The sequence below is a fragment of the Galendromus occidentalis genome, unplaced genomic scaffold (genome assembly GCF_000255335.2).
Source record: "Galendromus occidentalis unplaced genomic scaffold, Mocc_1.1 scf7180000077431, whole genome shotgun sequence".
In the NCBI taxonomy this organism is placed as follows: domain Eukaryota; kingdom Metazoa; phylum Arthropoda; class Arachnida; order Mesostigmata; family Phytoseiidae; genus Galendromus; species Galendromus occidentalis.
Genome location: NW_003805419.1, coordinates 306241 through 375389, shown reverse-complemented (window position 1 = coordinate 375389; position 69149 = coordinate 306241). Strand labels below are relative to the sequence as shown.

Genomic DNA, 69149 nt, shown 5'->3' with positions numbered 1-69149 from the left:
TAAGCTGCGGCTTCTGTCGGTATGCGAAGTTCGATCTCCAGCTCTACTGCAAACAGTGCTGTGCCGCCAACCCAATCGAAACGGAAGAAGAAAGAAAGAAGGCCGTCGTCTACATGAACAGTCTGCTGGACATCGCCGACAAGAGCTACACCGTCATGCAGAGCTACAAACCGGTACTCGAGGGTTTATTGAGGAAAATCTACGAGCGGGGCGAAGATACGGAAGCGCCCGCTGGCTACACGGGATCGGTGAACCACGCCATTCATCAACTAGCTGAGAAATACGGTTCCGATTGTAAGCCGACATTCGATGAACTCTCGGCAACCGTGCAGAAGATTCTAGCGTGCCGGAAAGAGCTTGTCGATTACGAGTGCAAGCAGCGCGGGGTCCCGCCCCCGACTCAGAGCAGTGTCTCTTCGGGAAAATGCTTCGGTTGCGTATCCGCTTCGATCGTGTTCTGCGTGACGCTCCTGCGTGCCATGAGCTCGGTACCATCGTTCGCTCTCGCCTTCTGTGAGCAAGGCCTGATCAACGAGCTCGTCGCTCACAATTTGCGTCAGGGAAGCGCGAAGATGAAGCGAGACGTCCGACGTCTCCTGGTGGCTCTGACAACGAACAACGCCGACGCCACCGCGATGTTGAACCGTCTCATCCTCGAGAAGGTACAACTCGCGCTCAGAGGGAACTCGACGGATCTCACGACGACAGTTCGCCACGAAATGTCGCTGCTCGCACTTTCGGTCGCCAAAATCGACTCCTGTTGGGAGGATCGGCTCCGGAACGTGTTTCTGATTTTCCAGCTCCAATCCGACTACAGCTCTCACGCCGTACTCGAATGCATAACGCTTCCCTGTCTGAACATCATATGGGAAGTTGTCAACTCATCGAAGGATCCGGTCAAGTGGCGGCGCATCGACACAGGACTGGATCTTACCAAGTGGATCAACAGAGATCCAGAACACAGTTACGCCTTCTGGACGTCGAAGAAAGATCGAAGCGCCGTCGCGCAATGTGTTTTCAACTGGAAGCGTGCGGTCAAGTCTCGAATTGTGGTAGACGGAGAGAAAACCACGAGGAAGTCGTGGCTCGTGCAATTGATGTTCAACAAATCGTCGAGACAGGCTCGTGAAGTCGCGTGCTCGCTTACGAAGGCACTTTCGAAATCTCCGTGGTGCTATCGCGAGCTGCTGGATCTCTTGACAGGATATCTCGATGAAATGACGGTTGCAGGAGAGAACGGCGCCTGCTTCATGGATCTGTACCGGAACCTGATCCCGATCAAGCCGTGGAAGCAGTACGTCGTCGCTAAAGGGCTCATGAACAAGATCTCTGAGCTGATGAGCAGGGAAATCGAAGAGCTGAACAAGTTGGAAGAAACCGCCCTGACGGCCGATCTCACGCAGGGCTTTGCCCTGAAAATGCTCACCGAGATTTTGGCGCTGCTCCTGTCGGTCGTTGAAATACAGCGCGTCTATCAGGCCCGAATGCTCGGCCCAGTCCTCGACGGATATCTCTGTCTGAGGAGACTCGTCGTTCAGCGGACGAAGCTGGTCGACGACACGCAGGCAAAACTGCTTTTCCTCCTGGAGCACATGACCACCGGGACAGAAAGCGACACCAGAGCGTTCCTGGAGCTCTGTATCGAAACGGTGAAGAAATTCGGCCTGGACGATATACGCACACCGGTTTTCATTTTCGAGCGAGTGTGCAGCCTCATCTATCCGGAAGAGAGCGAAGCCAAAGACTTCCAGGTCTCCCTCGAGAAAGACAGCCAACAAGAGGATTTCCTACAGGGTAGAATGCTCGGAAATCCGTACTCGTCGAAAGAGCCCGGTATCGGTCCGCTCATGCGCGACGTGAAAAACAAAATCTGCACCGACTGCGAGCTCGTGGCTCTGCTGGAAGACGACAACAGCATGGAACTCCTGGTGTGCAACAAAATAATTTCGCTCGATTTGCCGGTTAAGGATGTCTACAAGAAGATCTGGTGCGCTGAGAATAACCCGGACGATCCCATGAGGATAGTATACCGAATGAAAGGGCTTCTCGGAGACGCGACCGAAGACATGATCAGTTCGTTGGCGAGTAAGAACTCCGCCACGATCGACGACGAAGAGGTCTACAAGCTGGCGGCGGTGATGGGAACCTGCGGCGGTCTGGACGTCATGCTCGACCGTTTGGGGTCCCTCGATGTCGAGAAAGCCACGCCCTTACTCTTGGTCATTCTTAAACTCCTCGGCCTCTGTATAAAGATAAAAAAGAACAGAGAATGCCTCGTCAAGCTCCGGTGCGTCCCCGTGCTCTTGAAGTGCCTCAAAGCATCTCTCGTGGCTAAGCAGGCACAGATACCCGAACAGATAATTGAAATTATCGAAAAAGTCATCCAAGAAGCTCTCAAACAAGGCTCGACTGGACTGGAGGATTTCTTCGCCCACACCGGAACCGATGAAGACCTCCGGTTCCTGCTGGATCGAGTCAAAGAAAATCCGGCGCTGCTCACCCCGTTGATGCGCGTCGTTCCATCGCTGACTCTGATGAATCAGACGAAGATGCAGATTCTCCTGGACCATTTCTTGCCGTATCTCGACTTCAAACGTTTCGACGACGAACGTCCCGCTGACTGTGAGCTGCCCATGGAATGTTTCTGCGCACTCGTGCAGGGTCTCGACACCGATCCGCTCCATCATCAACTGCGCGATTGGTTCGTACAGAAGGGCATCCTGCAACGTGCGATCGAGTATCTCAACATGAACGCCCCGCCATCGACGTGAGTTTTCCCCCGTCGGGAAGATTTCCTTTCCGAGATTATTAGATCCTTTGATTGCTCGACCGAGAGGTCCGGATCGATGGTTCGTCGGTCGTCGAAGTTGGCTTTTCTGATGCAGTGTCAATTCTAGGAGCTCTCTTCTGGTTGTCTCCGACGGTTGGACGCAGTTCGTGGCGAAGCCGTCGTTGAAGTTCGTCGTTCGCTTATTGACCGGTTTCTGCCGAGGCCACGAAGCGAGTCAGACGCTGATCGGAAACACGATTCCCGTAATTCATCGTTTGGAACAAGTGTACACCGAAGAGCACGTAGGATCTCTCGCCGAGAACCTGATGGAGGTTCTTCGAGAGAGTACGTCGAAGGTTCAGAAACAGGTAAAGTACAATTCGCTCCAATTTTCGGTCGATTCCGGGATCGGTAGGCGGACCTTGTCTTTGAACTCGAATCCGCTAAGCACCTCTTTCCCCAGGTCGAAGACGCTCGCCGACAAACCAGAGCCGAGAAGAAGAAGAGAGCCATGGCCATGAGACAGAAACAGCTCGGAGAGCTGGGGATGAAGACCAACGAGAAGGGTCAGGTCACCAAGGTTGGCGGGACAATGTTCAACCAAATGGAGGCTCTCGACGAAGAACAGGGACTGACCTGCATCATCTGCCGAGAAGGTCACCGACTCCAACCGACGAAAGTTCTCGCGATCTACACCTTCACGAAGAAGTGTGCCGTCGAAGAGCAGGAAATAACGTCGTCGTCCTGCAAAACCATTGGCTGGACAACTGTGACGTACTTTAATCTGGTGCACGTCGACTGCCATCTGAGCGCCGTGAACGTCATGAAAGGTCGCAATGTATGGGATTCGGCGACTTTACAAAACAGCAACACCAAATGCAACACGCTTCTCCCGCTGTGGGGTCCTCAGGTGATCGAGGCGCATTTCTCGCAAGCCCTGAAAACTCATTACTTCAGGGACGCGATCTCGCAGCTCGACAGGAGTCACACGAACATGGTCCACGACTTGAAACTATTGTTCACTCGTTTCGCGTTCGGGAAATCCTTCTCCGAGGATACCGGCGGTGGAGGACCAGAGAGCAACATGCACCTCGTTCCCTACCTTCTACACTTGGCTGTGTACACCATCAAAAGCGCGAGGGCGGTCTCTCGCGAACAGACGGCCATACGGAAATTCTTGGAATACAAGATGCCGAAGCTTTATCAGAACTTCTTCGAGGCCGATAGTCCCATGTACTACGTGACTCTCGCTCTCGCAGTTCTACCGCCATCGGTGTGGCTTCTGCACCGCGTGGCTTTCCTCGAACGATTGCTTCAATGTGGTCAGGCGAGACACTGCGGTCACGGACAGGAGCTTTATTCATCCGAACCGGAAGCTCTCAGAGTTTACAAGCCATATCTGCTCATGATAGCCCTAGTGGACAGGCTGTACAGTCACATGTTCCTCGTCGAAAAAGAAGCGACCCTCGAGACCTGGACCCAGGACGTTCACGAGTACATCCGGAATAACGATCAAGCGCTGTCTGAAAGCGCCAAGAAGTGCTGCGAATGGCTTTTGGATTTGGAGAAAAGACTGACTTCATTCGAAGTCTTCTCCGAGGCTCTACATCTCGACCTCGAGCCGGACTTCATCAAGAACAGCTTACGCTTGGTGTGATATTTTACTCTTGAGATAATGGTCGATGAAACATTTTTTTTGGCCGCTGCTCTGAGCGTTTTCATCGATAAACGAACGAATCCGAATAATTCTTAAACACACCGAGCAGACCGAATGGCTGAGCTCAACGGTGATTAAACTGACCAGGACGAAGCGTGAGAGAGATAAATAAATAATAAGACATCATGAGAATCCACAGACTCATTATTCTCAATGGCAAGTTCAATCGGCATCGGTTCATTGTTGATTGATAGCTTGTTTATTGTTGACTGATATGCCAATAATTTTTCCACTGTAGAGCTCCCGCCCCACGCTGATTTCCGGGTCGGTAGACTCGGATGAGAACCCTCTTTGGATATAACGGATGGGTTTTGAGTGTTCGAGAAGTGATTCAGTCATAGCTTACTCGGAGTGACGTCAATTCACGATAGAGAGGTTCAAACTCCGCTCTGTGAGCCGTACAAGACACCGACGCACCCTTTCACATTCCGTTGAGATGGCTCAGCGTCGGTGTATGCTTTTCAGGTGTAAGTGAGTTTTGGTTCCCATCGCTTATCGGCCGATTCGATGATTGAAAACATTCAGAGTAGCTCATAGGAATTCGGAGGATCTCCATTAATTCTTGAATTCATCCGAGCGTTCGAGTAATATCGCAGGTATTTCGCCGAAGCCCGGAGCGGATACAACGAGAGCAATGATGATCGTCATGTCTCCGGAGAACACGAGCGTGATTTTCCCGGAAAATCCGGGAGGATTCAATGAGAAAATGTTTTTCGAACGGGAAGGCTCTGGCTTTCCATTGAAACGCACCAGAAGTCTCGTGGGCTCCAGGATTCCATTCCGAATCTTTCGGAACGACTTCTCTCGAATTCGCCCCTGCCATCTCATTCCACAACACAGCGTACGTGAAATTCCAGCTTCTTTTGTCAGTGAATCCTGTTGGACCTCCTCCTCGCGTAAATCCATAAACAGACAAGGGCGCGTATGCTTCGTGGATCCGCCTCATCGGTTGATAAGATTATCCGGAGACGTGAGCTCAAGATTACGGTTTCTGTCTCCCGTTCCCCACGGTGACGAGTACTACTAGCGAGCCTCCATATTATGCTGTACCGTACAGCTGTGGATCATGGGAAATCAATGGCCAAGAGATGAATAGACCCGGGAACGCGCGGCAAGACCAAGCTCGAGGCTGCTTGGATTTTTGCTGTAAATCCCTCTGGTAGCCCGGGAACTCGGGCTCTGAATTTTCCAGAGCCTATCATTAAATATCCATTAAACATTTGCCATCATGGTGAGAGCTGTGGTACAGCCGCCAGAGCGGCCAGTCGAGTTCCTCATGTCCCACTCTTTGAGGTGCAAAACATCACGATCGTCTAGAGCCGGTCTCTCCACGGGCGAGAGAAGTGGAAGCCTTTCCAAGGTGTCGCGTGCATCCATCTCCCTGACGGAGAACGCTTGCTATAAAGGGGGAATTTTCTGTCAAGAATAGCAGCCATAAGCGCGGAGAGTCCCCTCAATGCGAGACTATCGGAAGCCCTCCATCTACCAGTAGAGATGACCGAAATCACAGTACCCGCGACTTGTTTCGCCTTCGCATGCTTGTTCCTCGTCTTGACCAAAGACGCAGACGCAGTCCCAGTTATGGGTGATTGTCTACCCGGTGGTGAAGTAACGGAACTCTGTCAGAGGTGCGCGAAGTTCACGAAAGCAACAAACGTGTTCAGTCTCTGCTGTAACAAGGAATCGGAACCGAAAACCAACGACAACAGCAACAAGCCGAAGAGCGTCAGGAATTGGTGCCAGAAGTTTCTCAAGCTGGAATTACCCTACTACCTGGGGGGACAGAAAACGACCCAAATCGACTTCTAGTCCGTTTTGACCGGTGCTGACCGCCTGTGACAATCGAACGACTTCACCCACTCGCACTAGGCGAGAAGAGAGTACTCTGTGATGCCCGATGTTAGCTGTTCAAGCACACATATCATAGTCGCGATCACCGCATTTATTTATGACCGAAGTTATTTATTGACAACCGCAATGGGCCGACCAAGGTGGTATCACTGATTTTGTCGCTGACGCTCAGAGCCTTATTTATTCTTGCTGTCCATTGCCTCCCGAGGCTCGCTCTATCCGTCCCGATGAGGGGGAGACGAGAAGCTTCCGGATTAATAAACGTCATTTCCAAAAGCATAAGCACTGGCAGTCTCTTCCAAGGATTTTAGTAGGATGGATCAACAGCTCGATTGCCTGACATAACTTCCCGCTAATTTGGCGGAAGAACTCTCTGGGAATAATCTGGGTGGGACATTTACTTACAGCCGATCTCTGGAACTCGAACTCGAGCCCCTGCTCCTCCCCCTCATCTTCCACAACCCCAACGCTATTTTCACCGTGGCGAGTGCGAGGCAGCCTAGATAACGAACGATTCAATCCAATCGACCGATGATGCGGCGGTTACGCAGCTTCTTCGGAATTGCGGGACCTGTTTCCTAGATCGGAAAAAACGGGTCTCAAACCGGCTTCGAAATTTTCCCGTGATTTGAAAATATTTGCGCCAATGCTTACGAGCGAGCTTGAGTACAGGAGTACAGGGCCTTCCATTGCGCGACGGTAACTCATTATCGAATGCCGGGAAGCCAATATTACAGTAGGTGCGTCCAAACTTCGTGACAATACCAGTGATCGACTTGATAACTCTCAGCCTTTACTAAGCACTCGGTAGATCCTTCCGCGGGGATACTGAAGAGTGCCCCGACGGATTATTTGACCCGGCTCCGAATAAATATGTTCCTCCCAGAGGGTCGGGGAAAGACTCCCTCAGGGGTAGTCGGGAGTGGGGAATCCCTGTCCTCTGAGGCTTCGAAGTTGATCACCAGAGCACAGAGGGAGGCTACGCCTGTGCTCAGCATGTAATTCTCACTCGTGGCACTGACTTATCGATATAATCCTCGAGTCAGAGCTCAGGCTCCGAGAGTGCACTTAACAAAGTCTAGAAGTTACATTCAGGAAACATCCTCCGGCTTCAGCTCCATCGATATCACGTGGAGCTGAACTATCACGTATAACGTACCCGGTGCGCTTCCGTAACCACAGACGTGTTGTTCAGCTATTTCCAGCAACTCGAGAGTTGACGTCCCATCTCGAGTTAATTTCCCACAAAATCCTGAAGACTAGAGAATCGCGAATCGAGAGCATGTCCAGATTCGTTCCATCCTCGATTATTTCCGATCATTGTACCTGTACTGATCATGAGCGCCGGTGTTGCTAAATGTAACTGAAGAGGTCTTCTCCGACGCGGAGATCACACAGGGGGCTGGGCCCCATATCGTGTTTGTTCGATCGCAGAAAATGACGGGACCAGACGTAGGAGACCGCAATGGAATCGGCAGTGCGTGGTAACACCAATCAGGAGGGGTCTATCACCGAGGACGCCGTAGGACAAGCGTCGTGTCTTCCACACCTACCGTGGTTCAGGCATCTCTCAAATAGATTGTCGATTGGCCTTTGAACTACGGACCAAATCGCATCAGTAGCTTACTTCTCGATATAGCTTCGAGGGAACAGCGTTACGGGTGCATTTGTCTATTTCGGGCCGATGTTGTCGAGTAACGCCGATTCCGCGAATATACAATTTCCAGACTCGTTCACCAATGAGGCTCGCTGGCTCCTCTAAACGATCGACGAACTTCGATTCGCCTCCTTTCCATATTCAGTGTTTTCGTACCACTCAATATGAATGTATGAATGTGTGCCACTCAATAATATAAATTGCTCGACTCCGATCCAGCGAGGAATTTCAGCAAGTCACGAGCAACCCCTCGAATACCGGACTTGTCCGGGCCAATCGAATCTGATCATCCTCCAGCCAGACGATTCCTCGATTGTGGATTCGATTGTGAGATTACAGCTCCATAGATTACGACCGCGCGGAGAATGCTCATTACACCAGAACGAAAGTGCTTGCTAGGGGACGGTTAGATGAGTCGCTGCAGGGAAGTTGACGGTCACAGGACTTTGCACACAACTCCTTGCACAACTAATATTTTCCCGACGGTTTCTCGTCGAAAGAGAGCAAAGTCTTGAATGCCATTCGGTGAGATTTCATCTTGCTGGCTCGATAACAGCCTTCGACGCGACAATCGGCATTTTGCTCTTCCACCAGGACCAGAGTTCAACCTTCGCCTTGATTGAAATCGGAGCCGAAGTGCGCCGATCGGGGCTTGTTTTCGCGGAGCATGTCCGATGCCATACAGGTCTTGGAGAAATTCCCGAGATCACCGATCCTCTCGACGAGGGTATTCCCTCGCACTCAAACGTACGTAGACGTGAAGTGCCGAAACGAATGAAGTCAATGGTCTCCGCTCCAGAGCAGGTGGATGATTCCTGAAGCCCCGACACCTTTCAGCCGAACGATGAGGAGCTCCGCTCCGGGTTTGAAACCGATGCAGAGAAGAGACCTGGAAGAAACCTGGTGGCAACCCCAAGAGGATTAATTCTTGGGGCTATAATCCGAAGGGCACTCCCTCGGTCTGGGGACTTATTCTCGGAGGGAATGGAACGATGGCGACACGCATCGAAAGCCTCGGCGTAGATCGAGTTCGTTTCTTCTCGGCGCTTACGCCTGTGGTTCTCGGTGATCAACACACTCTCGATTTCACTTCTGACTCCGTTCAATCTCGTCACCACGCGTCACAAGGCCGTTAGTGATCGTCGCCTTTGCCGAACGCCGACATGGTTTTCGATAGTGAACGAAACATGGCCTTGACCTCCACGGCGCGGCCTAAAGATCCACGCAAGGTTACAGTAGCTGGAGATGGCATTCGTGACCCGAAGCCGTCCCACTGGCAGACAGTGGAATCTGGCTATCGCTGGAATTTTCTCGAGAGCACAATCGAGAGGTCTCGCATAGTTTCGAACGAGAAGAATGACAGGCATCCTTCAGTTTCCGCAGGGCTGGAACCACGGAGTAAATGCCGAGACGTGAATTACCCATATGATCGACGTGTCGCGCTGGATGGGCCGCCACTTACTCAGGAGATCGCGCTCCACCTCCCAGTCGAGCCCAGCGGGCGGACCGGTGAGCTGACTGAGTCGGATGAGCTCCACATTTCAGAGCCTGTTTTTTTCCAAGCAGCGGGCTCGAACCGATTCCGTCTCTTCGGAGACCTTCTCGGAACCTCCTCAGGAATATCTGAACCAGCAGGAACTCTCACGTGGGGGAGAGGTCGTTACCTGCCGGAGCGACATGGCGCGGCGTTGCACCACGCAATGAACACGTGGACAAGCAGAATGCCCAATGATACGCGCGGGAGGGAAATTCTGATACACCACGAAGATTTTTCGGGATTGAGCGAAGGGAGCCATCGGAGCGGATAGGCGTATCTTTTGAGCGGTCGGTTAGGCGGCTTCACATGAACGGAAGTGATGATGATATGATTGTCTGACAGTACGGTGCATGGTGAACTCGTATGGAGGCTTGCTTCGGAGGTCTTTAAACTCAAGCCGGTGACTCCTCACGCGCGGCTCGGGTGAGAATAACCGAGCGGTCAGGCAGCGTTCAATGGACTACCTGGCCACGAGCTGCCCTATCGAGGAGCGAAGGAGCGATTCCCCGATGTTCGCGCTGACATTTCCCATTGACCTCGGCTCGACAAACATGCTTCGCTTTCTCGAGACTTATCGTCTCGGTTAGCGGGTGGACATCGAGCTGGCCATGGAACAGCCCTGAGATACGTCGAACCTTGGATATGACATATAATACCGAATCAACAGGCTCCAATCGACTCGATCGCCTGGGTCTGCGATCGTAAGTCCGTCGGAATGGCGGAGTTCTTCTCGATCTGGGGGACCCGGCAGAAGAGAAAACCTTTTCGGACTGATATCGAAAGGGGCGCCTGTCTCTGGCCGACGGAATCGCAATGCCCGAAACTCTCTGGTATTACGCACCGCCGCGCCGTCAAAGGATACCGAGCACTCGATCTGATATGCTTGCAGCCGAGCTACGATCTCCATTCTATTTGGAGTGGAGATAATGTTGACGTCTATCATCCATGACAACAGGTGGGCAAATGCCGACTGGCTCGGCGAGGTGGCAAACTCCTCTGTTGGGTCGTCCAGGGTGAACGGAATCGACTCACTGAAAAAATGACGAGCTGGACAGATCGAGGTGCTTCTGGAAGGGGTTATTCAAAGATTCAATTCATGCTTTTCCAACTTGGCGGATTCCCCGTTGTAGGATCCGAGTGGTGCGCCTCGCTATTTTCTTTGTTTCTGTATCTGTATGAAGAGAATGGGCAGCCGCTCGTTGTGACTGCGCAGCACGAAGGAATGCTCACACCTTGAATCCAGGGCAATAAGCGAGCGTCTCGGTCAGCGGTCCACTCGAGTGCGATCTTCTCAGGGATATAGGTCACTCTGGGGTCGGCCTCTGCCACTGTGATCTGCCAGTTCCGGGAGCGTAAGCGCCGCACTCCGCGTTTTGCTCCGCGTGATGACGTTCACTCTAGTGACCCCAATGGTCTTTCTCCAACAATTTTCTCACACTTCCTCCGAGAGCTCAGCGAGCGTTATTCATTATTATTATCCGCAACAAACAAGTCGCTTCCCGACGATTTTTGAGAATCCCCGCAGCGAACGAGAGAGGCCGTACTTCTGTCTTGAAACCAGAGGCTGATTATCAATATTCGGTGGAATTTATTTGTTTCCCGAACGCCTACGCTCCCATACGACCGAGTGTTACAACGGGCCGTGCGCGGGAAGGAGCAGTGGCTTGCCGTCTCGAAGCCACCGCCTGGAGGAAGGAAATTACGTTTCGCTCCGACGGCCAAGGAGAACAAGGGCCGCGAATGAGATGAAAGACGAGAAGAAGAACACCCGGAAAAGAAGAGAGCACGGGAGTACAACCTGTGAGTACCTATACGCTCCTCTCCTGTTGAGCGTGGCATCTCGCCGTGCGCGGACGATCCGCTGATACTCCCCGCGCTCTTGCGTGACGGTCCGAACAACGAGTGGCGTCCTCTTCTCGTCGTTCAGCGGATATTCGTCGGAAGCCACAGCCGACTGTCTTTTCTTGTGCTCAACTTCCGCAGGAAACGCATGCGCCCACGGCAGCGCATCTGAGTCTCGGAGCTTCTCTATCCTCGAGCTATGCATGCATGCTCCCTCGTCGTCTGCCGCTTATGGCGTATTCGATGGCTCGTGCGGAGGATTCATCCCACGTATTCGCTACCGCTTTCACAGCTCGGAGACTTTTGTCCTCCTCTCCATAACGTAGTTGGGCATTGCGGAAGAAACACGAGAAATTTTCCTCCCTCCCGTATCTCCCGGGAGCTCTAACCGCGTACTACGTCCGCGAATTCGTGGAACTCCGCCAGTCGCAGGGATCACTCCCCCACCGCGCTGAGGAGGAAGATGTCGAAGAAGAGGGAAATACAAAGTTTAAGCTTCTCCGGCCAATATTAGTCCCACTAGGCGCGGCGATCCGATCGTAGTGTTGGTATTGTTTTTCAATAGTGAATGCACCTCAAGTCCGAGACCCTGATAATGATACAGCTCCTCTCTCTGCGTTGACCTTCGGCGAATTCATTGATTTATCGGATTGCCCACTGGGGACTGAGCTCCTGTCAAAAGCTCACCATTCACATCGAGTGGAGCGACGCAGGATCGTCTTCGTCGAGAGCGAGTCGCCTCATTCTCGAATATTTTATTCCTCTCCGTTTCAGATAGCCGATCGTAGTCCTCGCTCCCGCCCGTTAGCCCGTCAAGCGGCTATTTGCGATGGATCAAAGGACCGTCTGACATTCCGGGAGGAGACTCGAAGTCTCGGTATAAATGTCAATGCACCTTTCCTGGAGCTTCGCTCGCGACTAAGGGCAGCCGCAAACGCTTTCTGGCGCGCGCGGCCACTTCGAGAGGTATTGGCATCTAATGGCGTGAGGTCTTTCTTCTGTTGTGCGACGCCAAAAGCTGATATAGCGTCCCAGAGTTCGCGCCAAGCGACCGTCGTCGTACGGGTCAGCAAATCGAGAGCCCATTCCGATAAGACTCCCCCTTCCGACTGAGACAATGGGCTTCCAACTACGAGCCAGATGCCCGACCGACTCAACCCGTCTCGTTCTACCGAGAACTGGGGCTGTCGCTGGCTGTGTCGCTCCGAGCTTGCGCTGGGTTTATGTTGCGTGAAGGTTTTCTTCTCTCAATTCGTATCCCTCTCCGGCTTGGTTCCTTCCTTGGTTTTCTCGACGGCCTCAACGACGTTTTCTGACTGCTCAATTGCTTCGTAAACACGTGGGACCGGTTTCTGGAAAATCTGGCTGCGGATGCTCTCGTGGAGTCTCAAGTTCCCAATCCCTCTCGACGTCGAACGAGTGTCTGTACCGGATCCTCGAACACGTACACGATGTCGGGACACCCTGACTCATGCGGCTATTGATAATTTATTTGGAGAACCACTTTCCCAATACACACTGAACGTCGCCGTCCTCCGCCTGCTCGCGCAGCGTCGAACTGTTGGTTCGTTCCGGAGTATCGTATCGAGGCGGAATAATTTGGCCCGGCACACGCTGCAGAACAATCGATTATATTTTCACAGTCCGACCAGCGCAGGCCGTCCCGAAGGCCTTGAACCTGGAACGGGAAGCTATCCTTATCCGCTCCCAGCAAGAATTCTCATGAAACGGCTGGAGAGAGGAAACAGGAGACGGTCACGTCGATTCCGTGCCTACAAATCCTGCCCGGTCCCTGTCTTCCGACCGCGGGGCCTTTCCCTTTTTGGCAGATGTGAGTCGAGATATCACGATTTATGGCTTGCGAGCAGATTCTCCCCCGCGAAGCGGACTCCGGTGAGGAGATCACTTGTCGCCGGAGGACTTCCCGGATCTCAGGTGGAGAAGGCCGCTGCCGCCGCCGCCGCCTACACGATTTCGAACGGAGGTTGTGCGCGTACTAGGAGTCCAAGGATACGCTCGCCCGAGGCCGGATGGCTAGCCCACCAAGAAACCTAATTACAACCATTAATTTCGCCGCTGTCCTGCTTTTTCCTTCGGGAAAAGCTGTGGGCAGGGAAGACAGAGGCGGAACTAATGGAGCGACAACGAAGGAACATCTTGCACTTGTTTCCATTAGGAACTCGCTGCGAGCGAAGAAGGGGAAGAACGAAAGCAGCGGGCGGGCGAGGCAGGACCGCACGAAGGGAGTAGGGGTAAAAACCAGGCAACGGTTGGCTTGTCCGGGGTAGCGAGGGATCAACATGGGGCAGTTGAGGTGGTGCTATTATTGCGGCTTGTGAAGCCGATGAAACCATCCGACGACGTCTCCTCACTGTTGAGAACTTGTGAATATCCTCTTGATCCCATTTGGAGGAGTAGTCCCGAGACTCAGCACGTCTCTGTTGGTGAATGCTTAGTTCAGCGGGACTGAACAGCGGGGACTCAGCTCGGGCTCGTCGAGCTGCGTCGGGAAAAGGTTGTGTCGAGACTAGAGAAAAAAGAAGAAATTGAGACACATCATTTATTGATTTACTTGATAATGTGTGCGAGTTCTACATGATTCTAGGTCTGCCATGTATAGATGTGATCATGGAAAGCATGAAATATTATGAATATTATGTGATATCGGGACGCCCTTCATCTCGTCGAATACTTGTGGCTCCTGCGTCGAAGAGTTTTCATGTATCATGCAATAGGCAATAAGTTAAGGTGATGCTCAGCTTCAGGATCCATTGATGATAGAAGCGAAAGCTTCGGAACTCTGAACATCAGAGATGTTCATCGAGATTTTTTTTCTATTTTGTTAGCTTGAGCAATAGCTTAGGTGGGTTGTCTCCGGCGAGGAAGACGTGTCGCCGACCGGCATTTGAATGAGAAGAAAGGGAAGATAGGATGAATTTTTATCAAATGCCTCTAGCTAGATGAGTTGTTCAGTCGAGGTCGTGGGGCGTTTTGATCGAACGGGATCGGATCAGAAAAAAATCCCACGCTCGACTACGGAAGCAGAAGTGGTTGAGGTGTAAGACTAGAGGGAATCACCGTAGATAGTGTTCCGTGAAAAATAAATAGGTGCGCAATTCAGATGGAAGGACAGCAGCTGCGAGCTAAGAATCCGAAGCTCGACGTGACTTATTCGAGGCTTTTTTCTTCCCCATCCAGATGAGAGTACAAGTATATACACAAGCGGAGCGACTTGACATCGGACAACATCGGAGGGTGCGGGGCAATTTGTTGAGGTATCTACACGAGGAAATGAGTCGAGCCGCGAAAAGTTCGCGCCCGGACAGTACAATTCTTTACTAGGGTAAGGCCATCGTTTCCGGGGCTCAATGAAATCTTTTTCTGTCCCCCTCCTCTGCTCTTGTTGGCTGGCTCGTAGCATGTCCGAATCAGTTGGCTCTGGGAGGCCGCCGATGAAGCCGCAGTCTACAACGCGCGCGGGTTTCAGAAATGGGAGAACGAATTTTCGACAGACAGCTTGAGGCATTCAGACTCCGAAATTTCATTGAAGCTGAACATGAGGTGATGATCACGGCAATCGACGAAACGCTCAACCCTGATGTTGTCTCGCGGTGGCCTGCGTCTTCTGACCGCTCTGGGATTGGGCGACCTGAAATCATTACGATTGAGAACGAAGCAATTTTCTCGCGATGTCACAGACAACGACACGCTGCCGATGTCGGGAGAATCTGCGACTCTGACCTGAGCTGCTTGCTGTTGAGCGGCCTGGGCTTGGGCGGCCTGTTGGAGGTACTGCTGGTACTGGTATTGGTACTGTTGGCTAGCGGAGGCGACCGGCTGACGCTGGAATGATTGGAAAAACCCGTGATTGCAAGTCGTGATCGATCCGAGAAGAGAGAACAGAATTGCGGTGCTATTTTTTTTTCAATTCTGGAAGGCTACCGAGATGCATCAACCAATATGGAACGGTACGGCGCGTCTCAGCGGGCCAAGTGCCCGAGGGACATCTTTGGAGCATCAACTCAGTCAGTCAACCAATCAGTCACTCAATCAATCGGTGACCATGATTCTCGCAGTTTTTCCTGGACGGCGCATACAGGGAGGGAAAATCCGCCGTCGAGCCGCGCGAGGAGGATATGACATTCGCAGAAATTTTTAACGACTGTAACACAGACTCCTGAAGTCGACAGCAGGCAGTCACTGGTTCCATCAATCTACAGCGAGAGCGTATTGAGCGGCCGAACAGAGAGAAGAGACCTACTTCATATTGTTCTTCTGGGAAATGTCCAAATGATGCGTAGAACAAAAGCTTTCCCCGAGCCGGCGTCGATTCAGCGCTACGCGTGTCGGAATGAATTGGAATCCCAGCCAACTTGCCGGCCGGTCTGCCGTTCTGGTCAACCGTTTCCAGAATGGACACACGTGAGTGCGGGCTTTTCGGAAGAACGCATGGCGCGGATATGACATGCTAAAAACATAACTCTTCGGAACGGTCGTCATCGCGAGTTAGGCGGAAGTTCGAACGGCGGCGTTTTCTCCAACGTTTCTGACGCTTTATCGAAACCCAGAACGATGGCTGCAGCCACGCACGGACGGTCGAAGCAGAAACGGACCGATAGCTCCTCGGTAACTCCATGCATGATTGATAATAGCTGAGGTGCTAACGGTGGCCGACCGGTGGCTCGTCTGGGACTCCCAACACAGTGACCTAAAGTGTTTCTGTAGTCGGTCGAATGCTTTCTTCCCGAGACAGCGATGGACTACGATCCGGAGAACTAAAGAGAAGTTTCCGTGTGAAAGTGTGTTTTCACCACAGTCGATTTCGTTCTGACGATTCGGCTAGGCAGCGGCAGGCGCAACAGGCTAACCGACTGACTCGCAATGGAATTTAGGACAGTGGCATATTTACGGGATACGACGAGACGCACAACTAAACTTAGCATCTAATGATAACGGGCCCATGTCGTGATGTTCAGCTAACAGCTCGAATCGTGTGAGTGTTTGGCGAGCTGGCAAATCGGCCGCAAATGCCGTGTTAGCAAGACGTCCGGTCAGCCAGCCGGCCGGCCAGCTAGAGAGCCGCACTGCATGCCGGCTGTGCGAACGAAGAGACTCGTGGTAAGACACTTCGGCGGAAATTCTCTCCGGCAGAATCCCAGATACGCGGAGCGTTCTGCCGACGTTGGGGCACCTGGACAGAACCTGGACAGAACGCATCTTTCTCACAATGGCCCCTGACTGGGGTCAACAATTCGACGGATTGTCGGTCGATGCGCATACGCACGTCAATATCGAGTCGCTTTAAGGATTCATTCGGCTATAGTGGTTTTGGCTCATTCGCGGCTCATCGACCGATCGCTCCGGTCCCGTTTCAATATTGCCGGGTACGGGAGGAAAAGTGATGAATTGCATGATGGGACACCAGAGAAACGGGAAAGTCCAGAGAATGTCCCGAGTCAAGATCAACTGATCGTCCGTTCGTCCGTGCGTCTGAGTGAGTGAGCAGCGACCGATTCGGCGGCTCACCGCCGGCGAGCCCGCTTCGCGCTGTGTTACTGACTGACTGACTCAGTTACCGGCACTCCCATCGTAATGGGGATTTCATGATAAAGTGAGCGGTGTCATCTCGCATCGAATTTCTCTGGCGGTTGCGTAACCGTGATGACGCTAACTCTAGCTAGCAGCGTCAGAAGCGGCGGCGGCACAGGCCGTCGTAGCCGCGGCAGTGAGAAGAAATTTAGGTCACGAGGGCAAAGTCGCCTTCTCCGTACATTCAACCAAAAAAAAGAAGAAGAAACGGAGAAGTCGGAGATGAAGAAGAGAGAATAACCAATTTGGACGATTTCTTCGACCGGTTCCTGCGTCGTGACTGAATGTATCTGAGAGGGCTCAGCGAAGTGACCCCTGCAGAACTCGATGCATTTCTAAATGCCTAAATTCGCATTTGATACGAAATCGCTCGATAGACTGAGCCTGCCGCTTTTTTTGCTTTATCTATGAGCGCCGGCTCAGAGTTCCAGTCTCGTCGTCGGAGCTTTCCCGGACAGGAGCCCAACAACATTCATTGCTCGAGAAACGTAGGAACAACAAACGCATGAAGCGCTCCAACGGAATCGCGAAGATAAGACTTCGCTCGTAAACTTCTCGGATGGACAAGGTAGATATCTGAGAGCGTGAGAAAAAACACACGGATGAATTCCTATCACGAATTACCTGGATTGCGTTGGGGTCCGTCACGTGCTGACCGTATTTGACGGAGGCGTTGTCGAGCATTGTCATGATGTCGTAGAATTCTTTCGGGTACGTGTCGCCGCCCTCGTAACCGGTACGTTTTGCGAATCCGAACATGCCTGTTGGCGATAAGAATTCCTAATTCAGAGATTCCGGGTGCGTCGGAATGCTAATAAGTTACCCCAGGACCCTTGAGTGAGCTCGAAACGAGCGGAGGAGATTGATTCTAAGGCTCACCTGGCAGAGATGATACCACTCCGGGAACCATTCTGACTAGGGAAACGACTCCAGTCGCGACCAGGAAAGGCACGACGACTGAGTTCACAATTGGTTCGAATCTGAAATACGGGAAATGGCATGAGTATTCCAGACTTCCTGTCGGAGCCGAACAACCTCTCTCTGTGATCAGTTCACCGTTCCCCAGAAACATTCCCACACTGAGCATCTGTCAGGGGCTGGAAGAGATTCGCGTGACGCCGTCGACGGAAACGCCGGCGGCCCTTCTCGGACGTGTCGATCATTATTCAATAAATGCAATCAGCTCCGGGAGGAGACGGATCTCCCGCTCGTGGCGTCGGCACGCGGGAGAGAACGCGAGAAAATGCCTGTTTGGATGAAGTGCGACGAAATTCTCTGATGGCGTTCTGCATTCCTCCGAAACTCATCGTGGCCGCCAGTCGTTGAACTTAATCGGCGACTCATTGACGCACGAGAGAGTAGAGTCGCCGATGCAACCACCGCTATTTCTTCGGCTCTAGCGGCGGCGACAGCTCGGTGCAGCGCACCAGCAGCAGCCAATAACGGTTCCTTGGGATGTTTGACTTTTCGCTGCTCAATATTGAGCGGTCGAGCCGGCACCGATTCCGCTGCATCGCCCAAGAGGTCCTTAATCTCGAGAATCATCTCGGAGAAGCGACGCGGATGATAGTGTGTCGATCGTGATTTTGAATGCTGGACTGACTGAGTGACTGACTGACAAACTGCTTCACGAGAAAGCGGGCAGAAGACAGCGGGTTGTATAGACCTCGGTAGCCCGATGACTTCTGGTGGAAGCAGCGTGAGATTATACATTGATAAACACGAGACGAGAGAAGAAGAAGATTGATCCAATATCCATTCGTCGTTATTGAGCGACAAGATCATCTCGCGACCCAGACTCCGGCAGTACGACGTCAAATACCGGTTCAAAATTTTTCTCCCGAAAGAAGATTACGACACCGGCGCAAAACTGTGAACCCTGTGGGCCAATGACACTTTGACACCGGATGAATAATACTCTACTCTATTTCCACCCAAAAACACATACGCGCGTGGCCTGGTTCAGCGCATCGCAATGCGAATTCTTCCCATTTGTTGTTGAAGGGCCGCCGCCGATCAGAAAACTCGAAGCCACTGCCCTGAGCATTTTCCAGGGAAAAAAAATTCCCCTCGCTTTCGGATGAACTGGATCGTGTAACGATCAGGAAGAAGACTTTCATCGTCAAATAATAACACGCCAATCTTCAGAGCTTCCCCCTTGATTTCTGCGTGGGTAATTGTCTAGGAGAACAATAAAAACCTGCCACCCCTGGACGATTCAACGCTCTGGTGCGCTGGTGTCTTATTCCGCCCATCCTAAGGATGCACCGAAGATGGTTCCGTGAATAATTCGGACTTTTAAGTAAAATGAGATCCAGTTCGGGGGAAAATCGAAAAAGTTTCCTAGCCATTCCAACTCACCTCCCGAGCATAGACGCCCTTCCGGTGACGATACTTTTGTCCTCTTTCGACTCAATAATCGGTCCCGCCAGAACGGTGTGCATCAGCAAGCCCAGAGCCATGACCGCGTGGTATGTCGGACGCATTTTGATTGGTGAAGATTGATTGGAGCTGCACTGAGAGTATTCTGCAAGGAAGGAGAAGACTTTAACTCCGAAGCAATGAACTCGAGTTTTACTCGCACTCATGGACACCTCCCATTCGCACCAGAACGGGCCCCTAGGGCCGGGACTTCGCTCTGTCTGCATATCCCCTTAGAAGAGCGAGAACCGAGGATGCTCCAGAGGAATGAGATCGAGTGTACGTGCAATCTCTTCCTGGGCCAGCGAGAGCAGCGAGGAGGGAGCAGCGAAACAAGCTCCGGGTCGGAGAAGAATTGAACAACAAAAAAAAACACTAGAAAAAGAACCAATTCCCGATATCCGGGAAGGAAAGTCGAATCGCGCATTGTATTCGGAGACTTGATTTTGCAGTGTTTCCAGGTTATACACCGGCCGGCGCCGAGCACGGTCTCAGCGCCAAAGGCCGCTGCGCAACAGTAACAGCTGATTCGGAGTGTGAGTCAGAAGAGCAGAAAAAGGAATTGACTGACGGAACAGCACGCACCTCACAACAAAGTCGAGTTCAAGCCTCAGGCCACTCGGTCGATCTTTTTAAATCCTCGTTGACGTCCATTTGTAGGAAAGACGATTGAGAGAAGAACGTCCACGAGAAAGGGCACCGTTAGCAGCTACGGCAGCAGCAGCGGCGGCAGCAAGAGGATTTTAACCGAATTCCGGAGCAGGGCGCCGAAGATGAAGAAGAAGTCCGGTGACCTACAAGCGACAGCCACAGAAAGTCCCAACAAGCCAAAAATTCCGGAGAGGCTCCACAGATCCATGAAACAGAAGGATGGGGGCAGACCCGCTGCCGCCGCCGCCATCGATTCCATCATTACGGGCGGCGACCCGGCCGTCGCCGCATAGAACACGCTCAGTTCAACAATTACCTGTCTATCCCTTTGATTGTTTCGAAAGCTCAAATGGAGGGGAAATCCAGAGCCCCCTCCCTTACCTCAAGCAGCAGCAGCTGCCATCGAACGCGAAACCATCTCAGCTGCCGCCTCTGCGCTTTTTTCTCTTGGCCTACAAACCTTTCTGGGAAATTAAAGGGTGTATAAAGGCTTGACCGGAGTGCCTCATCGCTGACGTCACGCTGGCGCCCCGATATCAAAATATTCGGAGGGAATTGCTTCCAGCTAATCACGACTCATGATCTGGTGATCAGCTGAAAACTCGCTGCTCTGGGTATGCCTCCTTCGAATCGAATGCGTTGAAGCTTGTGCCATGTTTTCTTCTCCTCTCGACTCTCGTTGAATACTGCGGTCCATTGGAGGCAAGAGCTTAGAATCCTATGGCGTGTCTAGTGTCGGGCGCCCGAGCGCGCGCGCATTTCGGGACATCTTCATGGCGTCCCGGGAGGATAAGCGAAAAATACATAGAAGTCGTCAGAACTAGTCTCGCAGACAGTTAGCAGGATTCCGACCATCTAGCCCGTGCCCCAGTCATCCAGAGGACTAAAAGGGAGAATGAATCATCAAGATGTGAGTTTCTCAGCACTTAACACTTGTTGAAGTTTGCACAAAGAACAAACGAACATCATTTCGGCTCCTCGGAATGTTCCTTCCAGCTTGAGCTCGACAACCGGCAGAATGTCGGTTTGTTCCCTTTCTAGCTCGCTCGCTCACACATTCAGTCAGTCAAAAGTTTCACTTCTCAAGTTTTCCGTAGTATAAGTTTGTTTCTTTCTCGTTGGTAGGTCCGTCTGACAACGTTTTCTGGACAGTCGATTCCCCAGATTGAAGTCACGGAGCTCTCTAATTTTCACGGATAACGATTCGTTTTTTTATTATTCACCCAGAGGTCGTCGGATGGCAGATCTCGATCAATCATTCTCGAGTGCCAGAAATTCAGGTGACTGAATTAGGAACCACTCAAGATTCCGTTCTGGTTTTTCCTTCGATTCGTCCTGTATTCGTTATGGCTCCGTCAAGTTTCCCCAAAATCCGATCCTGTATGAGGCTCTTCACGCATATTCCGGCGAGGACGATTGATAGCTCCCTGTGTTCCTTTAGCAGAATGCCCGAATGCAGCAAGCCACGGAACTAATGAGAAAGGAGACATCATGCAGAGCGACAGACAGGAAGACCGAAAATCGGGGTGAACGGAATTCCGACCCGTAAAAATCCGGTCGACGTAATACCGCCATAAAATACCGCTTCCACGTAAGCGATATGGATCCGATTCCTAGTTTCTGGCTATAACGTCACTGGGGCTCTGATACTGTTCTCATTATATTTTTTCTGCTGAGAAATGTGGAGGTGTCACCTCAACCAAAAGAAGACAGATATCTCGACTGCGATGCATGTCGTCTGAATTCGAATGCCTCAAAACGAGTTGCTCGATATCTGTAGAGCGTGACCGCGTGAAGAGAAGACCGAGCTTGGCTCAACGGCTCAACTATGTATCGATTAGATGCAAACATATTCACTCAGATTCATGCGTATTCGGTGGGACATCGGACCGATATGATATTCTGTCAGGAACCGCCGTATCGCACACTGTTATAGCTCCTAATGTATTGGAGGATCTCATCGGATTCACGAGACATTCGGATATTCTCTCCTGATTTCATTGCTTGAGAGAATCTCAACGGAATGATACAGACTCAGTCAGAGTGAGATCAAGATGAGTCGGAGTAGTTCATTCTGGCATGCATGCGAGTGTGACTTGGAGAAAGGCCCTCAGTCTGTGCTAAGAGCGGATCGATTCCTGGGGAAAAATTCTCCCGTCTAATTCTGACGAAAATAATTTGAGCCGTGCAGATGTCCGTTTAGTTTTTGTCCATTTCAGCCATTCCCGGAGCGCTGTATGTTGCCCCTAAGGCCGGAGAACAAAGGAACGCAGCGGTAGGAAAAAGGTTCGGCGGAATGAACGTCAGGACAACAGGAGCGGGGACGCGCCGCCGCAGCGGAACGGAGAGGAACGAAGACAGACACGGGAATGGGACGACGAGGAATACCAAATGAGCCTCCGCCGCCTTCCCCGCCATTCGCTGTTTTTTTTCTCACTTCACCTCAACGCTCGTCCGTCCGCACTCTTGACAGCGGTGGTCCGTGCTCTCGGAAACTAGCCCGCTCGCCTCCTCACTCGTTCGAATCGTTTCTGTCGCTGCTATTCGACATTCTAGCGTCGAAGTAAGTTCCGTTCTCAACGTGCCGCAGATAATGGTCCAAGATTATTTGCCCGCTTGCCTAATCATTGTGAATTCGTCACAGAACAAAAATTCTGTCAATTGCTGTACCGAAAGGCCTATCTACCACAGACCGATTGCCTATGGAGTGACAAGCGATAGTTGTCTCTGACCGTCGGGCAGTTTGGAAGTTTTCCTTGGGTCCAAGAGCTGCAGGTGGATAAGCCTGGGTGACAGGGAGACCAAGTGTACGATTGGATACACCTCCCCGGAAAAATCACGGTCTCTCCGCAGCAATGAGCTGTGCGATGCTTTGACCTCAGCAAAACGATGATGTTGAACTGAGTATCGGCCGAGCCCGCCCCTTCGAACGATGCGACGTAAGTTGGGAAGACGCGCGTGCCGAATCTTGAGTTCATTCTCTGAATTTTATCTTTTTCCGGTCTCAATTCCTTTTTCGGCATTTCGAAGAATTTTTACGAATCCTGCTCCGATGGGAATCAGTCAAGAAGCGACGGACCAGCCCAGAAGACAGATCCTCGACACGAATGTTACCATTTCAAAGAATCTGATCCAGAAACTGCTCTTCGAGCGGCGGGCCGTGATCCACAGTGTGCTCTTCCCTCGGAAGCAGTAACGACCCGTGTTATCGAATTCGAGCACCGGTTCCTTCGGTTCCTGAGCTCTTTTCTGAACGAGATAATTATGGTCCATCACTCGTTCCTTGAAACGATCGGTTTCGTTGTAGTCAGCGCTATTAATCACAAGAGCAGGGGAGGAAAACGAGTTTGGTTTCCGAATTCACTGGAAAGAGGAATTCCCCAGAATGCCCGACTGAAACGGAAAAGTTAGAAGTCGTCACAATCATGGTCACCTTAACCCTTCGAAAACGAGTGAAAGGAAGGAAGGAGGACACAGACGGAACCGTCACGAACGTCACGGCCTGCTAGAAGCTCTTCAAGTATTTCGACTCGAGACTGACTGTGAGAATCGACGGTCATTACTCTCAGAATAAAATTATCACCCAGGAGTTCTCCTCGTCGGCGCAGCAGCAGCCGCGCGGAGAGCGTCGTGAAGCTCACACATGGGACCGATTGTGACGCGAGTGACTCGGCGCTGCCTCGTTGAATCGTGACGACTCCGGGAAACCGAAGCCACTCTATCGAGTCGAATTTCCTTGTGACTTCCGCCTGGAGTACCGTGATCCTGGAGGAGCTCTTTTGCATTCTCAGAAAGTGTCGGGCCACATGCTCGATCATTCTCGACACGGTTTGTCTCCTTCGATTGCTACCATGCCACATGGATGACCGGACACAGTTTGACGTTCTTTCCGGGAGAGGCATCCGAGAGGATTCTTCATGGCACTGCAGAGAGTCCTCCACACCTGGAGCCCTGCAATATGGACGAGCATGCCCCTCGAGGTATGCGAGACCGCACCCGGAATCGCCGGTCCCGGATCCTCCCCGTCCGGTCACCCGATAGGGGAGCTGCGGCGCTCCTCACCCTGAAATACTTGAACATTTCGAATCGGAACATCGAATGTTGAAGCATTGACCCCTGGAGATCCTGTCCGGCGGAGCTCAGACTCAAGGGGATGCAATCCTTCTTCAAACGAGCGGCTTTCTTTAGTCTATTATGTCGCTTACGGAGGTGATAGGCGAGCTGCAGTTTTCGCCCAGATAGTGCTACTTACGTAAGAGGGAAACCTTCCAGAAAAAACAATATGTGTTTGACATGGAGAGCGGATCTTGGCGACGAGACGCCGTCTGTGCCCAGAGATCGAATGAACGGCTCAACGATCCTCGGAGCCTTGCGCGATTGGAACGGATGCCTCACGCGTCCAGCGCTCCGTGTAGAGTTCCGCTTCTTGACACGGCGCAGGAGCGACATCCGAGCGCGGTTGTATCTCGGGAAGGGGCTGCCGGAAGGGTCCCCGTTGGAGTCCCCGTCAGAATTTCCGTGAGGCTTCCCATCGGAGTTTCCGTCAGGGTTTCCGTAAGGGTTTCCGTAAGGGTTTCCGTAAGGGTTTCCGTAAGGGTTTCCGTAAGGGTTTCCGTAAGGGTTTCCGTCAGGAAAAATCGATGTGGAATGTTGGCGGATCTTCCTGACCCGAATCTGCTATTCGAGAAATCATTCCTGGGGACGCGTCCATAGGAGTAACACCTTCTCACGGACAGGCAGAACGTTAGAGTCAGGCTCTCAACGAAGCAAGGGGTGAGACCGGGGACGATTATCTGCGATTTTCTACATGTCGATCCCTTGGCTCGATTCCCGCGGAACACCATACTTTATACCCGAATTCGTTTTCGAGCGGAGGCTCGACAAGACGCATTGTTTTCCTTCGTCTCCATGGTTTGTCGCGCGAAACCATTGAATAGTCTCAGCAGTAGGAGAACACCCGTCCCCATCCGCCATTCTCATTCGAACGAGAGGCCGGCTGCAAACTCTTACGGCAGACTTTGGAGTATGGGAATCGGTCCCCGGAGCACAATAACAACGATAGGAACAGCAGTAGCAGCAAAAGACGTCTTCATGGAAAGGATTTTGAGCGTTGTGTAGGGGTGTTCCTGGACATCAGAATACACATAAGCTGCAATACAGCGGCAGTTTTACCCGAGCGGGACCCGATGCGCAAGGAGGCCCCTTGATCGAGAAACGTGTTAAATCTTTATCACGGCTTACTCCACTCACTCAGAGGTAATTCCAACGGGAAGAAGGCGAGTGTGACAGCGCAGAGTGCACCACTTCCTCCAGTCGAGAATTTTTTCAGGAGCTAAAATTACAGGTTCCTCCAGAGCGAGGGCGATCCTGGAAGAGCGTTTCGCGACGAGACTCACCCCGTCGCCTCGGTTCCCCCGCACGGCCCAGGACGCCGCAAAACAAACCCTAATGAGTGCGAGGCAGTGCAGCAAAAAGGGGTTAGACACTCCAGGGAGACAGTACGGCTCGAATTCGTTCCGCGCACTTCGAGAACAAAGCAGGATACTTCAAGACGGCGGACGGGATTCCGGATATGGGATCTTCCGCTTTATTCGTTCGCTCTCAGTTTTGATTATAAGCCGGGCGCGCGGCATGCAGGCCGTCTAAGCGGGATTCGAGGTTGCCAAATTCAAGAGATTTGCCTCCTTGGAGGAAACGTAGGAGACGATGGAGCGCTAGCATTCCACGGAAGTGCCCACTCTCTCCTCCTCCCTCGGCAGCAGCGTCGAAATAATTAAGCTCGGACTCCAACCCCTCGTTGTTTCCTCTCCTGTCTGCTGGTTATAAGAGAGATTCTCTGAATGCGCTTGCCTTCGAGCGGGCGAACGAACGAGCGAGCGAGCGACTAGGCAAGGCGGCAGATTATCTGTGGCAACTATTCCCCGAGCCCCAGCCCGGTGGCGCCCTCCGAGCCGGACGTACGGAGAGACGGATCGGCAGACGCGCGTTTCGTCGGTAAATAGAATGTTAATGAAAGAATTCTCTGATAAGCCAAGAACCACGCGACGTCAGCCCGCATGCCCGCCCGTCGGTCCTACCAACCGTCCGACCTAACTCACCCACAACAACTCCAGCTTCATACTCAGTCGGTTGCTAGGCAGAGGATCTCCAAGGAAGGCTCTGGAAAGCGCTTGACGCATTGTGTCGAGTTTCCTCGGAGTTTCGAGTCTCCTCCCCGTAAGTTCTTCTGTCAGAAAGCTAGGGAAACAAAGAGTGAGGGAAACTACGGCAATCCTCTCCGAGTTCGGAGAGGCACAGCGTGGATCCGCGATCAGGAATTTTCTCGAGCCTCTCCGATCCGAGTTCGGATTGCTCGTTGGCGTACATTGATATTTTTTCAGTCGCGGAATGATTGGAATTGGAAGAAAAGTGGAAGTGCACCCTCCTCAAACCTGGTCATATATCACATGTAAAACCAACTCCCAATGATTTATTGCTAAAATAGGCTGTTTATCTGTCTCTTCATTTGCGCTCCGCGGACTTCCTCGATTGCATGTATATGTACAATTATTGTTTCGCTTCCTATCCCCTCTTTCAACAATCGCTTGAGGACGCGAAGTTCCTCGTGACATCACAAACATGGTCCTGGTGGACGGATCTACGGGATCAGCTCCGTGAGTGGAATCTGACAGTACGCTCAGCGCGAACTTTTCCTGAACGAGTCTACCTTCCCCGATCAGCTGATGATATGCTTCTGAACCGCAGCATCTTGTCGCTTTACCAGGAGAATCATCGCAGGGCCGAGACTTCTGAACTTCTGACCGAAAACCTATGCTTCTGTCAGCAATCGATGGTTCCCGTTCGATTGTTCCGCTAAACGTGAAAAGAGCAGAGCTCCGTGCGTAGTATGCTGGGCTGGATAGTTCTGGAGAAAAAATTCGCTCGTTGTCAGAGTAGCCGCTGCTTTCGAGCATAGAGTCGTTTCGAAAAGCGAAACCACGCACCTCGATCTCAGGTGAGATTCGCGATCAAATATCTGAGGCACATCGCGCACAAACTCAAACTGATCGATATGTGTTCCGTGGGTGCCGTCACCGATGAACTCGCCAGCATATATTTCTCTGTCGAAAAAAGGAAGGATGCCGTTCAGCGGTATCGAGCTTTCAGATTTTCCTCACCGAAATCGAAAGGATTGAGGAACGTTGGCTGGGCGGATTCAGAACTCGGAGCTTACAACAACAAACAGAAAGTAAACCCCACTCACCGGGATACAACTCTAGAACTCGAGACTGTTTGATGTCCGTAGACGGGATTGTGTACACGCAGAAGAAGAGATGTCTTCTCGCAATATTGGCCTGATGCGTATTCGCTGTATCTTTCGTCGGGCCCAGTTTCAAATGTCTATTCGGCATCGAAGTAGTCAGTATGGTGAGGTACCCGTCCCTCGAAGGCATGCTCTGATGTCCTAAAGGCTCGACTGAGTAATTCACCAAGGTCAAGTTGTCGACCGTCATGTACTCGCTGCCTGCAGAGAAATCAGGATTCAAACTCGAGTAGAAAATTCCACGCCATCGTTATTGAGAAGCAATTGGAAAACTATTCCCTTCGACGAGGTTGGAGTACCTATCCTCTTCCCCTCGGGCACCTTAGACTCACCCGCTATCTGCGTGCGTTCCATCCTGTACATGTGGAGCAGTGGTTCGGGAAAAACGCCCTCAATTTTGCATCGGAAGCGCGTCTCCTCGGAATGATCGGCGCGCAAAAGGGACAGATCGAATATGCGCGGTTTCGCTATGGGAGAGTCTTCCGTTAGATACCGTAGGACTCTGTCACCTACATTTTGATTCGCCGGAAAGCTGAGGTTCTCTCAGCGACGATTTATTGCCAGACCTACCATAGACGATCATATCCTGGGTTCGTGTGTCCTGTCCCATGAGCGATGTGACCGAGCATGAGTAGTTTCCACTCATCTCCGTTGAAGGCCGGAGGATATTTAGGGCCCTGAACTTCGTATTTGGGTCTTCTGTCGCTTCATAGCTTCTGTTGATGTGTCCATCGAAGACTCGCGACTTCGAATAAGCTCTTTTGCTCAAGTCCGGTATCCATTGATAAATGGGTTTCGGGTCCTGATTGAAGAACCACTTCACCACGAGTTGTTGATCTTCCTCGGTGTACGAGTATATGCAGTCGAGGACCACCGATGGTGTTGTGCCGTTCTGAACTAAGCGTGGCACTGCCAGATTCACGATGCGGACCGACTCAACAATATTGACTGGAAGTCAGAGAAGATATAAAGATGGAATGTACGTATTTCAGGGGTCCCATCTCTTGACAGGGATTACGATGATCGATCGGGGGAATGACGATCCTACGTAATGAAACGTTCCGGCAGCCATGACTTTCGCGACTTCCACCCGTGCAATTTGCGAATATCGATCTTGGCAGTGTCGGGATCCTCTTCCCAAGAGATCTGCTCGGGAAGAATGCGAGCAATCGAGAGTTCGGCCTATCCGACACGGTACTCAGAACGCTCTTCGCCGCGGAGACGGTCTACAATAGATGAATACGCTCCGAGACCATTCTGCGAGCTAAGCAGTCGATTGTCGCGGTCGGCGGTGATTTTTCTTCCCTCGATACGTCATAAGAGCACATCTGTCACTTTCACATAACAGTCTGCTTGGTAAGCAGGCGGATGGGCCTCTAATTTCCGCTTGTGTTCCCCAGATTGAAACATCATGCGGAGAGCGAGTGGGCGCGCGACATCTGAGAATGTCGCTCTCGTCGGAATTCACTCATCAGCTCCGGACTCAAGTGCACGATCGAATGCCCGGCTCGCCCGAATCTCGCTCGCCACCGCTCTACATCATCGGAAGATGTATCGATGAATAATTCATTCTTTAAACTGTGGCGCGATTAGATAATATTCATTATAAGTGTTATTAACTCCCCGTGTATTTCAGGGACCCTCGAGAGTAGACGACAAGGGACTAAGGGACGACATGTTCCCTAAAGTCAATCGAGAGCTCGGACCGGACCAGCACTTACAAATATAAAGATCCGTCAGACGGTCCGAACATCGATGTGATCGCATTCATCATGAGCAGTCGTCTGCCTCACATGAGCGAAATGCTTGACGAAAGTTGGTCGACGGACGGGTCGGTTTGCCGACGCGCTCAGAACGCGAGGGAAGGGAATCGACACGAAAAACGTTTTGGTATTGGAGCGGAGGAAGCGGGAAGAAAGTCAAAGCTTCCTACATCTGCTTCCTCTGCTGAAAACCTTGTGCCGACTCCGCTCCTGGTCTCGTTATTGTTGACGTTTTTGTTCCGGTTCGCTCTCGTGCAATGCGAAGTCTCGGACAACAGGGTAGAAAGCTTCAGTTGAGGGATGTTTTCGGGGGTCGTGTGGGAAGTCGCACACACACAGGATAGAATTTAAGGCTGGGGAGGATCCGATACGAGACGGAACAGAACAGCAGGAGGAGGAATGAACGAATGAGATGGTCGCGCGACAACGTCGTTCCGTTTTCTCTTGGCGTCGTTGGGAACGGAAGCAACAAAGAGGAAGAGGAGGCCATTACTTCCCCTACTTCAGTTTTTCCCGATCTGCTCCGGAATTGTTCTACGTCGTACACCGCTCTCATTTTTGTGATGATCGCCGTTTCTGCGTAGTTTTCGGTCGAGCCCCTCTTGAACGACCCTCGAGCATCGATCCTGGAGGATGTCGACCGACTATGTGCCTCGCGAGCTTAAAAAGCTCGAAGCTGGTCATGACGTGGCGAGGAGCGGCCGGAGGAAAGTTTTGTTGTTGTTCCTGAGGGTACTGCAAGCTCCTCGCTGGAAGACGACTCCGGCTACTTCCAAAACACTCTCCGACACTCGGGAAAAATTGCCGGGAAGAGAGAACAAGGACCGTGCTCATTTCGTGAGGGGAGGGAACAACGCAGGGCTGAGTGTATCCCCGATCCCCCATCGAAAAGACTGACATACTTTGTGGATCGCGACACCCACAGCGTTGATGTCGACGGTGAATCCTCCCCGTGAAATGTTCGACTCTCACGCTCCGCGTCTAGTGCCAGAAGGGTCGAACGGCGGGATATCTGAGAACCCTCCTGGAGAAAGTTCGGGAAGCCGCGGGAACTGGAGCCCCTTGAAGTCCGTACTCGTTAATGTGCCCGACCTGTTCTCGGTCATTTTCGAGGAAGATGAATTTCCCTCCTCACGGACGGAGTTCTGCCTCCAGCGGAAGGATTTCATTGCGCTGCGAGTAATTTTGCACTATTCACTCTACTCACCCACGAAGATGACGATCCAACCGAACAGGCACGTGGCTCTGGCTGTCAGCAGAGACATTTTTACACCGGTGTCAGATCTCAGCTTCGAGACGTCGTTATTCCTCGGAGTCTGATCGAGACGCTGTTCCAAGGCACCTTCTTGTTTCTTCCCGTGTATCCAATTCCCCAGGATCCGCGTTTTTTTCTCCAACCGATCGAATTGCACTAAAAGTCGATTTGGAACAGAATAACATGCGGTGATTTCTGCTCGATGAGCGCACTGCTTCTCCGCTTGCTCTCCTTAGTTTGAGTCATTTGTACGCCACTTGTACGGAGTGCAGAATCGAGTTCCCACTGAATCAGCGTTTAGGCAGAAGCATCTTTTGTGGAGCTTTCGCCGGAAATGGTCCTGGCACCATCGGACGCGCTCTCAGGATCGGTCATGGAGAGTGGCGACGTAGGAGAGGGAACGCAAGGGGAGAGTACACCACTAGGAAATGATCCAGCCGGGGAAAATGTTCGGACTTATCGAGCTCTGTCGGGTTACGACTGGAGGATGCGTTCCCCCATGAATACCTGCCCGCGTCGACGTCGAATCTCGACCTTCGGGGCGCCAGACGGTTAGCTGTCGATTTTTCTCAGGAGCACCCTTCCATATCCGACCGGGCCGAGCAGGAAGCTCGACCGATCTTCCGCGATCCGATCAGCTGGTGGATCCCGAGCCACTCTCCGATTTGACAGCCGGATGGTCCAACGATATTCCATAAGATAATCAGTATATTCGGCTCCGGAGAGAATTTCCTCTCTTCAAAAACGGGAGTACTGACAGCAGCGAGGCATAAGGATGAGAGCTCGAGACGTGCGGCCGAGACAGCAGGCAGACGATAAAGTTCCACTCTATTTGATTTGGTTCGCTCTCCTCGATTCGGCCACGAGTCCGAATGGGCACCATGGCTGGTGGTGCTGGTGCCGCCGCCGTCGCCGCAGCTAAGCTGGAAAAAGAGACCAGAGCTAATTCGATTAAGACGTTGTTCCCTAAGGCCACACTAAACACAAGGGACCGTCGCTATCCAGTCAGCCGGCTAGGGGATCGGACGGGTAGCTGGCTCAGAGGTGGGCTCGCCCGCTCGCTCGATTCATGCCAGCCCAACGCTACTTTGCTCGGTCCTCTCCGTCTAGTTCTCCTGGATCAGTTTCCGATAGCTTTAATGCTTCAACTAGTGAAATTACCGTCTGACTGTTCGGGACGGTATTGTCCCCTGCACTGAAGGAGCTCCTCGAGCGTCCCCCCGCGGGATTCGCCCCTCATTGAATTCACTCGATCGTCTTCGAGACTTATCGTACGAGGGAATTGAGTCGGATCGACGGTCTCCCGTCCAAGACTCGGATCCCGAAGCATGAGATCCGAGAATATCTAATTCTCTCGTGGCGACTCACGGTTCGATCGTCCCTGAAATCCTGGCCTCCTTCTGAGTTTCTTTGTTTCTTCCGAATGAAGGGCGCCTACTGTCGTCGAAGCAACAATTTCAGTTTGACATCCGAAGCATCCTTCCAGGAATAACTATTCCTTTTTGAGAATCGAGATCGGCGAAAAACCATATCTCGGAGCAATGACTATGCCGAGGGAGCACAGAGTGAATATTCTCTACCCGCGGCCTTCCGAGCAGAGACACGATATGGGGGGCCGTCCTCCGAGGTGAGCACAGGGCCCCTGATTATAATCGGCGTAGGGTCTGGAAGAGAGCGAGTGTGACAAACATCGTAAAAAATACAGTGAGCGTTAAATGATCCGACCAACAATGGCAAGCCAATGTCATGGATCTGTTCAGAATACCGACTGAGTAAATAGTGGAAACTCGTTTTCGGTGGGCTGGAGGAGATCATTGGCAGCAGACCCTCCTCAAAAGTCAGTTGGAGGCGAACGGCTATCTCGACCATTCTTGCGTTAGACCCAGATAGAGGATTTCGGAAATCTTCGCTCCAGAGCACTCATCTCAATACGCCCACCGTTGGCGTCGCACTGAGTATGAGGACAAAGCGATCCCCTTACAATGAAGGTAGCTGAGTCGAGCTGTGTCCGTGTTGCATAACTCGGGTCGAGAGAGACTCGCCTCAGGTGGTTCGGGTTTTCAGGTGGGGCATTGTCTCTCCCGGGGTTGGGATTTCACCGGGCAGACCGAGCTCTCGCCGATGGAGATGGAGCAAGGAAAGAGCATACGTCTCAATTACTCAGATCGGGGCTCTGGGCTTGTTCCTCATTTCCCTTAACACCTCCTCTCGCAGCTAATCTTGACAACTGGGTTCCTCCTCCTAGTCAATCGGGGCTGCCGACCGAGCACGGAATCAGAGCGCGCCGGGATCGTTACACGGAGTCCATGACGTCACATGACAAGCGAGCTACACAGGGAACGGAGCTGCGCGAAACACGATCTCCTCCGAGTCATTACTTGAAAGATGAACCTGAGATGACTTTGAGGACGAGTTTTCCAGCGAGCTGCCTGGAGTTTTTCGGAAAGTTCTCAATTCGCTGAAGGCACTTACTCAGACCCTGGGACACCCGTCTCGGAGATCGAAAACCCTCAAAACCGCTCAAATTCATTGGAGCTCACGATTTTTCTGCGAGGCTCCTAAAATTCCAAAGAGAACGATTCTTTTGTCAACACAGGCTCCTTCGGATTACGACAACTTCCCCTCCGACTTGGCACAGACAGCGTTTGTTTTGCTCCTCGGAAGCTGCAATTTGGTGTTGCGTGTGGGGAGCAACGGGAAGAGGTCGAGGGGAACAATACAAGAACTCGAACAGGACTCAAATAGGGGTCAAGTACAGAAGCCCGCAGGCAGGCGAGCGAGCGGGCAGGAGGGCAGACAAAGAGTGGAGGAAGGCGGGAAAGAAATTCTCCATTTGTATGCTGGGACCGACCCTTCCTTGCTCGGCTGTTTTGGCAAACGTTAGTGAGAATCTACATTGAGGTGTCTGCCGCGATATTCGCTCCTCTCGGTTGTTGCAGACAAGAGCATCATCATCGAACACACAACCGAACCATATCTCTCGAACCATATCTGTCGAAATGGCTTCGGTTGACAGTCGCCGAAACTCTTCACAAGGACTTCACAACGAAGGTTTCTGGAGCGATGTCGATCCGCTTCGAGAGTTACCTGAGTTGTGTCTTTAGTTTCGAATGCAGGCGCGTGCCCAGAACTTCTCCTTGGGGCGGGGGCGCGAAGGGGGGCAGGGCCGTTGTCCTGGTAGGGGCTAACCTTTGATGATGATGAGCCTCAACATTGGGCCCTATGGGCCGGAGGAAGATTTCGGGAGGGGGACGCCATTGCTCAGAGGGTAGGAGATGGGTAGAGCGATGGGTCGGCCCTCTGTCGTCAATCCATCTCTGCGGTTCCGCTGCTTACAATTGTTCGTAATAATGTTTTGATAGTCGAGGCTGCACATGATGAATTGGTAATTCTTCGGTGCAGTTCAGAGCGGGATTTCAGTTTGAAATTGTCGCTGAAGGAGCTCGCGTGCGGTTCCATCTGCTGAGCCGCTTCCCTCAGTCATTTGGTCGGGCGAGCGAAACGGGAAAAAGGAGAGAGATCGAGGAAAGGAGATGAGCGTTCATGTGGGGTAAACGGAAACGATTTGTTCCTCCCCGTCCCAGGGCGCAGCACTCGATGGAAGGGAAGAGGGCTTGCCACCAGAGCTACTATACAGAGCAACTCCCAACAGGCCGTCCGTCCGCGGCTGTTTGAGCGGGTGGGGGCGGGGAATTCGAGAAGCGAGCTCCCGGATTGACATTAGCGTTTTGGTGGTGCAGTTGAGAAGTCGGAGAAGAGCTCCGAGTAAGGCTGCCGAGGGAAAATTACGAAATCGGTGAAAGAACCAGTGAGCAGAAACGATGCTTTCGATTTGGCGGATCGTCGACGGCAAGGTTGAGGGAGCACGACGAGTGAGCCGATTTGAGCGCGGTGGGGTGGGACCAGAGAGAAACGAAAAAATTCAAGCTGAGCAGGATAAATTCGAGAATTCGTCCAAGAGAGACCTAGGCCACGAGGACCGGAGGAAAAAAAAACATTTCCCTCCTGTACATGTATTCGACAAAATTTCGACCAAGCCCGCTGTGCCCTCTGCAGAATGTTCCCTGACCCCTGACTAAAAGTTTCCATCTCTTCGATTCCGTTACCGAATAGCCGGAGCGATCAAAAACTCAATGAGAGTCGGGTGCTGTTCATCAGGGGACTCGTCTCTCATCAACTCCGTATCTCAAATCCCTTTGATGGAGACTCGAAATTAGTGAACTTCGGCGGAGAATCGGAACAGCGGCCTTTCATTTTCCTTGTCGACGCTCGTACGCTCTAATTATGAGGCGTGAGAGAGTTAATGACACCTGGCCCGGAGGTCAATCGAGCTAGGACTCGGAGAGGATCGGCCAGCGCCCGTTTTTTTCGTCGTTCTCGTATATCACTCCACCATGGCCCACACGAATATCCACGAATGAATGATCCGGAAGGGGACCGATTGAGATTCCGTTGCTAAGCACATTAAGAAGCCCTCATGTTCTTTGTTTTATCGCGTTTCAACAACACGATTGTTACACAGAGTGAGTCAACAATCACCGATTCCGAGACCGGCTGCTTCTGCGGAGAGGAAGGGCATGCTATGCGTGCCTTCACCCGACCAATAGACTGAGGCTCGTCCCTGAAATTGATAAGAGGCGGATGAAAGTATGTGCACGATCCGTGCGGCTGGACGAGCGGGTCAGGGCGAAGCAGGCGGACAAGCAAACGGACCGGCCGTCTGCTTGACTGCTTGCCCGTTGGTCGAGTAGATTGACATGACCGGTGTGCTCGGATGAAGTTCCCTTGGGTAATCCGAAAAAGGAACACGTTTCCCGCTCATCACAGACGGTCTCGCGAAACTTCTTCTTCCTCGCTCGGCTCACCGTCGTCCCAATAGGACGACGTTCGGGCTGTTTCTCGGACAGTAGTATGTCATTCTGCAGTCGCTGTTTACATGTTAAGTGTTCATCCATCGGCCAGAGAAGGGCCAACGAAGGAGAAGCCACAGACGTGAGTGGCATTCTCACACCCGTAGCGGTCAGACGATCTTTTTTTATGTCGTTCCTTCGGCTGTCCACAGTACGTGTATGAGAGCGTGGGAGGTGCGATGAGGAAGGTTACGCCGAGAGGGGGGCAGAGTGAGAGCGCAGAAGAATTAGGAACCGTGTCGCCGGACTCGAAGGTGAGCTCTGCGCTCTCTGCATCGCAAGATCTCGAATGAATTGAATAGTTCCCCGGAAAATTGAGTATTCATCGACATATTCCAGAAAACGTCAACCTCGAGAGACGGATCGGGAGACTCCGTACGAAAGTCGATGACCTCATCTCGAGGTTCGAAGCGAGGAGCTCCGACGAGTTCTGCTGCGCACCGAGAGTCGGAAAGAGCTCGCTCGAATTTGTCAAGTTTCCCAAATAACCATCCGGACGCAAGGCTCGGAAGGTTCGCGCGCACGCGGGGGCTCGAGGGAATCTCGTCGCTGCGATCGATAGGGCACCACCCGTAGCAGAGAAGTTGCTGAAGTGAATTCCGATACCACGGGACTCTGTGACCAAAGGAATAGATAGAAGAAGCTCGGGTTAGAAGATAGAATGAGGGAGGGCACCAGCGGTGGCTTCGAGCCGACGGTCGGCCGGCATGAATAGATAAATCAATCTGTCAATACAATCTGCCGCTGCGAAACGTCCGCCCGGGCGCTCGCTCAACTCCTGCTGAGTGACGGGATGGATGGAAGCAGAGATAGAGATGCAAACCCCCCTCCTTCGTCGTTCGTCATAGGTTAAGTGTCTTCATCTGATTGACTACCTCGGGCTCGTTCGCCGGCAGACACGCGATTCGTGGCAGCGGAGGAGACGATATTCGAGATATTTGTCGGCTTGCCCGAGAGACTCGCGATCGGAGCCCGTCCCGGGAACCATCCGATCCGATAACCTCTGGGTCGATCGACGTGAGAGCTTCGTGGAATTTAAGGTTACGAATTCCCGGAACGGTTTTCATTGTCCCTCTTGTTGTTTCGAAGTGGAGAGTGACGCCACATGAGATCAAGCCCGGAACAGCAGACTGTAAAAACAGTTCCCAACGGACATATAAACGGAAAAAAGCAGCCAGAGGAGCGTGAATAAGGCTTTCACGTTATTGCCAATTTAAGTCTTTCTCTAGCCGTTGTATAACGGCCGTGTAGTACCGTTTTATGACATCGCTTATCTTTGCCGCCAGCTGGAATCACCACCGGCATGGATCCAGGCTTGGAAGGTCTACGTCGAGCCCCATTGTCACCCGTTTTCGTCGTCGGCTCAGAGGGACCGCGTCCTCGATCGATTCGGTCCGATGTGCTCTCGAGTACCGAAACTCGGAACTTATGCGATCGGATCCGCTGCCCGGGTGTCGTCGAATGCGCATCAGTGGATGTTCCAGCCCCGAGAGCTGGTTGTTGCCGCCATGAGCCGAACGTGGAAACAATTGCGCTGTCCGACTACATATGCGAATGAGTCAAGGTAAGAGAGATCAATTTTATGCGACATTTGGCTGACCAAACGTTGGAACGGAGCGGGAAAATAGACCGTCACAATTGTATTCGGAGCACATCCGAACGGTCAACCGAATCGGACTGGGCGATGACGTTTGGATGGACTGACTCGATTCTCATTAAATACCCGCCACCAGGACATCCACGTAGGGGAGGCCCTGCATCCGAGGGCTGTCACGAACGAAGTTCAGGGATTTCCATTCTCGTTCATGCCGCTCGAAATGTTTCGATTCGGAGCGCCATCGGCACTCATAAGCAACAAGCCAGGATGAGATCGCGAGAAAGTCGCTCGTCGTTTCCATTCTCCGGTAGGAGAGCCCGCCTCGGAGGAAGATTCAGGGAAAGAGGTCGTCACACTTTTGGATAGCTCCAAGACCAGGTCGCTGGCTGAATGGCCCGACTGCCTGGTAGCTGGCAGGCTGGGTGGTTGGTAGGCATCGATCGATCAGCGAAAAGAGCGAAGAAGAGTAGAAAAGCACTGAACCGCGAAATATCCCGATGGGTCGTAAGTGCGGTGCGGGCGAAGAGGAAGGATTGGAAAGAGAAACTTCAGATTGAAGCTGCTCTCCGCCGAACTACTTTACCACTACAAGCTAGTCGGATAGGTGATCTGGGAGAGATTCTTCTCGTTCCGCGCCGTTCCCCCGTTTCTGCTCCGCTATGAAATATGTTGCGAATCTAGAACACTGATTTATCCTACTGGCGAGGAAGAACCCGAACGAATCGTTCCCGATACAATTCCGAGCGAGGAGCCCGGATCCGCGTCCGAACGTCGAGTTCTCTCTGAAAACGCGCTGGACTCGGCTTGGCTGAATGATGCTTAGTTAGAGGAACTCGATACAACGGGCGATCGGTGAATTCAACGCTGCGACCGGTCTGCATGACGGGACAGTGAACTGTGGCGCGTAATATGGCGTTGAATGTATTCTTCAGAAACTCCATCCCTGATCTTTTCCGCGATTCGAAGCCCCGGTGGGACTCTGAGCGGTTGCGGAACAGAGATGTCGCTGCTCGTCGCCGCCGAAGTGCAGTTCGTGGAAGAGTCGGGGATTCGACACCCCGATAGGAACACTGGTATCGGCCCGGGGAGCGAAAGCCATACGTGGACTTGAAGCCCAAAATTGAAAACCTGACGAAGCATGTGACAGATCCTCTCTTATTTTTAAGATAAATGAAGCAAACAGAGAAATTGCTCCCCGGCCCATTGCTGTTTCATGGAAACGCGTCTCGTCCCTCCCGGTGTTTTTCAGCGAGAAATTCTTTTCAGCACCTACATGGTTCTTGTCTGAGAATCCTTGGTGCGTATCGTGTTCCTGAAGGATCATCCGCGGCCGAGTCGTCTTTCACTTCGCCCAATCAAGCACCCTGTATCCGAAAGCCGAACCAGATCCTTGGGACTCACGTCACGAGACGAGCGCAGCGACTGAGTCGAGTTCGGAGAAGATTTTCAGACTCTCGACTCTCGAACTTCCGTCTAGAACTCGCGCGGGTAAAAATTATCTCACAGTCAAGGGAAGCGGCTGCGTTCATGTCCCTCGCTGGAGGCACAGGGGCAGGCTGCGTGGTGTCCGGTCCTTAATTTCCCCGCGAGCGTCCAGGAGACCCATGACGTCAGTGACAGCGCGTAATACACAAGAGAAGCGGACCTCGGAGATTATCCGACCCCTACTTTTCTTCAAGTTGCGGTGACATCACCGGCTACGGAGCTCTCTCGTCGAGTTCTCTCTTTAAGATCAGCTCCGAGCGATTCGGATACGGGAGGAGTTTGTCATCAGCGACGGCGCATGGCTCAGGCGCGCCTCACGCATTCTCTATCCAAACGAAGATATCTCATCTATCAGAGGGAAATCGTGCATCGGAGAGCGCGATGGGGATGGGGGGAGGGGGCTGAGGGGCGAAAGGATGAACAGCAATAGACTGTTTCCGGACTCCGTGGTCAAAAAGCATCTTCAGCTTGTGTACTCAAGCCGACATGGATCAGAAGCGAGTTTTTCGCTTTCTATACCGAGCTCGGGCTTCTTTCTCCTTCTCGCGATTTGAGCCCTACAGCTCTATCATCAAAGAGCTCGTCGTATGACGAGAAGTTGCCGCCGGAGGCGATTGTGGTCGAAAGAAAAGGAGCGCCGGCCGCTATTGTCGGCCGGGGGACTCCAACTTGGAACAATGACTGCTCGGCTCAGCGAGTCCACTCCAGTTCGGAGCGACGACACTCCGAGCTGAGCGGCGGTCTCTTCTCTGAGAACGACACCTCGACTTAACCTGACAAGCGACAACCCACGAGACGATCCACTGAATAATCATCCCTGAATAATATTCTGGTTCCGATCTGGAATCCCGACGATTCGTAACCATTGTCATCCCCGACTTGAGGTCTTCCGTCGTTCGAGCGCTGAGCGGGATTTTGGGCGTAGTCGTCGCTTCAATTGAGAAATCTCACAAGAAACCGCTCTGTGCAGCGTAAAGCCTCATCGTGGCACGAGCTCTGAGAACGATGCGATCCATACCCCGATGCCGCACCGAGGAGGGGTGAGCCTCCCATAGCTTCGCTCGAGCGTGGCTACCAATCTCCTGGAATCTATGGTCTGCATAAGCTATAATAACGGCTTATAATCATTATAGGCTCAATCAGAGGCTGTACGTTGAGAACGCCCGCTCGACTTATTCAGATCACGTTGCGTTTTATGGGGTTGGCCCGCTAGTCGCTCCATCTGTTCGTTCGCCAGCCTTTCTGCATAATTTGACACAGCCGCCGTCGAATATCCAACAAATGAATGTGCTGCCAAACCATGAGGCCGAAGCAGGTATATGGAGCGGTTCTATATTCAATTTATCAACAACGCACCCGAGTGATACGTCATTAAGGTCCATCCGAACCCCGAGAGAAGATTTCGTGGAGCTTTCTACGTGAGAGGACAGATTCCCGATACGAGCAGATTGAACGATGACTCACCGTTGGAAGGGAATCGAGAGCACGAATCTCTTGAGTCTCGGCGACGAGACTTCTCCGCTCCTCGATAGATGGAAAAATCAACATAGAACTTCGTGAACTCGACCACGAATAGGAATGAAAGGCCCGAAATGTGACACCAAGTAACTCTATCACGGATCCTGCGGAAACTTGGGAAGCCCAGCTTTTTCGGCTTTGACCCTCCGGAGTTCTCTCCCTTGACCCTTCCGGTGCGGGCGTACTCAAGAAGGCAGGTCGGACTGACAAACTTTGTGAGCAATCCCGCTCATGAGCGGAATCGTCTCAGTGTCGCTTGGATACATTATCTCGGACTGGACACTTGAGACCTCAAGGGATGAGGGAAAATCCCATCAAGTCAGGGAATAAGCATAAGGGAGAGAGAACTGGATCTTACATCCTTTGCCGGAGGAATAGTTGCGCTTTCCTGAATTTCCCGCCAGGATTGCGGAATTCCATATACGACACGCGCGGAAAATGCAGGTATTGCCGAGACGGAAGTCGTCGAAGCCTTGCGTACTTGGGAAAGGGATCGCTCGATTAGAATCGATCAACCATCGAACGATCGGGACCTCCGCTGATTCTGGAGATGTCCAAGCTCCTCAGGACCTCCGTTCGAATAATTTTGAGCATTCCAGCCGATGAGCGAGCGCCCTTTCCCGTAGCGTGACTCTGAGTTCGCGTCGCATTCGAAGTACCCGATTACAATTTTCGGAAAACCCCGGAATGACCCACGAGACGATGTTCAACCATGATCTGCCCGGAGGTCCAGCTGAATCGAGAGTGGCAAGGATACAGGAGCAGATTCTTCGGAACCACGAGGAGAGCCCTCAACACCGCGTACGTAGGTGACGCCCGGTCGCAACCTGCTGAAGACCTCGACGAGATCACGCGCTATTCGGGAGGCTCGGAAGCTCCGCATGCGACCGACGTGGTATCAGAGTAGTGGATTAAATTTTTGAGAAATAAATAGAAGATTGCTTTTATTCCCTGCTCATCACGATGCTAAATTGGTTGTACCGATCAGCTTCTGATAGTAAACAAATCGTCATGTTCGTCCATCATTAGCATTTATATCCATCGCGCGATGCAATCAACTGCATTTGTCCGAGTCCCTTGAGCTATCTCGGCTCGGCATATGGCTGGCGGTGTTCGAACGAACGCTCAGTTATTCCCACTACGAGATTCACAGGCGACAATTTTCACCGTGTCGGCTTTCACAATTTCTTGGATTTCTCGAAATTCGACATTCTTCAAAACTAGTGTCCACACATTATCACAGAAACGATAAGTGCTCAGACGACCTGCCTTGAACGAGAGACGACTCTTGACGCGCGTCGCAAACACGTTGCTGATCGATTTGTCGAATTGCGAAAGTACCTGGCAAGCCAGAGCTTGAGATATTTGTCCGGACGCAACAAACTCGTCAAGAGCTTCTTGCAGAGTGTGCCCGAGCGTGGTTGTCCTGTAGAGTTGGTAACTCATCCTAAATCGATATCTGACTCGTAGAGATGGATTCACGAAGGAGAGGGTCGGAGTCCTCAAGACACTCTGAACGACGAGCTTCTCAGTTGCTTGCTCCAGCTACTCCTTGGAAACTGGAAAACGATGGATCATTGCTGATGGCTGGTGTCGCTCAATCCGGACACGCTGCGAACGGGGTCGAGTTCGGAGAGGGAGTGTACACCGCGATACCAGACAGAGACGCTTGGCTCTCGCGCGCCCCACTGATGCAAGCGGAACACACGAGCTGAGGATGTAAGATGGCAAGGAGCCGACAGGATGAACTCGTCTGCTAGCGCAGGAGGGTTTCGTAGAGGGTGCCGCCGCCGGAGGACCAGATGAGCCAGGGGGTCCGTAAGAGCTTCAGAAGTCTAAAACATAAGTTCGAATCCGCGGCTCATCCGTAAGTCGGCGTATTTATTTGGGAGCGTTAGTCTCTCGACGCGCTCGAGCCCCTCGAGGTATCTAATCGATGGGGCCTGAAGCTGAACCCGTGGGTTTGAGCCAGAGAGAACTTCGCCGATTCAAAACCTGAAGTTCTGTCCTCGATGTAATAAACATCTCAACTCAAGAAACGAAAGCGTACATAGCTCATAGCTGTTTGTGGACAGAGCGAGGGATTACGCAATGATAGGTATACCTATCTGGATTCTAAGCTGTTCTCGATGAGACGGCCCGGACGGAGCAAGTTGGGAGTAGCTTCGAAATTCCTCTCTTCGCTCCCCCAGCATGATGGGGAATGCGTCGGGACTATCCCAACAAAATACCGCGAACCTTCGGGAGGAACTGGATCTCAGACATACCCAAGCAAGAGATCGAAGGAGACCGGTCGGGAACACATAGTCGGTCTAATAGACGAAGGAAACACGCTCCTATCGCTTTCCGGGGCGTTACGCATGTGGTGCATATTACGGGCCGGCTGGTCTTCCATGATTGCGCGCCCGATGGCGAGATCAGGGAGGCGGTTGATATTCAAGGCCCACAGTTCACCGCTGGGGCATTTGTTGACTCACGACCTTTTTCCCATGCCGCTCTCACTCTCGATGGACAATGTGCAGTCCTCAACCTTGTTCTCTATCCGAGTAGCTTGGAATCATTTTGTGATTCCCTAACTTTGAAGAGCACCCGTCACTCCCGACGCCTCCACAGTCCATCTAGAATGAAGAGCTCTCCGATCCCAATGTCGATAATATCAGTTCGAGTTCATGGGTGGCACCGTAGATGGGAGCGTATCACCGAACGCCCGTGTCTCATTTACTTGAATGATCTCATTCCAAATGAATGGTCCCGACAAGGCTCGTCCCGATCCGCGAGACTCAGGATTGCATCATTGACATATTTCAGAGAGTTGTGTCGCGCTGTTCGCCGAATATGCGTGAAGCCCTCCTCTTCGCCTCACTGGAGGATACGTTGGGCGCCGAACTCGAAGATACGTTCATCCGCCGTCAGCTGTTCCGTGTGTCGTCTGTCCGTGCGTGGTCGAATTCGTTAGTCCTGCCAAGTGAGTGTCTCTTTTGCGTCAACCACGAATGCGAGATTCTCCGGATCCCGAATCATAGATGGTGTAATGAAATAGGTGATTCTTGCTCCGATAATCATCATCATCAATCGCTCCGGCACTATCCATTGAGCGATGATCCTCAATTTTTCGTGCGGTATTCCGGCTCAGGTTCATGAACTAGCGGTGTGACCGCTCTCCCCTCGACTCGGGTGATTCCGCCGTTCCGTTCCGTCAAGTTCCCTGTCGAGACTGGAGGAGACAGGCGATTCCAGGGCTATGCGCGGAATCCGGCGCGCTTGCAGGCCTGGAGCCCGTAATTGTTGTCAGAGCTCAGAATCTGTTCTGAAGCGGACGCTCACTGTCTGGGTTCCTCCGTGATTTCCCTCGACCACAGCATGTTCACAGCGGACATCTTTTCGCAGACCTCATCTAGGCTGAACAAAATCGGATATGGAACTTCAGAGAGTTGTTCAAGTGCTACGACGTTTCGCTCCTCTGGAATTGGCAGAGAGCTGGGACAACGTAGGTCTCTTGCTCGAGCCTTCCAATTCATTGATAAAAAAGGTAGGCAGAGGGATGGGGAATTCAAAAAGGTTGAAAATCATTTCCCTCGAGACTTGTTCTTTCTCATCGAGAAACTCCTTCCCGATAGGTCTTCCTGACCAACGACCTGACGGAACGCGTGATGGAGGAAGCAATTGCGTGGAAAGCAAACATGATCATCTCCTATCATCCACCGATATTCTCAGCCTTCAAAAGACTGGACCAATCGAACTGGAGGTCCCGCATTGTCATAAGTTAGTGTCAGCGACGATTGACTCCAGAGCAACGATCTGTATTCATGTTTCCAAATACGCTATTTTCTGGATTATAAGTTATTCGGAGACGGTTCCTTTCAGAATGTTTAGAGAATCGAATTGCCCTGTACTCGCCCCATACCAGTTGGGACTGCGTCAAGGGCGGCGTGAATGATTGGCTCGGCAAAGCTTTTTCGAGTCGGCTCCCTAGTAGGGTGAGATCAAAAGTGGTATCTCGATTTCGGAAATTATGTTCGCTCCCGGGGCTAGAATCGTGTCCTCTCTTGCTCAGGTTGACTTCATCAGTCCCTTCGACAAGGGGGAAGGAATTTCAGGCGGACCTGGTAGGGTTATCACCCTAGAGCAACCGATCGATTTCAAGGTAGGGATATATGTGGAGGGATCTCCTCCAGCAGCCGTGACCAGTCGTACGCCTTCACCAGCCGTACGCCCCTGGCCGTGACCAGTGTCGTGCCCGGGGAGGAGGGCGGGGGACCCGAGCTCATAATCATCGGTGGTTGGCCCCCTCAAAGATGATGCCCCTGCCCCTCTCCTGTGAAAGAAAAATCCTGGGCACGCGCCTGGCCGTGACATTCGCCTGAACCGGAAAGCTCATGTTTTGGAATTTTCCAGCAAGCGATCAATCTGGTGAAATCACATCTCAAGCTTACCGCCGTGAGGACTTCTAAGCCCGCGGTGGAGAAGAGCATCAAAACTATCGGTCTCTGTGCGGGCAGCGGCTCAGCAGTCCTCCAGCAGGCCCATAGCGCCCAGCCTTTCGATCTCCTGGTCACGGGAGGAATGGGACATCACGACGCATTGGAGGCGGTTCATCAGGGTGAGTCAATCGGGGACCTTCTGATTAGGGGTTCTCGGACAACCTCTAGACTGTTTTTCCGCGTAATTGGAATTCGTGAATACCACCGGTCACGCTCTATTCTCAATTCTTCCAGGCAGCTACGTCATCCTTAGCGAACACTCAGACACAGAACGAGGGTTCCTCCATGATTTCAAGGTGAGCCCTCGATGCGAGTGATCTCGAATTCCCATGCGATCGATCCGTCTTATCATTAGGATTTCTCCCGTTCCAGGAGAAATTGAGAGCGGAAGTCCCTGAACTAGAGGTCACTGTTTCGGTGATCGACGAGGACCCGATGAAAACAGACGGCCCATAGAGTTGACGGAAATCTGTGCAACCTAGAAATCCCGATAAAAACCTTTTGCTCCTCCCGAATGAACAATTCGCATTATTCGTCCGATGGAATTATCCTCGGCAGACATTCCACCTAACCTTCAGTCAACTCAAGGCACGAAAAGATTTGTCGAGAGAACGTCTATTATCGGATGCAGTCGATCATGATGACTCAATTTCAACGTTCATTCGATGCTCTAATAGCGATCCGAAGTGCGCCGATATCATCCTTCCGTCGGTTCGGGTGCTCCGTATATGGTACTTTGTTGTCGTTTGCATGTTGCCACAGCGAGCGGAGCTTCCACTACTACATTGTGGCTCGGCCTCCGCGTGACGTCATCGCCGGTCTGGGTCAAGGCCAACCAAGCAGATTATCGGGCCAAGAAGCGACTGGCTGAATGAGCGTACATGAATTAGATCGCTCGCTGGAAGAGGATTGAGAGTTCTCTTTCTATCTTACTCGGGAATCGATATATGTATCGACAGCTCCCTGACTAGTTCGACGAGTGACCGTATGAAGATCAAGTTCAGCACATCGTTCGCCGCCAATAGCTCAGTCAGCTGATCAAAAGCAGACGGGATCACGACGGCTCCGAGGACCCCGAGTCGCGATAGGTCGCCCGATGAGCGAATGTACGGAACGGTGTCCTGCGCGGCGTCGGCATTAGTCTCCGAGAATCCCGCTCCTCCCGTGGCCTAGCGGCGGACAGATGGGATACCTGTCGCTCTGCACTAACCCCCCACGATCGCGTTCGCTTGCTGTCTCTTTTCGCTCCCGACACTCGGACCGAGTAGCGTAATCTAGGCTCCGCGGAACTCGCAGCGCTCGGAATCCGTCCGAATGAGCAAGGGTAAAGCCGCGATATGCATACGTGATGTGACCGCGAAACTCGCCTCGCTAGAGACACATTCAGCATCACAAATCACCATCGAGGCCGAGAGGAGGCAAGGAAACATGGAAAAGTACGACAGTTCATCCCATGATGGCAGTCGACGTTGACATTTACCCTGCCAGCCGTAGTCGTTTTTCTGCATTCCGCCCGCTGTGGCCTTCAGAACAAAGGACTCTAATCGTAGCGGTGGCAGCAAGCGCTGCGACAACAGATGGTCATTAGCGCTCCGAATGACTTCATTCATTAAGTTGCCAACTCTTCGAAATCATGAGAACCTTCCTTCCGTTTTTCCAAGCCCCTGTTCGTGAGCGCGCCGGGTCGACTGGCTCCCGGCTATCTCGATCTCTACTGTCAACGCGAGGGAAAGCCATCGGAGCCGGATTTGAAGCCCTGCAAGGGAAGATCCGGCTCTTCCCCGAGACCAGATTCGTCGAGGCTGGACCGGGGAGAAAATCCGATCCATGCGAAATCTCTGCGGATTCGAACGCTGAAGTTCACAGTGTTCCGATCAACCCGTCCGAAAGTAACACCTGCTGATCATATTCATAGCTCAGAGGCGAATCGTTGGAGGGTTGAGCCAACGTCCGGCATTCGGACGCTGAGTACAAACTCTAACATCGAACATCTGCGTCGAAATGGATCCATGGCGGAGGAGAAAGATCTCGAGATGTGGTGGGGCGGACAGCATCTCTCTGAGGTTCTCCTCCCGCTACCGCTCGTCGTGTGTGTGCTCGTTGATGTTTGCTCGTAAGATTCAGAAACGGAAGCCAAAGAAGAGAGAGGCGGTCCGCGCCAGCTGTTAATACCGTTGCTGCTCCAATAAGAAAGCTTGCACACTTCACCTACGATGAGGGTATGCATGCGCTAGCACAAAGCACTAGCGGTGGCGGTAGTCGTCGTCTACGACGATGATGGCGTTGTGGTGGCGGGCGGGCGGAGGAGCTGCTGGTCTAGCAGCTGCTCGTCGGGAGCCCGTTGTGATCTACCGAATGGCAGCACCAGCAACCAAGATGGCGCTGCTTGAAAAACATCGCACTTAACAACACAGGGAGGCGAGCTTTGCTGAAATTTCGTGAAATCCGGTGTGCGGACGGAAGAAAACGGGCGCCGGAGCTCCAGAGCCTTAAGGCGTCGACGCCCCATCGAGTGCCTGGAGCTGACACAAGTTTAAAATGCGCAACTCGGCCAGTGGCTCGGTCCTGCCATCAGCAGCAGCAGCAGCAGCCTTGAGAGCTCCGCAACTAAGCTGGCCACTACTGCTGACCCCTGAATAAGAGGCAGCCGTTCAAAACTATTGAGAGACTAGGTGTGTATGCGGTGTTGAACAAACGTCTGTCAAGAATCGGTCCTTCCGTTCGAATTCGGCATCCATCGCGACACGGGCTCGCTTGTGAAATCGCTGCAATGATCGTAAATGATGTTCAAACAGAGACTTATCAGCCTCCCCATAACGTATCATCATGATGTGAAAGCCAGAGGCTTCATTAGGGTTTTCGTTGATCGGTCGAGTGCACGGCCCTGTGCTTCTTCGGATCGGAGTTTGTGCATTGCAAGGAAGTGAAGTGTTGGTTTTCCCCGTGCTCGTCGCTGAATGTTCCGTGAAGCCTATGCCACTGCAGCCCCCATTTGTGCGCCCGCATCACCGAATCATATGAATTGAGTATGCTTTGAGAGCCTTGCTCGGCGTTCCGCGTTGTACCCGCCAATTATTGGAACTGCTATCGAATTGGCCCGGAAGAATCTTTGGGCGGCGCAGGTGGCTGCTGCCGCCGCCGTGTATACAGTCTGCCGATCATAGGCCCACTAGAAGTCTGACTGAGGTGTTTCCGACCTTAACCTTGACTCGAATATTTGAGCGGCACTTTCGAAATGGGTCGACTGTCCTGGGAACCCTGTCGGCGGTGTTAGGGAACGTCGAATCCTAAATGGATTCTGTGATTAGACTAAGCTTGAGCACGAGCTTGCTTCGGAGCGGAGAGCTGTAGGAGGACGCTGTGTGAAATTTCCGCGGGACCGGACTCGCACTGCTGTGATTGCGGCTGAGAGTCCCCCGCAGATAAGCTCGATGTCTATTTAGATTCTCGATTTTCTGTTCTCTTCTCGAACGGGACAGCCTCATCCGTTGGAACGTCAACCTGTGGTTTGATGGGAGCTGCGGTCGAATGCGAACGAGCCGTGGTAGCGTTGGTATCCGGAGCTCAGCCCGATGGCTTATCGACAGTCAATCCGTTTCGAGCTTCGTGCAGACCAGGGAGATAAGCAAGCAGATAGTCGGATTGTTGGCGCGTCTTGTTCCCCTCGTGCAAACGTAAACGTAAACTTTGCGTGAACTACATTGTCCCGTACCTGAAGTTCAGTCCATGAAGTCCCTCCCGTGGAGATCACTCCGTGAAATCCCTCACGTGAGGTTCACTCCGTAGAGTCCCTTGCGTGGGGTTAACTCCGTGGAGTCGCTGGCGTTGAGTTAAGGTCTTTCTCCATTGAACGCCGCTCGAGCGAGAAGCAGCTCGCTCCGATACTTTTTCTCCGGCGAAATTCCCGAATTCCGACCTTGATCCACCGGGCATCTTTTTTCCTTTCGGGATCCGATTTCGGATGTGACATCCGGAACTCTGAGTCGAAGTCTACGAGTCTGAACCGGGGCCGCTCACATTATCATGAAAAATAGTAAAAGATGCAGACAGATTGATGGCGCTGTCTGCTGATATGATTTTTCAGCCAACGAATTTGTCGAGATGCAGAAATCGGTTTCGATCGATCTTGTAACTTTTCGGGGGACTGCGGAGGGCGGTACTCGAGCTTTCTTTGCTGAAAAGCGACGCCTGTCGTCAAGAACGATAACGTCGAGTGGATCGCGCGGTGACGGTTGGATGACACCGTATTTGATCAAGCCTTTCGAAGGATTTAACCGTTTTCCGTGCCCTGAGTTATGTATTTATAGCGCTGCTGTTTTACAGATGAGCCTCCAGGGAGGCGGGGGAGGAGGTCCTCCCCTCAACCCTCATCAACTGTTGACAGCCGGAGGAGGAGGGGGAGGAGGTGGAGGAATTCAGATAGGAGTGCAGCTTAACAAACGCTGTAATGGACGCCGCAGGACGTCCGATGGCTCCTCGGCCGCCGATCGAAGTATGAACCTAGCGGGGCGACCCGGAATAATCGCCGCTGGGACGTCGGGCGTCGGTCTCCCCGCCCAACCGCAAGACAATAAGAACCGGAAGAACGAGAAGAAGAATGCCAACGAGAAACGGCGACGAGGATCTGTAAGTAAAGAGGATTTAGTGATCTAGAGGTAGGAAAACATATTGGCAGTAGCCTCAACCGATCCCCCGGGCCGCATTCGAGCCTGTGCTCTTAACACGCCTCGAAAACACTCATTTGCTCGAAAGCTCAACCAGAAATCCTTTGACGCGATACGATCCCAAGTGCGGAATGACCTCCAGGATACGATGAGAGCATCATTCCTTCGCGGCATTGGAATTTCGAGCATTAATCCAAGATGAAACGAAGCTTGAGGTATTCCAACTCTCATATGTGAATGCCCGACTCCCTCACTTGATTCGGGACTCGAAACCTCGAGAATTTGAGTCATTTATCAGAGATTTTCCTCCAATGTCCCCCTTGTGCTCCGACCCGTGCCGCGAGAACTACCCCCTTATCTTTACGGGGCGAATACACCGATCGATATTCCGAACGGCTGGAAATATCCGGGGAATCTACGACCGCCGAATATATTTCCGAAGTCCGTTTGTATCTTTCTGTCCGATGCGACCGCTGTTTCGCGGTAAGAAAGCGGTGACCATTGTGAGATTTAACATGGATCAGGTTTATCGGCGCCATCGCGATTAAGAAAGCAAGCTGTTCTACCACCATGCCTTTCGGAAACGCTGCAAAATGAATTTGAGTTTCTCGCGTCAGGGGACCTAATCGAGCTCTTGGAGAGAGTGAGAGAGCTCTCTCCATTCAGGAAGGTCCCCAAGATCTGGAGCAGATGAATCCGAACAGATTGAGATCGAAAGATGGAGGAATACCATCATGACGATAATGACCACGAATAATTTCATTCTTCGGAACGACTGATAATAATTTATGTTTCAGTACGATTTATTTCTTGTGAATTGTACCCACTGCCTGGCCGAATCCATCCAGGCTACGACACATAATTCTCGTCGTGTATTCTGATGAGCTCTCCCTTCACAGGAAAATATATATATGGGACAATTGGCTCTTCTACTTTCGGACCTTGCGGGGAACAATGGGCATTCACCAAATGCACCAGGGAAACCGAAGGCGGACAAGAACGCTGTACTCCAAAGTACGATCGATCAACTTAAAAAATTGCCATGGAACAGCGGGCACCATGGAGGAACGGATCTCCAGGTTCGTCTCATGTAGTCCCAACATCGCACAACGTTTGATGGAATAGACGCTCCGAATCAGGGAATCCTGCCGGGAGCATTCTGCGCTTCGCTCAGTCCTATTGAAACCGTCCCTGGAATGTTCAATATGATTTTCTCAGGGGACGAGCATAAGGGAGCTGCATCAATCAATGATCAATCCTGATCGTTCCAAAGCTGATAACGGTGTCCCGATGGCAGCAGCTGAGCGCGTTTCGGGCTCACCACTCTAAAGAAACTTTCGTTCCAGGGGAACCATGTTTCGTCATCGAGGTCGAACGTCATGGGACTCGACATTCTCGGGCCTCTCGCACTGGAATCGCTAGACGGCTTCATTTTGCTTATCAATCCTGAAGGTCTGATACAATTCGTATCAGAGAACGTGGTGCTCTACCTGGGTCAGACGCCCACAGAGCTCGAGAGGAAAAATATTTTCGAAGTAGTGCATCGAGATGACGCGCCGAAGTTTTCCGCGAGCCTCAGACTGGCTGACGGCCATCAGGTTGCTTCGGTAATTTCTCTTGATGCTTCTCCCGAGCGAATTTTTCCTTCCCGTCTCTCGTCACAACGAATTCCCCCGTCCCGCCTTGTCGAGGTCTAAGTCGCATCGTCAATGCTGTATTGATGGAACTTGCAGATGCCCAATCAACGGAAGCGTGAGTTTTTCTGCAAGTTTCTGTGGAAATCCAACGCCTCGGATAACGGATCTTTCGGATTCGACGACGTGACCCCGGCGAACCATCTCGGTCCTCTGCACAAAGACCCCAACCGAGGTGAGCTGCTCGTGATCGAGTCTTCCGATGTGAATCATGATGGCCATGTTCGTGGACCCCCGTCCCGGCTTGCTGACGAGTTTCTTCCCCTAATCGGTCTCTCTATCTTCCTTCTCAGCGAACTACGTCGAGATGCACCTCATTTCTACAATAATCCCAAAGAATCAAAGTGGGCATTCTTCGAGCTCACCTCCGTCACCAGGCGGCAACGGTCTTCTATCGATCGTTCGGAGAGTGTCTTCAGTCGAGCAGGGCCAGGTATCGACAGGGCTCTGCGTCGTCGAGGAGAACATGAGACAGTCGATCGCGGCTTGCAGCTCGCTGGGAACCCTCGAACAGTTCACGACTCGTTTGAGTACAGACGGAAGAGTCATCGGCTCCGATTTGTTCGGTCTGAGTGAGCCCTATCGTCAAATTTTGGAACAGGCACTCGCAGAGGGTCGTCAATTCGACGAGCTTTGCGATCCTGCGGATCTCGCCGAGTTCAAGAAGCAGTTTCAAGCTGTGCTTGAGTCCGATGGTCATACGGCAACGAAATACTCGCTGAGATATAGTTTGGATAAGCCAGCATTTCGTGTTCATGTACGCTTCAGGAAGTTCAACTCGTCCAACCGCGTTCTCCAGGACGCGCCCTTAGTTTACGTAAATGCGGTCCACTCCATTGTTCCGGTGAGTTCTCGCATCCGCCGTCTTCCAGAGCCCGTCGTCGAGATCCCTATCGATGGAATGGATCTGCTTGCAATCGATTCGATGGAGGAACTTGGAGTCTGAAGATCTGTTCTTTTGCTTGCAGGATGGACTGGTCGAGTTCGATAGGGACGTGCCGAGTGTTTCTCCACAAATGGGCAACCTTGCCGCATCGAATAACCAAAGCAGCCTACTTTCGAATAATTCGAACACCTTGGCATTAAAAAGCGCAAGTGGTTCGGGCAACGGCAGCACGACACCGACCATACCTCAGCCGAATTTGGGATCAAACGACGGAAACAACAACAACAACAATAGTTTCGGAGGGATGGGGAAGAGCTCGGAAAAACTCCGAAATCTCCTCATTCTGGGAAAGTCGGGTAAGGCTTGAGGAGAAATTATCAAGAATATTCCACAATCCCCCCGATATCACAATTCTTGCGTAGGGTTGGAATCATTGAACGACGGCGGATTCGGGAGAGTCCATGACCTTGCAGTCTGGATAATACGGGCTCGGAGTCTAGCCCTGATGTCATTGATTTTTATCTCGATCTTTCGAATTAGCGTGATTGACCCGCTGATGTTCGAATCTAAATCCGTAGGTTGCAATTCGAATTCGGCACCGCCAATGTCGATAGGAACGAGTACCTCAGGGGCTGCCGCAGGCGCCGGGCCCCCAAGCGGCCATACAATCCTGAAGAAGCTCCTGAACAATTCAGGGGAAGCAGGACCTCAAGGACCGGCCGACGGCATAAAGCAAGAGACCAAACGGCAAAGCATATTCCTTGCTGCCAAAAAGGTGCGTTGGAGCTCCCGGACTCAGTCAGTCGATATCGAATAGACACTGCAAGCGACACTTCCATCGTCGAGTGCGATCTCGAGGGATTTCAGCGCACCGGTGGCAATTTTGCGGTTTCCGGAGAGGAACGATTCTGGGAGTTGCGGTAGCTGTTCATTCAGAACGAAACTTCTCTCTAGAACGTCATTCGATCGCTAGCAGTTCAGAACGCCCTTCGTTTTGTCACAATGATGCCGCTCAGGCAATTTCTTACGCAGTGTTGGGTACGCTATGATTGTGAGAACTGTGAATTCTCGCGGAAGACTCGACTGCTTCGATCGCTCGATGTTCAAACGATTCTGTCCTCCTACAGAATGACAATCTGATCGACGCACCGGACAGCAAACGGAGCCGGCCCGACGCTCAACTGGCCTGTCAAAACCCCATGCTAGCGTCGATGCTGGCCACGCCGATGCCTGTCTCAAGTGTTCCGCCGCCAATGACGAATTCAATCTCGCAACTCCCACAAGACCGACTACCAAAAAATCTCGAGCAAAAACTACTGCCAACACCCATACCGTCGACGAGCGGTCAATGTTCATCATCGACGAATACTTTATCGTCTTCTGCAACATCGACGCACCAGCTGATGGCCATGGGACACTGTGAGTTGCTCGAATTATACACCGTAAATGTAGACATCTCGCGCGGCTCGATGGGCGAATGGTTAGCGCGTCTGGAACTCCTCGAGGGAAAAATGCATTGCACCTCGTGATCTCATTCTGTTGCTTCGCCTGGTCTCGCTCGCTTGAGCGCGGAATCCCATTGCCAGTGTCGAGGTTCGAATCCTGAGGCTCGCTGAATGTTCTTACGAGTAGATCGAGATTCAGCCGGAGCCCGTGCACTTTCTGACTGTATCGAAGCAATGACTCCGATCGACCCGACGCTGTCTGCCTTATTAATATCCTATCCCGATACGCGGACCGAGAGGGAAGATTCCGTGCATAGTATCTCTCTAATTGAAGTGTTCGTTCGGCAGCGTCACCCTCAGCGAGCGGAGGTGAATTAGAGCTCTCTCAGATATTCGAAGATGTCTGGAAGTTGGAGCAAGAGAGAACCCAAATACCTTCATCGCCCGCTCCGAATACCCCGACCACTGTAAACTCTCTTAGTAGTTCTCAAGCGTCAAGTGCTATAGAAACATCAGCTGCTCAGCCGGCAAGTCTTCCGAATATTTTTCGATCCTCCACGTTTCATCGATTGCAGGAGCGTGTTCCTCCCGAGACCCACGGACAAACCGCAGCCGATCTAATTCCATTCTTTTTACTCACAGGGTCTCATGCCCATATCTCCAATCACAAATTCCCCGGTGCTTACCTTAATGGGTGGCGGGATGATGCCTCCACTAGGCGGCTCTGAGTCTCCACAGAGTTCGCTCCAAACTCTTCTCACATCTCCAGTACCTTCTCCACGTCCTCAGATTTCCGCTCCCCTAGCCACAGGACACATGATCAAGAGCCCAGGCTCTCACACACCTATACTTGTTGCTCAGAGCTCGAGTCCCTCGATAGTTTTGCCAGGACCGCCAGTCGCAAGTCCGCTCACCAACACGTCTACCCATGACGATCATTCCAATTCCCGTGAGTATTCATTCCGCGCCCTCGTCTCTCGAGAATCGAGATGAAGAGAGTTTTGTATCTGTCGCTCCAGCTCTGATCGAAAATCGAAGCAAAATAAAAACTCCAAATATTGCCTTGCAGCCTCGGTCCTGTCTATTTCGTCGCCATCGAGTTTTCCTCTGGGCGCGAGCTCTCCCCCCCTGGTGCCCCCGGCTGTTCTGCGGAACGTCGTACCACCACAGGTGGTTGCCATGCAGCAGCAACAGCAGCAACAGCAGCAACAGCAGCAGCAGCCGCAACAGCAGCAGCAACAGCAGCAGCCGCAACATCTAGGGAACAACCAAGAAGAACTCGACCTAGAAACGATACTCGATGACTTTGTTGACGAGGCAGCTCCAGCGGTGTCTCCCTTGGATCCCAAACAAGCCATCTCCGCAATCGAACGGCAACTGATGAGCACGAGTAATTCTATCGTCAGTGAACCTTACCTCGGTCCTCCGCGGTTACCTCCGCAATCCATGCAAATGGGTCCGCCCTTGGGCTTGAGTCTGGGCATGCAGATGCAGGTACGCTACGCTCCTTTCTCCCTCCCCATCTTATGGATAGCCAATGTGGGTTTTTACGGAATCATTACTTGCGGTGTCGTCTCCACTCGAAAGCTGGCGGGGCTTGAGCCGCCCCTAGGACTTCCGTTTGACATGCTAAAGGAGAATAGCGAATCGCGATCCCGCGTTCTCAGACCCATGTGGATCCTGTTTTGGAGGATTGAGAGCTCTCCTACGAGAAGAATCGGGCCGAGCGCCTGACAACGTATTCCCTCGCTGACGACAGAGTATCTCATTGTTGGGATCGGAGCTTTTCTAGACGTGTGACTGATTCCTTTGGCAAGCTCCTTCCTCGCGCGGGAAGTATAAACCTCTTTTCAATCCTCAGATACCGACGCAGCAGCAGCCTCAGCTGCAGCAACAGCATCATATGTCCGCAGTCAGCCGCTTGGCCTACCAACAGGGTGGGATGGTGTCCGCCGTACCGCGGACCCAGTTGCGGATGATGGGAGTTCCTATGGGCCACCCAGCAATGGGAGTTGTGGTCCAGCAGCAGCAGCAGCAAGCTCAGCAAATGGCAGGAAACACAAATTTCAAGCTACAGCAGCAGCAGCAGCAGCTCCAGAGACACAAAATGATAGATCCGCAACAAATGGCTCGCCTATTGGCCAACCAACAGAGCCAGCTCATTCCCCGGCAGCAACAACCGTCGCTGAGCTTACAGCAACAACAACACCAACAGCAATCTCAACAAGCACATTTGCAGCTCATTAACGATTCGGTAAGATCCCCTGTTCCCCATCCGCGTATCCGTGTCGGATGTGAATCCGAGTCGGAACGACTGAGCTTCCGATTAGGTTCCTTCCTATTCCTGGTCACGATAGCCGTTCATCTGTCTCAAGTGGGGTCGCTTTGCTCAATTCCAGGAACCTCCGCCCAACGTCAGTCTTCAGCCCGCGTCGCCAAAGTGGCCGATTCCTCCTCGAATGGGCGGACCGATGGTTCCTGGTGCTCAACACCTCCGAGCTCAGCCCCAACCGTACCAACAGGGACCTTTACAGTGAGATATTGTTGCAGCTGAATATTTGTTGATCGGTTATCTCTGCATCCATCAACGTCGATGTTTTCGGTGTTGATGGTCGTGGTCGACACTGTCGTCGTGACTCTCTCTTCCGACCAACCACGTGGCACCAAGCTGCGAAGTTGTTGAAGCAAATAGTCAAGTCATTCGACGAGCGACCGCAATGCATATGTAGCTACGGATTCAGCCATCTCTCGATCTGTGGTATGTGGAATACCGAACCGCGATGACTGACTGCCGAGGACTGACCAATTTCTAGACCAAGCGACTGTAGAAAGACACCCAGACAGAGAAACAGGCGGAGAGGGAAAATACATGTACACACACGGCAGCAGACAAACAGACAGACAAACCTGGCAACCAACCCAAAAACTATTGATCGCGTACAAGTGGCGGGAGCGATGCGATGAGGCTGACCGATGCCTCTCAAGTGTGGAGCGAAAACGGGATGAAACCCTCCTTTCGTGCTCGATCAGGTCGTAATCATGACTACATTGTTGTCCGTGCCTTGCTTGCGACAAATTTCGACGATGATGACGAGGCTTGCTCGCTCGCTCGCTCAACAGTGGATGTTTGTTGTTGTTGTTGTTCTTGTTGTTCTGTTCACCTGACCGACACCGCCGAAGCTCATCGAACAGATCCAGGAGCGGGGAATGGAAAACAAGGAGAATCATGCCGATAGTTTTTATCTATCTATATTCTGTATATTTTTGTCCACCTACACAGCTCAGCAAATCAAGCAAGCAGAACGAATAATCGACAAACAAGCAAAAAACAATTGAATGAACGACCGGATAGCGTTTAGTCAACACGTCGACGCTACTCCCCTTGTATTGTTGTCACAGTTCGTCTACAATAATTCATGATCAGAGCAGAATCGATTTTCGTACTATTCCAGATTTATATTTTATCGAACGCGAGACCGATTGAGCAGCACTGAGTCAGTTGGAAATAGTACCGAGTGATTTCAGAGATAGAAGTCACTTTTCATATTTTCATGAAGAGGATTGAAGTCGGCATCGATTGCGCTCGGGTCAACGTCTATGAGTCGATATTCTCGGAATATGAGGTCGACGATGATAACATCGAGTTGAAAGGTGGTACCGATCTTGTGGTCGGCGGACTTAGAACCCCTTGATTTTCCGCTCAATGCGACTAGGTTCCGAAACCGACGAGAGCGAAATGCTGAAAAGCACCTCACCACGGTTGCTCGCGAAGGTATTACCCTACGGCTTCTGTGAGATTAATCGAGACATTGAGCGCGGCGCGACATTTTTCCTTCGGGATAGTCACATGTCACAGACAGAGGGAGAAACACCAGATGGAAACGTCTGAGCGGACCACTTGGATTCTATGAACACAAAGAGCGAGACACGGTTAGGGGAGTCGTTTTTTTTGTACAAAGCTTGATAATATACACGAGAAGGAATTGACTACAGAATCACCCTCCGTCGAAGACCTCTCTGTTCTTTTACTTTCCAATCACCATCAATCAACGACTTTATCAATCAATCGATCGATCAATCAATCAATCGTCGCTATTCCGGGATGGGGGCTCGAAAACGGCTTCAAAAGCAGGAGTTGGTCTCCCACGATATCATTGTTATCACTGCTACCGTTGATTGTTCTTGATTATACTCCTGGGTTGAGATGACGTTCCTCCGATCCTTGATCCCTCCTTTTTCGTTTGTTGCATTGTCATCCGGAACAATCCATTGCGGTGTGGAGCTCCGGGTGACGCCCGACCGAGCGTGCTGTCCGCGGGCGTGATGTCCGCCCGATTTTTAACTGCTCAGCGAAAGCATCCGCGTGCTCTCCCGACTCACCGGGCTGGGAGAAATCAGTTGACACTCCGGTGAGGACAACAGGCCCTCATATACGACCGGAAAACGAGAAAAAAACGAGAGACGCTTGGTTTTCGGGCGGGACGAAGGGCAAGGAGAGGAACGATGTGAAGGATGACTACTTCAAGTTTATTTTGTTTCATCTTGTAAATTATACGAGAGTCAGGAACTTAAGAATGTCTGGAGGTCAGACAACACAGAGACACACACAAGTCCAACCGGCAGCCGGGAAGGACCACCTCACGGGGTATGATGACGGGGTATGATTCGAGAGGTTGGACGGAGCAGGGAAAATTACGAGACAGCGATCGATTGAAGGCTTCTCTGCGTGCAGACACACAATACTGCGGGCTTTAATAGTAGCGAGAGGTGTGAGCGACTTGGGGACGGTGGTGCAGAAAGCGGAAAATGTAAAGGAAGAATTCCAAGGGCTCCATTGTTTCCACGAGAGGCTCCGAGCCCGCTAAGAGATGCGATGGAGCCAGGGAGCGGAGCATTCGAGAATTCGCTACCTGGAAAGAGATACTTGTATTTTTCTCGTCGAACATGAATATATATTGTCATTATTATATTCATCTCCATTATCATGAATGAGGCTAGCTGCCGCTTTGTTCAATCCTTTGGCTCAAGTTTTCTCCCTACACCGACGGAAGGGTCGTGGGAAATTTTGCCCGAAATAGACAGTCCAACCGGAGTTCCGGGAAGGGCAACCATCCCCTCAATCACCCACCCCCATCGAGAAACCCACACGCGCATCAACACTCCCAAAACAAGAGGATACACCCTCACACGGATAACACAGAATATTGATCGGCGGGCTGTCGTCAGAGAACAGTCTCTCAGGGGAAACTGTAAGATCCAGCGGATTTCAGTCGTTCGTGTAGAAAGACGCATTCGAGGGCTCTGTGATAAGGGGAAGAATGGAGACGAAAGTAACTGTGTTACCTAATCGACAAAGAACCCTCATGATTTTTTGCTGCGGAATCAACAAAACGGTCTAAACGGCGAGCCTCTCTCAACGTGATCACCCAATCTTTCGAGTACCGTGATTTCAGTCTGAGTGAAACTCAGGTAAACATTGAACTAGAAATAGGAAAATGAAGAGCGGGAGACAAGATACGGAATCTGCATCAAAGAGAAGGAGCGAAAGAGGTAGACCGTAAGAAACACTTGGATAGATATATATGCGATTATGAATTACGGAATTGAAACGAGCGGCATTAATTTACTATACTGATGAGTGTAAATATAATATATATTTATTGTAAATACAAATCAAAATCAGAAACAGACGCGGGAGCGACTCGAATGAAAATAAGACGAAGGAGAGAAACCTCAACATAAACAAAATATTTAGTGAACATTTAGTGCTGACGGAACGATTGATTTGAATAACGAATGAAATACTCCTCCCGTCTGTCGGGTCGGTTTCGCGAGCGTACTTCTATTTTGACAGCGTTATGAGGTATATCGTATAGATATTGTAGGGAACCTATCGAAACTGTCCGACGGGTGAGGAGGTCCCAAACCCTGCGATTGCGCTGACTGTAGATCCATTTGATCTGATTTGTTCAATTCTTTGGTCACCAAGTTGAATGCGCTGAAAATGCAGATTTTTCTAAGCCGATCCACCTACAATTTAAATTCGTAACTTGTCTACTCCTGCGTTCTGATGATTTTTGATGACTACAATGCTGGATAAAAGTCTGTAAATGTATGTTACTTCTAATGAAAAAAGAAAAAATCGAGAAGCTGGAGAATAAATACCTGTAATTGTACCGACTGAATACGCTCTCATTGATTTTCGTGGCACGAGGAGACGCCGAGAATCGGACAGTGATTGGGAGCTCAGGCAATGTAGGTTTTCAATCGAAATGAAATTTCGGGTATGCGAGGTTCTGCTGCAAGATCTAATGCCTCCATTAGTTTGTATTTATTCTTCGTCAGAAGCGGACGTTCCGATTGTCCTGGTAAAGCACAGCTCGCAGCGATGTCGAATATGTTCAATTGGTGTTTCGCAGAGTTCTTCTTGGCTTTCCGCAGGTATCCATTCGGGACCACAGGAAGACACAAGGCTGGCGTATTCCTCCTCGGAAAGCCTGCCACGCTCCGTATCATTCTCGCTATTTCGGTTCTCACAGCTCGCTCTCGACGGATAGTGGGAAGGGAAACCTCCGCTCCAGCGTGTCTACCCGAGGGGGCACCCGAAGTCTACAGACTCTAATTTCTGGAAAACAAGCGTGAACTGACTCATATATCCATTCCGTCATCTCACCCGGGAACTCTCAGGCTCGAAATCCACGCTCGATTTCTTCAAGATCTCCTTCAGCATGATACCAGCTCTATTGTTTGTCCTGACCGGAATCCGGAAATCAATTAGATCGAGTAATCAAAAGCCCGAAGAGTGCCCCCTCGTCTTCATCCAAGCACCATATGCGAGGCTTCGCCGGATACGAGACCACTTTGCTTATTAGTTTTAATAGTGTCATCAGAAGGGGTGGATGTTTCCGTCAATGATTCATTTTGGATTGCCCTCGCTCGCTTCCACAATCTCGTTAGCTTAAGTGCAATGCGTCGGCGAAATCATTTTCACGATAAGATAATCTTCATTATGAATATAGATCGCTAAAATGCGAGGTTCTTGTCCGCTCGCGGATGAAGAAGGGAAAATACACCCACTCATCCCCGTGAGCGTCCGCGACCAACATTCTCTAAATCCGGTGCAATCTTCAAACTGTGAAGTATCGCAGCGTGCTCCGACGTGATACCGGTTACGAACTGGCGTGAGATACACACCGATTTCTTGAACGACCGCTCGTTCTCATGCAGGAATCGTCGACAGTCGTTTCCATCCTAGGCGGACAAGCCTGAGTTCGGCTCACGATTCGAAGCAGCGGGGCCCCACGTTCCCGGCTGGTATACGAGAACAGGTTTCCAGGTTTCCGTATCGAGTTCATTGAATCGTTGAAGAGATCGGGAGGGAAAGGATCGGCGCCGACCGGTTAATCTCCGACCGTCGAACATGTACCGCGGTCATCAAGTCCGACCGGCCTTCGATTGATGCGTGTTATAGTTGTTCAGCTCAAGGTTTTGATTCTTGGGACTGAGGCTCCCTGGCGAGAAACTTCATGGGTCGTGTTTTACGCCGCTATATCAGCTCGTTCCCGCGGCGAAAACACGCGCGACAGATATGAATTCTGAAACTTCAGGGTAAGCGTGTCCTAACAACGAGGGAAAGACAGCGGCAAGTGTGCAAGATGGAAAAAGGACGGGCGAATTCAGCCAGCGGCAGAGACAACCAGTTTAATCAATCTGCTATCGTTCTGCTCAAAGTTAGGACGACCATCATAAATCCTTGCAGCTGTCAGTGGCGAACAAAGGCACTGACTATGCAGGCGGCGGCGAAGGACCAGCTTTCTAACAGGAGCAGCGACGGGCCAGCCAGTTATTCTCGTCGTCGTCGTCGTCACCGGGTAGTTGTACGTGGTCACAGCGTTTTTAAGTGTCTGCTTCGCTAACTTGCACGTTTTTAGCCCGTACACTTTTATTATCGGTCGGTTGTCTGCTCACATATTTTTTTTTCTCATAGACCCGTCCGATGTTCCGATCGCGTGGCGGGAGCAAAGGCTGGCGAAGAGGCGCCAATCTCAAGCTCCGAAATCACTCATTCCCCGCGAATCCCTGACCGTAGTCCCGCCGCCGTGATCTCGTAACAACAATGGGATACTTTTTGACCTTTTCAAAGAATACGATTGGAAAAGAGAGCTCAGTCCGACTCCTCCCGATTTCCTCGAAGGCCATTTCGTGGCAGTAATCAGAGAACAATCACTTGCTGATCGGGAGGATCACCATCGTTCCCCGGTGAGGATCCCCAGTGGTATCGAGGTTGCGGTCCGTTTCGCACAAGGCTTCGGAGACCCCGGATTTCGACATGAGGGTCGTGGGGATTCAGGGATATAATTCACCGGTCATTTATAAAGTGGTGGACACGAACCGCTGTTCCCGAACTCGCTCCATGAGTTGAGGACCCAGGTTAGGGCCCCGGCCCGAAAAATCAATCGTCTCTCCTTCGAAACCTCCGTCGGAGGAACGGGACTGTCGCCTCCGAATGCTGAACATAATCTCCTTCGTTCTTTCCGGACCCCCATTCTTCCTGCTCAATGTCAGCCGGCTCGGAGAGGGACGAGAAACTTCAATTCGAAGTCAAGATTTTTCCTCGCATCGTGTCGAGAAGTTTCTGAGGCCGGAAGACTCATGGAGCTTCGGAACTCTCGGGCGATTGAGTTTCAGCCGCGGCACACACATGAGATGTCTTCCGCAAACATCGAAGTAATTCGATTGCGCTGATTGTTCTCGGAGGGCATCGAAGTTTCTCAGGAGCTATCCTCGGCCGAGCAAGTCTCAGATCCGGGGAAGTTATCTGTGTCGCAAGACGATTCCGATGAGGAAAAACAATGTCCGCGTCACAGTTTCGAATCCAATATTTATAATCCATGTCCCCAGAGACGGGTCTTCGAGAACCGCTCGCTCATTGGGTTTTCCGCTAACGAGCTTGCTTGAAGTCAGGCGGACAGGTCCTTAGTCTTGTAACGAATAGGAGCTACCAAGTAGAAGCGGCCCAAAAACTCTGCGCGATTCCAGCAACCCCGTTATCGACGGTCGTGGACGGCAGATGCTCGGCCGTTAATCAATGCAGCGGTTTTTGTATCCGGGATGAGGAAGCGCTCTTTTCCGGAGGACTCCCTAAACGTTCGCCGACGCTGGCGTCTGAGATTGCTTGACGTAGGTGCTTGTGACGATTCCGTATTGCTCGCTCAGGACTTCGTATTTGTTTAGTCTTCAGAAGAAGCGCCGAAGAGTATCGGCGCACGCTTCCAAAGTCAGCCTACTAGTCCTCACTTTCCTCCCCCGCCATCAGCTTCAGGCATAGCTGCGACCGCGCAATAGGAACATCAGAGAGGACCCAACGCGAAAAAACTCTGAATGATTGTTATTGTGCCCGTGCGTTCCGAGCAGTCTTCTTGAGCGGATAGCTGGGATGGATGATCGCAATCTAGTATTCGGACTCGGAACCGATGACATCCATCGGAACCGGAGACCCAGCACTCTTTCACGTCGAGATTTCATCTCGTCGAAAAATCACGCTCGGAGGGCAGTCGCCAGTCTCAAGAATCATTTTCACGGAGCCACGATCCGGAATGCCGCCTGAACTCACAGGTTTCATTCCTGAAAAGTTTTTTTGTGCTCATTCTGGTGCTGATAATGTGCGCGAGGATTCGTCCTCCTCAGAGCATGGCTTCGTCTCCATGGATTTGGCCCGTTGGAAGAGTTTGCTGAAAAATCAAGTCTCCATTTGTGATCGCGAAGCTAGACAAATGGTTCTCACAGTCTGGGCCTAGCGGAATGTGCCGCCTCTCTCGGGGGTATTTTCCTCTTCGCGACCTCGAGACGGAGAATTCTTCGAGGGAACGGTGACCCGGCCCTCCAGAGGTTAGGAATGGTCTTTTCATGACTTGAGTGTCGACAACGGTTCGATGACCGAATGATCGTAAGATACAGACACAATCGTGGATTCAATGATCTCTTCCATGTCGGGGGAGAGAAGTGTGTTGGGCCGAATCGGCTCCATAGGATTTCCTGCGACGTTGATTCCGGGTCCGAACATCGTAAACCCGCCCTGTATCACGAGAGCATTGTCAACGATGTAAAGCTAGAGGAAAGTCGCTGAAGCAAACCATCTGCACTTTTCGCGCTCGTTGCTTGCTCAGATTCCCTCCTTGGACGTAATAGGAACCTGCTCCCCGATGGGGAGTTGTCCGGTGTACGTGCGATGGGCGACGTGTTATGGGAGTTTTTCCCGGACACCGAGCGTCACCCGTCTCCTTGTGTGTCTGTCACCAGCACGCCTAGCCAAAGAGAATTTCAAAGGAATTGACATCACTTCCGCTCGTCCTCGACCTGGTTGTTGCCCTGCGCAGAAGGAAGAGGCCGCGAGTCGATTCCGTCAACTTCGAGAAACGCGTTCTCACCCCTCGAAGACTTGTCGTGCTTTTCTGAACTCCAGGGGGATGCCTTCCGAGAGGTCTCGGCCAGGCAGTTGACCTCAGCCTTTTCTCACTGAGCAGTTCATGGTTCGAAAGTCTCGGTCGACGCTTCGGCAGTTCTTCTCACGCGAGGGCAATGCATTCGATTCGCAGAAGGACTCCCTCCGATGTCGACACAAACTCAGCCAAGGATTCCCCTTATGAGAGTTGACTTACAATGTACGTAGTACCGGACTAGACTTCTTGCACTACTACTTGTCAGTCCGCTGAACCCGGTGGCTCTGTCCCCAAGGATGGAGCTTCAGATTTCAACCCAAGGACCCGCTCGGGTTGCAAACGAGAGCAAGGAACAAGCCAAAGAAGGAAGTGCAGATGACACCCGAACCCAGAGGCCTTGCTCCTGCGTTCCCGACCACTGTCAGCGCAGTAGCTACATTTCGCTGCGGGCCTCTCGCTTCGCGAAACTCCCGACGCAGAGGTTAGGCTCATTAGGGCGACACTGCTCTGTTTGGGGTACATTTTTTGCCCGGCTCTCAAACAACTGGAGTTGACCTACGAGGAGTCACCGGGTCCCCATCTCGCGGTGTGAGCTCCGCGTGAAAAAAATTGCGAGCACAGGACACCGCTGCGATCATCCTCGTGGCGGGAGGAATGCTGTTCGGTCACTTACTAATTGATGACGAATTAGAGGGTGTCGCCCCGGGGAGCCGCGGAACGGATGGGGCTTCTAGCGCGCTTTCAGCGCAGAGCAAAATAGTGAGAAATGGAGGTGTCCCGTTATCATCCCGTGTTGTTATTATCCCGTGCACCTGGTACAAATGATTCAGCTGGGAATGCGTTTGCGGTAAAAGTGAGCGAGACCACCATTATACCTATGGACGGTGGCGTCATCGCCGTCCCTCGCCAGCACTAAGTTCACCGTGGCCTCGGCCTTCTGACAATATAGGTCCTGAGTGCAGTACGGTGGTCGCTGACTTATCTGACTGGGAGGCGGATGGAGCGGGAAACAGGACACTCGAGCTGGCAGAGATGCGGGCGCGATCTCCGCGGACAGCGGCAGGTCATTGGTATACGTCACTCATCGACTAATGGAAGTTCTATTGCTCTCGGGGTCATTGCTGTGACGCCGTGGTGAATTCATAGTCTGTCTACACCAATTGATCGACCGGGAGACTCTAAGCCGAGTTTCTGTTAGACGAGGTCAACTTCTAATTTGGGAAACTCACCTCTTACAGAGAGAATCTCGAATCACACGGGCAGATACCGAGTGCGTGGCCCGCATAGAGAGTTTCACATTCGATTCCGTCGGAGCTCGTATTCTAGAGATCCCGCCGAGTCTCTGTGAGAAGGATCTAAGTATATTCTCAGAGGGAGGAGGAGACGATTCCAATCAGGAGATGTTCACCTTCCGGCTCGAGCTTTCTTTCCTCCTCGTTTCGTTCACCGCACTGGTGACTCGAGCACGGGCTCAGCAGGTCATCCGAGCAATAATGGGATCAGACTCTGGTGTACATGATGCGAGGTTGTACGACAACGAGCCGATCTCAGGGGTTCATTGAATGGTCGGAATGGGGGCCTGGTAGGTCTCCACGAGCGTTTCGGGCTCCCGATGAGGAGCGATTAATCAGGCCCACGTATCTGCAGTAGTCTCCTATCTGCTTGCACCTTCCATGCTTGCTCACCTTCCATGTGCATCCCTTCCATCAAATAAATATTGCGATAAGGTGTCGCGCCGGCTACCGACTGTTCTTGCGATTCCCGAGAAAGTCTTCGGAGAATCATGCCTATTCTTTCCAGATAGTATGAAACGTGGGATAGATCGATTCCTTGCATCCGTGGGGGTGGGAGAATCGATCGTATATTCCGCTCGGGACCGCAGGCGAGATATTCTAAATGAGAAAGAACGACTGCCTTCAAAAGTTTTGCAGAGTCCAGGAGGGCGGATAGAGTATTCTTACCAACTTGAAAGGAGAGTGGAGAAAAAGAGGGAATTTGCGAATGCCGCTGACCGGACTGGCAGCTTTCCGTTGGTTGGTCGGTTGGCAACAGACATCGGCGTGAAGAGAGCCGTTCGTAGCAGGCGTTCCCATCAAAGATCGATCAGAGCCCATTCATGGCGCATGGCGTCATCTATTATAAATTTGTCAAAAAGTTGAAGTTGCGTCTCAAAAGGGGACGACGCGTCTGCCAGCAAGCGAGCGACCAAGGCAAGCGCGGGAGCGAGGCAACTGGGTCATTCATCCATGCATTTTGCTGTCCTCGATTTTTTCTCATCTACTCTGTATATCGATCGAGTTGAAATCGTGCAGCATCCTGTTCAGGGAGCTTCAGCAGCTTTATCACCCCACCGGTGTAGGAGCTGCGAGCGGTCGATCTCGAGCCATCGTTCGAAGTTTTTCCGCTAGATCACTCCTGGAAGCCAGCCGGATGGAACACAGAGGAACCCTTCGAGACTGCGTGGGTTCCACTTCACCGGGACGAATTCAAGTGTCCAATTATTCGTAGAGTGTGCTCATTGTGCGCTTCTGCAGTGGGTAAGCTAACAGGTTGGTCGCTACTCGTGCTCGCTCGGGAAACTTCCTTCTACTACGTCGTGGAGAATTATTCAGCTTAGAATTCACTACCGGTCTCGATTCTCGTTTCAGGAAGTCGCGTCTCCCGAATGTTTGGTTCCATCGTGTTGAAGGCGAGAACGCCGCGAATAATACCTCCGGACGCTTGCCACACCGATGCGAGCTTCGAGAAATGCGAACAAATCATTGTTGTGGCAGCCAGGCATCTGAAAGAGTGGAGCGCTAGGCCTTCGCTGCGCCGAAAACGTCGAGTGTTGCAGCAAGCTATTCTGAAAGAAGAGCGATCGTTCGTGTTGCTCATTTGTCAGCCCAGAACCTCGACTTATCCCCGTATTCCCCCCGGAAGCGCAGCGTACGGAATTTCATGCTGGAAGCTGTCGAAAGTGACCTTTCTCTGACGACCAGGATCGAGGGACGATGCCGAGCTTGGGAAACCGGAGTGATTTTAAAAATGAATTCAGGATTGAGTGAATTCCAATCGATCAACGAGACCGTGCGAGATCCCACACCCCCCGGGTGCGGGTCGAGACTTCGCCCCTTGCGCTCCGTGTCCTCTAACTCGAACCATGATTCTTACCCCTCGCTCTACACATGTCAGGTGGAGATCCTCTCCGGATCCTCCTCCGCAGGGATGGGTCTGCGTCGAGGAAAAACGTCAAGTATTTTTCGTTCGGAGGTTCCCGCGGTTGCGTGCTCGACGAATGCGTACCGAAAGCACTCAGATCCGCGCTGAGGCGCTCGAACCCGACTGGAGCTCGTCGAGCCCGCTTTAATTCCGGCAGTTGGCTCCGCTGAATCACTTAGGAGTTTCTCAATCGATGTCGCTTTCGTGACTCTTGGAACGTTCTTATTCCGATTTAGTCGATCCCAGTCATGGATAGCAGTGGAATTCAATGCGAAGAACAGTTTATGCACGGTCGTATATTGAGCGGAGGATTTTGCGCGCGCCGAAGGAATGACATATGCCCCGGGAACCTCGGTTGGCCGTCACTCCGGTACGGGGATCGCATCCTTCGGCCGTCAGAGAGTCCTCGGAAGGAATGGTCGAATAACGGGCCGCGCGGTCACATAGGCGAGAGAGCCGATATAGATGTTGAGCCAACGGTATAAGGAGCATGAGCGCCGGCTTCCGACTACATTCCGGTCGCATATCCGATCAGATTGGTCGCCCGCTTCAAACATAAATCCAGTCACAATGTATCAAAGCTGATGGGAAACAGGAAAAAGAGCAGGCAAGCATATTCGGTCTTGCTCGACGCCGACCGCCATCGCCATTTCCTCCTGACGGAGAGACGACAGACGCTCGTTCGGTGCCCCGAGCTTTCCACGATCGCGGAATGATCCATTGAATCGGAACATTCATTCGACTTTCTTCCAAAAAAAGCCGATTGACGAATAGAGGAAACCTTTTTCGAGCGACTTGTTCGAGATTCGGCTGCCCTCCTCCGCCATCGCATAGTTCCGTCGGTGTGCCGAGGTCTGAAGGCTGCACGAGACCAGCTGCATGCGCGAACGGGCGGGCAGACGGCCGGGCTCCGCGCGGGACCTAACTTGTTTAGTCATTCGGAAGAAATGCTCATTTTCCTCCGACGATTCGCTTCCTCGGTTCTTGCTTCCTGCGCAAGTCCTCCCTCCCACGGAGACCGCGAATTTTCTGGAAGCTTAGCATCAAATAATTCGAGCTATGGGGGACTATGAAATTTCCTCCGACCGACTTCGCTACTCGAGCGCCAAGCTCTTATGTCAACCGCTCAGAGCGCTGTGCGCGTCTCGGCATATTGAGCGAATTCGGGGAATCCCGTCCTCCGGAGAATGTCTCCGCAAGATTTGCGAAGGGAGTCCTCCGGTGAGTTCTCCCCATGGGCTTCGGTGATGCCCCCGACCATTTTGCGTCCGTCAATTCCTCCACACCTCTTGAGTCGAGATGTGTGGAATTAGCTGAAGAGGTTCATGGATTTCGACGATCGGCGCTCGGCGTTAGCCGCCGAGCGAAGCCCAGTAAGCTTGTCTCCGCGAGAGACAAGCTCCTCAAGAGAGAGATCGCCATGACGAGTCTCTCTCTCTCTCTCAGTTCTGTTTTCCCGGGGAGAACGTCGAGTCGCCGTCAATCTCCCAGACAAGTGAAAAGATCGCGAAGTACTGTGGACGTGAGGAAACTGCAGTCCGAACGCAAAAAAGCGCTCAAGCTTCCGCGTGCAATACGCGGATAAGATTCAGGAGCATAGAGATAGTTTCGCCGACTTGGTTCTAGACATTTTCCACGGATTTCCTCATCGGACGGGACAGGAAGGGAACGGATTGCGAGAGATAGAGCGAAATATTGTCCCCCGGTTCGATTCTTCGAAGAGCCACGGTGGCGGACCGCGATGCAATGGGCGTTGAAAACTGATTGTGTGGTGGGTCGCAAGCAGAAAAGTGACGAAGGGGCCTCGCGGATATATTGTAGAGACCTTGCGTCGGATAAGCGAGAGAACACGGCCGCTCCATGGATCAGGAGAGAGCTCGGGCGATGGGGAGGTCTTGATATACGGAGCGCTCTTCAATGCTCGTCCCTCCGCCTGGCTCCCCCGCTCCCAGGGCGTCAGAAGACTTTAATCTCGAGCCTTCATTGAGTTGCCAAGTCAAGGTCGTTGCGAAGATGATCGCGTGGAGTTCCAAGGAAATCCTCACACATCGACGTCTTCACGAATTTGCTATCTCGGTGCGACCATCGGTTGTTGAAGGCTCGCTCCCATCTACGCTGCAATTGCAGACGTGGTAACGGCAGGACCTGATTAAGTCACTTGGCCTGGCACGATGAACAATTCCGATGACCGTCTAGTCGGGAAGCGTAGACTGACCGGCAAGTCGGATGCCTGGACCGCTGGAGGGCGAGTTCTGTGGGCTACAGCCGAGGACGTGAGTCGCTTAAAACCTGCTACTTCGCTTCTATTCAGCGTGCGGAACACTCCCTGGCTGCCCCGTTCCCAGCAGAATCAACCGATCTGCTCCTCGATATAGTACCATAGCCACATACGCCTTTCTGGGACAGTACCATCAATTATTTATTGTCAGATAAGCTCTGCTTGAAAACCATCATGTCGCTAATGCTGGCTCCC

General features: G+C 52.0%; 6 protein-coding genes across 6 annotated transcripts in view; 3 read left to right on the top strand and 3 right to left on the bottom strand.

Moving 5' to 3' along the window:
* Positions 1–4610, top strand: part of poe (E3 ubiquitin-protein ligase-like protein poe) — a 16152-nt gene extending 11542 nt beyond the window's left edge. The window contains exons 25-27 of the mRNA XM_029111307.1: positions 1–2767; positions 2898–3138; positions 3234–4610. The exon at positions 1–2767 is cut by the window's left edge and continues 1681 nt beyond it. Coding sequence (XP_028967140.1) covers positions 1–2767; positions 2898–3138; positions 3234–4427 — 4202 coding nt within the window. The 3' untranslated portion in view covers positions 4428–4610. The remainder of the gene's footprint in view (positions 2768–2897; positions 3139–3233) is intronic.
* Positions 4611–13927: 9317 nt separating this feature from the next.
* On the bottom strand, positions 13928–20012 carry LOC100906264 (uncharacterized). Its single transcript, XM_003742754.1, has 6 exons — positions 19970–20012; positions 19325–19490; positions 17843–17943; positions 17588–17724; positions 15116–15217; positions 13928–15023 (listed from the first exon to the last, which is right to left on the bottom strand). Exons 2-6 carry the CDS (start codon positions 19447–19449, stop codon positions 14964–14966), a joined length of 525 nt encoding a protein of 174 aa, XP_003742802.1. The 5' UTR covers positions 19450–19490; positions 19970–20012; the 3' UTR covers positions 13928–14963.
* Positions 20013–27025: 7013 nt separating this feature from the next.
* Positions 27026–30366, bottom strand: LOC100900492 (uncharacterized). The gene is made up of 5 exons (XM_018639314.1): positions 30309–30366; positions 27909–28286; positions 27671–27805; positions 27279–27539; positions 27026–27135 (listed from the first exon to the last, which is right to left on the bottom strand). The coding sequence occupies exons 1-5, from the start codon at positions 30364–30366 to the stop codon at positions 27026–27028; spliced, it is 942 nt and encodes a 313-aa protein (XP_018494830.1).
* Positions 30367–40808: 10442 nt separating this feature from the next.
* On the bottom strand, positions 40809–41312 carry LOC100900349 (transcription initiation factor IIA subunit 2). Its single transcript, XM_003742792.2, has one exon. The coding sequence runs from the start codon at positions 41310–41312 to the stop codon at positions 40992–40994; it is 321 nt and encodes a 106-aa protein (XP_003742840.1). The 3' UTR covers positions 40809–40991.
* A 1492-nt stretch (positions 41313–42804) lies between these two features.
* On the top strand, positions 42805–44859 carry LOC100906118 (NIF3-like protein 1). Its single transcript, XM_003742753.1, has 8 exons — positions 42805–42906; positions 43254–43395; positions 43484–43628; positions 43731–43843; positions 43921–44010; positions 44262–44466; positions 44582–44643; positions 44720–44859. Exons 2-8 carry the CDS (start codon positions 43282–43284, stop codon positions 44801–44803), a joined length of 813 nt encoding a protein of 270 aa, XP_003742801.1. The 5' UTR covers positions 42805–42906; positions 43254–43281; the 3' UTR covers positions 44804–44859.
* Positions 44860–48670: 3811 nt separating this feature from the next.
* LOC108864190 (nuclear receptor coactivator 2-like) lies at positions 48671–55573 on the top strand. Its single transcript, XM_029111306.1, has 13 exons — positions 48671–48973; positions 49911–50090; positions 50343–50618; positions 50745–50880; positions 50999–51549; positions 51674–51947; positions 52170–52366; positions 52719–53010; positions 53385–53563; positions 53679–53985; positions 54106–54530; positions 54898–55290; positions 55436–55573. Exons 1-13 carry the CDS (start codon positions 48671–48673, stop codon positions 55571–55573), a joined length of 3651 nt encoding a protein of 1216 aa, XP_028967139.1.
* Positions 55574–69149: the final 13576 nt, after the last annotated feature.

What these genes read in the sequence shown, in the direction of transcription:
- LOC108864190 (XM_029111306.1), top strand. Translation starts at nt 48,671, where the DNA reads ATGAGCCTCCAGGGAGGCGGGGGAGGAGGTCCTCCCCTCAACCCTCAT. An exon ending in AGAAACGGCGACGAGGATCT is followed by an intron (nt 48,974 to 49,910) that starts GTAAGTAAAGAG and finishes CTCCCTTCACAG; the next exon opens with GAAAATATATATATGGGACA. An exon ending in TGCAGCTCATTAACGATTCG is followed by an intron (nt 55,291 to 55,435) that starts GTAAGATCCCCT and finishes GCTCAATTCCAG; the next exon opens with GAACCTCCGCCCAACGTCAG.
- LOC100900492 (XM_018639314.1), bottom strand. Translation starts at nt 30,366, where the DNA reads ATGTCTCTGCTGACAGCCAGAGCCACGTGCCTGTTCGGTTGGATCGTC. An exon ending in GGAACGCACGCAGATAGCGG is followed by an intron (nt 27,540 to 27,670) that starts GTGAGTCTAAGG and finishes ATTTCTCTGCAG; the next exon opens with GCAGCGAGTACATGACGGTC. An exon ending in AGTTCTAGAGTTGTATCCCG is followed by an intron (nt 27,136 to 27,278) that starts GTGAGTGGGGTT and finishes TTTTTTCGACAG; the next exon opens with AGAAATATATGCTGGCGAGT.
- LOC100906264 (XM_003742754.1), bottom strand. Translation starts at nt 19,449, where the DNA reads ATGCGTCCGACATACCACGCGGTCATGGCTCTGGGCTTGCTGATGCAC. An exon ending in AGGGCGTCTATGCTCGGGAG is followed by an intron (nt 17,944 to 19,324) that starts GTGAGTTGGAAT and finishes CCCGTATTTCAG; the next exon opens with ATTCGAACCAATTGTGAACT. An exon ending in CGGACCCCAACGCAATCCAG is followed by an intron (nt 15,218 to 17,587) that starts GTAATTCGTGAT and finishes CAATCATTCCAG; the next exon opens with CGTCAGCCGGTCGCCTCCGC.
- LOC100900349 (XM_003742792.2), bottom strand. Translation starts at nt 41,312, where the DNA reads ATGAGTTACCAACTCTACAGGACAACCACGCTCGGGCACACTCTGCAA.
- LOC100906118 (XM_003742753.1), top strand. Translation starts at nt 43,282, where the DNA reads ATGGAACTTCAGAGAGTTGTTCAAGTGCTACGACGTTTCGCTCCTCTG. An exon ending in GAGGTCCCGCATTGTCATAA is followed by an intron (nt 43,629 to 43,730) that starts GTTAGTGTCAGC and finishes GGTTCCTTTCAG; the next exon opens with AATGTTTAGAGAATCGAATT. An exon ending in AGCAACCGATCGATTTCAAG is followed by an intron (nt 44,011 to 44,261) that starts GTAGGGATATAT and finishes GGAATTTTCCAG; the next exon opens with CAAGCGATCAATCTGGTGAA.